The sequence below is a fragment of the Zingiber officinale genome, chromosome 1A (assembly GCF_018446385.1).
Source record: "Zingiber officinale cultivar Zhangliang chromosome 1A, Zo_v1.1, whole genome shotgun sequence".
Lineage (NCBI taxonomy): Eukaryota > Viridiplantae > Streptophyta > Magnoliopsida > Zingiberales > Zingiberaceae > Zingiber > Zingiber officinale.
Genome location: NC_055987.1, coordinates 138,551,895 through 138,622,458, shown reverse-complemented (window position 1 = coordinate 138,622,458; position 70,564 = coordinate 138,551,895). Strand labels below are relative to the sequence as shown.

At 41.2% G+C, this 70,564-nt stretch overlaps 1 protein-coding gene and 1 pseudogene across 5 annotated transcripts; one reads left to right on the top strand and one right to left on the bottom strand.

The window, feature by feature from the left end:
- Positions 1–13,022: 13,022 nt before the first annotated feature.
- Positions 13,023–40,642, top strand: LOC122035076 (cyclic nucleotide-gated ion channel 1-like). 5 transcript variants are annotated; one of them, XM_042594454.1, is made up of 7 exons: positions 13,023–13,264; positions 16,687–17,209; positions 33,190–33,402; positions 37,603–37,889; positions 38,611–38,722; positions 39,204–39,440; positions 39,637–40,642. In XM_042594454.1, the coding sequence occupies exons 2-7, from the start codon at positions 16,748–16,750 to the stop codon at positions 40,333–40,335; spliced, it is 2,010 nt and encodes a 669-aa protein (XP_042450388.1). In that variant the 5' UTR covers positions 13,023–13,264; positions 16,687–16,747; the 3' UTR covers positions 40,336–40,642. The 5 variants fall into 5 exon arrangements, with proteins under 5 accessions (XP_042450388.1, XP_042450416.1, XP_042450396.1 ...); XM_042594482.1 differs by having other exon boundaries at positions 16,673–17,209; XM_042594462.1 differs by having other exon boundaries at positions 13,023–13,268.
- Positions 40,643–41,704: 1,062 nt separating this feature from the next.
- On the bottom strand, positions 41,705–43,692 carry LOC122035068 (annotated as a pseudogene).
- Between the last annotated feature and the right edge of the window lie 26,872 nt (positions 43,693–70,564).

Genomic DNA, 70,564 nt, shown 5'->3' with positions numbered 1-70,564 from the left:
ATGCGGCGAAAAAGGAATCGCGGGCTTTATATCGTCGCCCGAGAGCAGCCTCCACCGCCCGATTCAGGTCGTGAAAAACGAGGCCATCATCCGGCCGTTCGTTTCAAACGGTGGATGTCCCATCGGAGGTGACACCACCGCCATACGTTGACAAAAGCAGGATCGCCACGTGTCAGCAGGATACGGGTCACATTTAATGAGCACCCCTTACCGTGCGCAGCGCACGTGATTGGCAGTAAAGGACAGGATCTGGTAGGGATTTCAAGGGAATACAAGGCACGAGCAAGACACCGCCGACCGGGCGCAGCGCATCTCTATGCCTGGCTGAGCGGACTAGTGTAGCGGCCGTTACTCAGTCAGATCGGCAGTCCAGTCAGTCAGACTTCGCCTCCTTCGACTAGACTTGAGGGGGAGGCAAGTGATCCGGCAGATAGAACAGGGGACCCCCATTTTGAGGGGTCAATGCCACGTGGAAGTCAAAAGACCAGGTGGCTGACCGGAGAAGGGCAGACCGGGCGGCCGACCGGAGAAGGATGAGCCGACCTCCCGGCCAGCCGACCGATGAATAATCGATGGCAAAAGGCGCCCCGACAAGAGCCGGGGTTCCGGCGCTCGATTGAACAGTAAGTAAGGGCCGAGCAGAAGTCATGCTTGGCCAAAGACGCAAGGTAACATACTGCTAGCAATCCTTACATAGCACCTTACCTGAAGTCTCCCCAGCATACCGATTCATACGGAGGGCCGGACGTGATGTGAATGCCGTCCGGCCGGCGCGTAAGATGAGGGCCGGCCGGACGGACTCCCCGTCCAGCCGGCCGGACGGACGCCCCGGCCTGTGGTAGGTAGAGAAGGACAAGAACATCTTATGACAGCTGTCAAGTCCTATGGCTAGGCCATACTCCAAGTCTGACAACGAGGTGTTCTGTTGTCCCATCGAAGACGTGCGTGGACTGTAGCAGTATGGCGTCAGGTAAGTTTTCTGACAGACACATACCGAGGTATGGGCTACGGACACGTATGCGCCTCGGTGGACGTGCGTGAGCTCTTTCACCGCTCTATATAAAGAGCCTTATACTTCGCCGGAGGTACGCGTTCGACAACTTTGGAGCCACTTTTTTCACTACTAGTTTGCCTGACTTGAGCGTCGGAGGGTCGCCGCCGGGAGCCCCTTCCCAGCCCGACTTCTGTACAAGTTCGCCGGAGGTTCGTGCAACCAGTCGAAGACCCACGTCAGCAACTGGAGAGCGCCACGTGTCCAACGTCCGTTGATTCAGCATTCGGACAGGATCAATAGTAAAAGATAGTATTTGAATTATGGGTTTGAGAATGACATTTTGGGAATGATTACTAGATTTATGAGAATCAACCAAACCCATATAACTTGATGGGTTTTATTTCCATTCTTATTCTCATTCCACCCTACTATCAAATTTATACACATAGTCATTCCTATCATTTAACCAAACATCCCCTAAATCCCAAAACTACTCAGTATAATCCCACGCCACCATTTTGCTTTTAATTCACCTGATGTGGCAGAAACAACAGGCAATGCCTATTTCATATATGCACTCCTATTATCAACAGTCCAGGTTTTCTTAAAAAAATTCATTAATTTTTTTAAACCCGGGTAGGTATTTAGCCGATTATCTTGGAATATCATTGATAAATTGAAATCTGTGTTATCAAAGGATTTATAGTATGGAATGTGTCTTTCACCTACTTTAGTATCATTTTAAAATAAAATGATAATCTTGTTCCTTTATTAATCAAGATTTTAGTCTTTTTGGAAGTATCATGATAATCAAATAAGAATTATTTATATTTATTCAAATGATTAATTTAAACATCTAATGATTCTAATAATTGATTGTAGAGTTGATTATTCAGATCTTTCAATTCAGATATAAATTTGGGACCTATGAATTGGTCAACAGGAGCCATGTGAAAGGCTCATAACACGTTCAATACAGAGCTAGATCAACCCAAATTTAAACCAAGCTCGGGGCCAACCGATGGGCTAAAAAGTGGAGTCGTACAATCACAATTTGACTTGAATTAAGTTTGATAGGAGACTCAAACAAGTGAGCAAGAGAGCGGGAGGAATCACACATACATACTCTGAGGATGCGGGAGATGTGGTGGGAACATATTCCAAGGATGTGGACTGCTGTGCGAGAAGTGTCTAATAAGAATTGTCCCTCGTCCTCCCAAGTTGGTATAAAAAGATATCTGTACAAGTGAGCAAGAGAGTGGGAGGAATGACTCAGACAGGTGAGCCAAGAGAGTGGGAGGAATGACATAGACATATTTTGAAGATGTGAAGCATGCGCGAGATGTGGTGAGAACAGGTTCCTAGAATGTGGGCTGGTGTGCGAGAAGTGCCTAGTAAGAATTGCCCTTTATTCTCCCAAGTTGCTATGAAAAGATATCCTTACAAGTGCACATAGATATGCATATAAAACAAAATCCTACTAACAATCCTAAAAGTGGAGTTGTGCAATCACAATCCGACTTGAAGTTCTATGGGAGACTTGGACAGGTGAGCAACCCATTGGACAGGTGAGCAAGAGGGTGGGAGGAATGACACAGACATATTTTGAGGATGTACGAGATATGGTGGGAATAGGTTATAAGGATGTGGCCTGGTGTGTGAGAAATGCCTAGTAAGAATTGCTCCTTATTCTCCCAAGTTGGTATATAAAGGTATCCGTACAAGTGAGCAAGAGAGTGAGAGGTATGACTCAGATAGGTGAGCAAGAGAGTGAGAGGAATAACACAAGCATATTCTGAGGATGTGGGAGGATGTGCGAGATGTGGTGAGTGTTGGAACCCCAAGGTGTTTTGATATGATCAAATAAGTTAAGTTAGGTCCTGTTTGGTTTAACCCTTGTGTCTAAGTGTGCAGGAGCTTAAGAGCACAGGAAGTCGAACGGAGGACGCGGCTAGCGAGAAGGACGACACGGAGAGAGAATCAACGGGCTTGGTGCGTCTGTGGACGAGGTGTCGCGAAAGAGTACATCGGTGAACGAGAAGAACGCACGCGACGTTCGAGGGACGAGAAACCGGAGAGGAATGATGCTCGAGGAGAAGGCTGGAACTTGGGTTCAGGTGAGCCCTTTTCCGGATGGCTGAGATCACTCAAGCAAACAGAGCCGGAGCGGAAGACCCGGACCGAGACGAGCTGAACGGGAGCAGAGGTCCCGGACCAAAAAAGTCAATTCTGTTGACTTTCTTGGTTCGGGCGCCCGGAACCATTCCGGGCGCCCGGACCTGGATGATTATCCAGATCACGGTCAACGCGATCTGTGCGAGAAGGGATAAAATTTTATCCCCTCCTAGGCGCCTAGAACCCTTCTAGGCGCCTCGACCAAGACTATAAATATAGCCTTGGTCCAAGAAGCTGAACAACAACTTGTAATTCACTTGTAATCCATTTCTCTATGTTATACTTTTCGTCTGTGGTGTTAACGCTATAAGAGGCTACTCCACCCGAAGGAGATCTTCAAATAGTGCGCTACTTTCTCCTTGGATTAGTAATCTTCTGATTGCAAACCAAGTAACTCCTTTGTGCCTGCTTTCTTTTAATTAGTCTTTGTCTTTTTAATTACAAGTATTCTTTATTTAGTTGATAGCCCGAGAAAGGGTAGATTTATTTTTTTTCAGGGCAATTCACCCCTCCCCTCTTGTCGATCTCCAAAGGGACCAACAAGTGGTATCAGAGCAAGGACGCTTCAGAAGGACTAATCGCCGACCAAAGCAAAGCAACCAATGGTTGGACCAAGCATCGTTCCACCAAAATTCGAGGGAGACTTCACATACTGGAAACGTTGTATGGAGGTATTTCTGAAAACCGATTTTGAACTTCGTTTAATAATAAAATACGGTTTTGTAGCTCCTACGAATTAAAATGGAGAAGAAAAGAAGAGAGTCTTTGGACGAAGAAGGAGCAAAATGATTCAGTAGCGAATAACCGAGCGAAGTATCACTTGCTGAGCGTGCTGCCGCCTCAAGAAGTCAACCACATCAGAAGCTACTCGTCGACCAAAGAACTTTGGGAAAAATTTCTGGAATTTCACGAAGGCACGTCCGAAGCCAAGCTCGCTAGAAGAGATATACTTCGGAACAAGCTGACAAATATCGGTCTGGAAAAAGGTGAGAAGGTAGTCAATCTACACGCAAAGGTAAAAGAACTAATTACCAGACTCGAGAACCTCGGTGAAACGGTAACCAACTGGGACACGATATGCTACGCACTCAACACCTTTCCCAGAACTCCAGAATGGACCTCAATCATCGATGTCTACTATATCTCAAAGGACCTGGAGGTAAGTACCTTAGAGGAATTATTTTCTACTCTTGAATTACATGAAACCAGATGTGCAGGAACATCAAAAGACTCAAGCCAGATTATGACGCTAAATGCAACCAAGAAGGATGAACCCGAGTCAGATTCGGAAGAAAATCAAGAAGCTTATATGGTAAGAAATTTTAAAAAATTCTTTAGATATAATAAATTTAAAGAAATGCAGAATAAGAAAAATTCAAGAAATAGAAGAAGGGTTCGTTGCTACCAGTGTCAAAAGTAAGAACACTTAAAAGAAGATTGCCCAGAACTCAAGAAGGATAAAGTCAAGACACACAAGAAGCACAAGAACCTAAAAACAATTTATATACCTAGAAAATATCTAATTAACCCTGTAGGAAGGAACCTCTATTGGGTTTCAAAAACTTATTTAATTTAAAGATAAAATTAATACCTAGCATTTTCAGCGAGAAAATTAAACTTTTAAATTCTTTATGAGGCTTTGTCTAGAAAGTGGTTGTTGCTCCAATAACCAAGAAGGCCTAGTGTCTCACCACTGTCTGGAAGCCAAGTATTGAAATAAAAATTTTAATTGACTAACTGAAAAAGCATTGAATTAAAATTACTTAATGCTTTTAAGGGTTATTTAATTTGTTTTAGAAAATTCTCAAAATATTTATGTTTGTAAAAACTTAGAAATTTTTTTTTACTTAGAAAATTAAATTGTTCTCATTTAGAAATTTTCTTAATAATATTTTTTTTTCTGCCCGAATTTTTTTTTAACACTTAATTTTTTTTGCAATTTTTTTTAAAGTGTTAAAGTAAACCTTAGATGTGTTAAGACCTCATATTTTTATGTGATCAAAGGGGGAGAAGAATGTTAAGTTTAGGGGAGGTATTCATTAAAAAATCTTATTTGCAAAATTATTTGTCTTTACATTATGTTTGTTTTACTCTAGCTTAACTTGGGTTGCTCACATCAAAAAGGGGGAGATTGTTGGAATCCCAAGGTGTTTTGATGTGATCAAACAAGTTAAGTTAGGTCCTGTTTGGTTTAACCCTTGTGTCTAAGTGTGCAGGAGCTTAGGAGCACAGTAAGTCGAGCAGAAGACGCGGCTAGCGAGAAGGACGGTGGGCTCGGTGCGTCCGAGGGACGAGGTGTCGCGGAAGAGTATACCGGTGGACTAGAAGAACGTACGCGACGTTCGAGGGACGAGAAACCGAGGAGGAAGGCTGCTCGAGGAGAATGTCGGAACTTGGATTCGGGTGAGCCCTTTTCCTGATAGTCGAGATCACCCAAGCAAGCGGAGCCAGAGTGGAAGATCCGGACCGAGGTGAGCTGAATCGGAGCAGAGGCCCCGGACCGAAAAAATCAATTTTGTTGACTTTCTTGGTTCGGGCGCCCGGACCTGGATGATTATCCAGATCGCGGTCAACATGATTTGTGTGAGAAGGGATAAAATTTTATCCCCTCTCAGGCGCCTGGAACCCTTCCAGGCGCCCCGACCAATGCTATAAATATAGCCTTGGTCCAAGAAGTTGAACAACAACTTGTAATTCACTTGTAATTCATTTCTCTGTGCTATACTTTTCTTCTGTGCTGTTAACGCTGTAAAAGGCTACTCCGCCCAAAGGAGATCTTCAGATAGTGCACTACTTTCTCCTTGGATTAGCAATCTTCTGATTACAAACCAAGTAACTCATTTGTGTCTACTTTCTTTTAATTAGTCTCTGTCTTTTTAATTACAAGTATTCTTTATTTAGTTGATAGTCCGAGAAAGGGTAGATTTATTTTTTTCAGGGCAATTCACCCCTCCCCTCTTGCCGACCTCCAAAGGGACCAACAGTGGGAACAGGTTTTGAGGATGTCGGTGTTGGGTCACTTCGGAGCTAAAAGGTGGGGGGGGGGTGAATAGCTTCTCGCACTTCGATGATGATGATTTGCAGCGGAATACTTGAAGCAAACTCTTCAATGCTAACAATATGGATTTACTTAGTATCCACTTCAAGAAGAGGTGATTAATCCAAGGATCCGACCCTCACTTACTTATCCAATATCAAAACACTCATTTTCAGAAATAATTCGGAGGCGGAGAAACCTCGTACAAGCTCAAGAACAAGAGAATACCACTCGAAACAAGGAATCAAATGCAAATACAAATCGAAACATGACTAACACTTTGAACCTTGAATCCCTCGAGCTTTTCTTACTTTAAATGCCTCTTAAAACTTGGAAGTGCAACAACACCTCAGCCTTAAGCTTCTAAGAACTAGCGAAATGCAGCAATACCTTAGCCCTAATCTTCCAAGAACTGGCGAAATGATGGAGTGGAGTTATATCTGAAACAGTGCTCGAAAAACCCTTTTCTAGGGTTACTGTTGGCACCTTAATCGATTAAGCATCCTCTTAATCGATTGTCACGCCAGCAACCTACATAAACGGCTATATTTTCAACCTTAATCGACTATCCTAGTCGATTAAGTCTTGTTGAATCGATTAGCCAGATCGATTCAGTAACATTCGGTTGGATCGCGAGAAAGAGCTTAAGTGATTAACCTGATCGCTTAAGCTTCTAACAGAAATATTTTGTTCGAACTAAAAAGCACTGTAAGCGATTATCCTAATCACTTACAATGTCCTAGTCGATTACACCAATCGATTACGTATGCTTTCTTATGATCCCAAGCTTAAGCGATTGCCTTAGTCGCTTAAGCTATGGTAATCGACTAACCTAGTCGATTACCAAACCCTAACTTCCCAACCGAAGTCTAGGGTTCCCTTACCCAACATCCGGTCAATCTTGACTTGTTGGGACTCCTCATTGCCTAGCATCTAGTCAATCTTGACTTGCTGGTACTTCTTCACCAAATGTCCAGTCAATCCTTTGACCCATTAGGACTTTTCTTCTTGCACCAAGTGTCTGATCAACCTTGACCCACTTGGACTTACCATTATCAGATGTTCGGTCAACCTTGACCCACATGGACCTCCACATACCTAGCTTCACTCATCAGAACTTTCTTTCTGTCTAGCTTCACTCATAGGGCTTTCATCTGGCTTCACTCACCAGGATTTGTCTTCTGCCTAGCTTCAGTCACTAAGATTTTTACCTGGCTTTACTCATCAGGAACTTTCATTTGCCTAACTTCACTCACTACGATTTTTACCTGACTTTACTCATCAGGATTTATCATTTGCCTAACTTCACTCACTAGGGCTTTCACCTGCCTTCACTCACTAAGATTTTTCATCTGCCTAGCTTCACTCATTAGGACTTTCCACACCAAGTGTCCGGTCAACACTGACCTACTTGGATTTTCATCATTTGTCAACCTCCCCATTGGACTTGTCTTTGCCTAACCTCCAGTTAGGACTTTTCAATCAAGTATTCGGTCAACCTTGACCTACTTGACCAATCTCTACACACGGACAATTGCAACTGCAATATCCATATATTGTCAAACATTGAAACTCAAACATGAAGACTCAAACTTGAATCAACTCAAGCTTAGTCAACCTGATCAACCTTGACCCAAGGGATATTGCACCAACATCAGGTTGGCGTGCAAGAAGTGCCTAGTAAGAATTGCCCCTCAATCTCCCAAGTTGGTATACAAAGGTATTCGTATAAGTGGATATAGATATGCATATAAAACAATCCTAAAAGTGGAGTCGTGCAATCACAATCTGGCTTGAACTAAGTTCGATGGGAGACTCAGATAGGTGAGCAAGAGAGTGGGAGGAATGACAAAAACATATTTTAAGGATATGGGAGGATGTGCAAGATGTGGTGGGAACAAGTTTTGAGGATGTGGGTTGGCATATGAGAAGCGTCTAGTAAGAATTGCCCCTTATTTTCCCAAGTTGGTATAAAAAGGTACCCGTACAAGTGAGCAAGAGAGTGGGAGGAATGACTCAGATAGGTGAGCAAGAGAGTGGGAGAAATGACACAGACATATTTTAAGAATGTGGGAGGATGTGCAAGATGTGATGGGAATATGTTCTGAGAATGTGGGCTAGCATGCGAGAAGTGCCTAATAAGAGCATTCATAGCAGTTTTTCTATAATATCTCTAAAATTTGAGGTAAACCATTCACCATATTAAATTTAGATAATCATTTTTCACTACACACTACATCAATTATCCTAAATTTTCTATTATCTTTATTTTTTATTATTTCCTTCTCTATCTTTCACTTTTTTAATTATTTTTTTTCTTTCTCCTTAATGTCTATTTTTATTACCCAATATATTCCCTTTATTTGTTCTCTCTCCCAAATTAAATAATATTTTAATATTTAGCGAATGAATTTTATTTTTTAAATTCAAAGAAGTATTATTCATGAAATCTAAATTTAGGAGAATAGATGGGGTAGCTGATGTAAAAGTTATTTTTATGTAAAATATAAAATTTAAGATAAATTATGTGTTTAGGGAAGAATATCCATATCAACTTCTCTAAATACTAAATTTATCTTAAATAGTACTACTTTAAATTTATAGAATGAAATTCATTCCCTAAATATTAAAAATTCATTTAATTTGGAAGAGAGAAAAAGTTAAGGGAATAGATTGGGTAATGAAATGTAGATATTACATAGGAAGAGAGAAAAAAAAGTAGAAGAGAGAAGACATTAATAAAAAAAATGAAGATAATGGAGATTTTAATATAACTAATATAGTGTGTAGTGAAAAGTGATTGTCTAAATTTAATAAAATTAGTATTTTACCTTAAATTTTAAAGATATTATAGATTTAGGATCGTTGGGCGGTTAGAAGGGGGGTTGAATAACCCTGCACAAATAAAAGTAAATGAACCCTTCTCGGACTTAAAAGAACACTTGCATAAAACAATTAAATGAACTAAAAAAAAAAATAGAGGCTCAGAGTTTTTGCTTAGTTATAACCGGGGAGATTGTTAATCTAAGGAAATAATCACACTACTTACTAATTCAGGCGGAGAAACCTCTTTACAGCAATTAACGCACAAAAATGAAGAAGCTAAACAAAGAGGAAAGCATGTACAAGTATTGCTCAATAATTCTTGTTATTTTTAACTTCTGGGACCAAGATTGTATTTATAGCCTTGGTCGGGGCGCTTGGAAGGGTTCTAGGCACCTGGAGTGGGATAGAATTCTATCCCCGATACGTCAGTGAAAGTCCATGTCGATTATGATAACATTTGGGTTTCGGGCGTCCGGAATGGTTCCGGGCGCTTGGACTGACAAAGTCAATATGGTTGACTTTTTCGGTCTAGGCCCTCTGGTCCGGCTTTGCTCACCTCGGTTCGGGACTTCTGCTCCGACTTCACTTGCTTGGGTGATTTCGGCCATCCGAAATAGGGCTCACCCGAATCCAACTTCCGGTCTTCTCAAGCAACCTTTCACTCCGGCTTCTCGTCCCTCAAAAATGTCGCGCGTCTCCTTCTCGTCCGTCGGCATATTCTTCTGCAACACCTCGTCCCTTAGACGCACCGAGTCTGTCGGCTCTCTCCCGTGTCGTCCTTCTCGCTAGTTGCGTCTTTTGCTCAACTTCCTGTGCTCCTATGCTCCTGCACAGTTAGACATAAGGTTAAACACAATAGGACCTAACCTAACTTGTTTGATCACATCAAAACAACCTTAGGGTACTAACAATAGAGACACTAATGTGAATTCTCTAAGAATTGCCCCTTATTTTCCCAAATTAGGGTAAAAAGATATCCGTACAAGTGGACGTAGATATGCATATAAAACAATCCTACTAACTTCTTTTCTATTTTTTTTGGGTGTTTAACTTGAATATGTTGATGCAATCGACATCTAAGGTTTTGATATTTGACAATGTACTAATGTATGGTCAGGTTGACTAAGGGTTAATCTAAATAGGACTTGATATTTAGAAGAGAAAAGTCTAGTTAGGATTAAATGATTGGCAAGGGTAAGTTCTAACCGAATAAGTCTACTGAGTGACTAATTCTAACTGAATGTTAGGCAAGGGGAAGTGCTGGTGAGTGAAACTAGACTCTAGTGAGTGAAGCTAGATGGTAGAAGTCATAATGGGTGGAGCCAGACCCTAGTGAGAAAAGCTAGGTGGTGGAAGTCCTGATGAATGAAGTCAGGTCCTAGCGAGTGAAGTTAGGTGGTGGAAGTCCTGGTAAGTGAAGTTAGACCTTAGTGAGTGAAGCTAGGTGGTGGAAGCCCTAGGAAGTGAAGCTAGGTGGTGAAAATCATGGTGAGTGAAGCCAAACAATAGAAGTCCTAGTGAGTGAAGCTAGGTGGTGAAAATCCTAGTGAGTGAAGCCAGATAATGGAAGTCCTAGTGAGTGAAGCTAGGCAACCTTAGGGGGAGGTAACCCTAGGTATTGAAAAATCTTAGAGGAGTAAACTCTCAGTATGTGTGACTGACACACGGTCGACCGAACTAGCAAATTTTTAATACTACTAACACTGTTTTACTTTATTATTTTATATTTATTATGCTAACTTAATATTGCAGGAAAATCTTAGTTTATCAAGATGATAAGATATTAAGCAAGACAAAAAGTTCAAACAGGTCTGAGGACAAGATGTTTGGCAAGTAAACAATTGGAGGAGAGAGATCTAGTGAGGACGAGCTCCAGTGGCGCTATAGGTGCTGGTTCAACTTAGATATATTTTGGAAGTCTAAGTTAAAACCATGACTAGATTCTGGTTTTGGTAAAACAGAATCTAAGTCATAATAAATTTATTTCATCTTGAATGAACTCTCGTTTGCAGGGTATATTTGCTAACGTATTTTACAGGAGTGAAATATAAAAATTAACTCTCGGATGAACAGTGCTCAAGGTGCCTCGGAGCTGACTGGAGGCGCTTCAAAGCTTGAATAAAGGCGCCTTGGATAGGTTGGAGGTGCCTTCAAGGAGATAAACTTTGCGGATAAAGTTTCGTTGCGGAGAGATGCCTTGGAGTGTGCTAGAGGCGCCTTGGAGGAGCATTGGAGGCGCCTCGGAGTGCTTGGAGGTGCCCTCGTGCGAATAGAAATTGAAGCTCGTGGAGTTGATTGAGTCCAAAGTTTACGAGATCATTTTTGAGGTTTGAGGAGCTTAAGATGAGGTTGGAGGCGCCCTTAATGCTCAATAAAAGAGATATTCAACTAGCAGATGAGAGACAACACTAACACGAGCTACTACAACGGTTCTGCTAATCCGACTGTGCTATACTACTATATTCCAAGTTCTAAACTACTCAAGAACGACACAACACCGCTACGTGCTCAAACGAGTCAGAACTTGGGTAACGTGTAGTTTTTGGTTATTTACCCCTACTTTCTTTATTGTACTTGATATTCTAAAGTTGGTAGTTCTGTTATCAACTTACTTCTTATAAAGAATCGATTGTTTAGTCGATTACTCATCGAAAAGGTTCAAAAGATCCAGATCTTGAAGTAGGAGTCGTCATAAACTCCGAACCAAGTAAAAATTGAACGTATATCTTTTTACTTATTTTCTCGTTATTCCGCTGTACTCATACTTGTTTTACAAACCCGTAAAAGCTTATTATTTCAAAAATCACAAATGATTCATCTCTTCTCTTACGCACACCGATCCTATGGAACATCCAAGAGATTTCATTAAACTTCGTCTTGAGCTCCCTTCTACTTGTTTTTAATTGTTCTCGGTTCGTGTAGTGTGATCGTCGTCGCTTGAGATCTACAATGAAGCCCGAACATGCGATCGTAGATAACTAGATACACAAACATTCCCAAGTTCTCTCGTTGCTCGACCAACCAACTTGACAGAAACTGATCTGATAGGAGCCAACCCAACTTACATCCGACCTATTGATGGTATTCTGCTTCTATCCTCAAGGAACCCGTCCATTTCCTAATCTCAACATGATCATCACCAATAATTGTTCCTAATATGTCTAATTAAAGATAAAAAAGAATCTTATACTTTAACGAAAAGTTTTAGCTTTAAAGCTAAAAAAGGAGAGAAGTTTTAGCTTCGTCACTTTTCTTGGCTTCGACTACTCAAACTTTCGGCTGGCCAATCAGGCCATTTCTTGTACCGGGTCCACTGCATGTTCGCCTACTGCCACGAGTGGGGATCATTGTGGGTTCAGAAGAATGCATGCAACAATTATCTCTGTCCTTTGATTGATATCATGTGTCCTTTATTTTCTCACTTTATATATTTTATTGTCACTAGCCATTCCTCTCCGGACATCAGTCAAACAATTCTTTTTATATTTTAAAATAATAAGAGTGTTCTGAAATGGAATTAATTAATTAACTACTGTTGAAATTCTATCATCTTTAAACTAATATAAATTCTTTATCATGCTTTTTAAAAATGATTTTAAAAGTATTTCTTATGCCTGGTGTGTGTTCCAGAGAGCATATTACAATACTGGGGGGATATTGCTATTTACTGCGGGCTCCACTTGGTAAATGCTGCGGGTAACGAGTCCACGTCTCTTCCCTATATCCAAATTTTGACCGAGTCACGGATTCGCTGACGAGGCTTTCCGTATCGCCTGTTTCGTTCGGACAGCAAACGCTAAAATCGATGCTGTTATTGGAGAACTGCGGTGGGACGTAACACTAGAAACGTGCCTTTTTGGGCTGATGTCGGTAAATGTTACATATAGGCCCTCAAGTAGTTTACTACTTTCTGTCCAGTCCTCACTCGATGGGGGATGGCGCCGCTTGTGGGTCTGGAAGATTACTTTTTAGTCCTCCAAAGTCCGACCTGTGCTTATTTGTTATCGCTTCCGTCGTAGATGGTGGAGTCTGGACTGTTCGTAGTGCCGTACTCGACTTTTTATCGTCGCGTCTTCACCGGCCGCCAGTGGATCGACTGATCAAACCCTCGAATCGGAGACTTGGAAGAAGCGGAGAAACTACTCAACCCATCTCGTTCCTATCGATGTTGTTGAGAATTGACTTGCACTTGAAGATGGCAGTAGTTGAAGAATCCGATTGATGGGAGACAAGTGGGTATCGTCTTTCTCTTCGTTGCCTTGCTTTATCTTGGATTCCCCCTTCTGATCGTACGCATCGATCGATCTTTTCTTGGTAGCTTCGTGAGTTAGACAAGGTTTAGCTGGTGGATCGGGCGCTAATTGGTTTGCTTCTGCTGCTTTAATTGTAGGGTTAGCAACATCTGCCTTTAGGTTCGTTTTTAATTGATGTTCGCTTGCGGAAGCTAGACAAACAATTACTTAAAGAAAAAAAAAAAGGATTTTCTGCTACATTCGTAAGTAGAAGTTTTATTTTCTCTCGCCATTTTCTTTGTTGTGGATATTTTGACGTTAGCGCTACCGGATAAAACATGGCTATTTAGACTTTAGGATCGATATAACCATTGCAACATTCGTTTGTTTGTCTTGATGACAGACTTCACTGAGTCTTTACATCTATTTTTTATGATGTCAGAACTGGAAAAATGTTAACTTATTATCTTCATCATCAAACCATGTATATTCTAAGTACTTGAGGTTGGCTATATGGAATTTAACCCTCCAGAGCTGTATTACAACTGACAAATTTAGAAGTATTGACTAGATGGTGTAAAATACATTGTAAGATGTTGTAAAATTTTATATTGTCATGCTTGGAGATTGTGTGAAATTTACTCTGCAGCAGTGCCTATTTATATAATCTGCTTCATGGTACCTGTGAAAGCTACAATTGATTAAAAATAAGACGGAGCACTTATGGCAGTAAGTCAAGCACAAGTAACAATCGAGAGACTTCTGTAAGAATTTCAAATAAGATGGGAACTTAAAATATGGGAGACCTGTTTACTGATATATGCATTGCATGGAGGTTAAAAAGGAAGCTATTTTAATGAAGATAGGTGTCAATATATATATGAGGAATGATACCCTGGCCAATCTTATGTGAGGGACCGTGGGCGACATCCGACGTGGGCCATTTGACACGGCCAAAATCTAATTTTTAAATTCTCTTTTCTTTCCCCTTTAATTGCATGCAATAATCACTATGGTGCTAGTTTTTAAAAACCAACACCAAGGTAGTGTAGTTGTTACAACGTAGTAGTTGCTACAAATGTGTAACAGTTAGTAGCTATTACAATGCTGTTATAATGTGTAGCAGTAGCAGTTAGTAGTTGTTACAATGTGTAGCTATTACAGCATAGTAGTTGCTACAACTTCAATTATTTTTCATATTGTAGCAGTTACGGTTTCGTATCTGCTATTCAGTTGTAGCAGCTACGAAATCATAGCTGCTACAATATGTGTAGCTACTACAATTGTGTAACAAACTTCCGAAGATCATAACTTTTGACTCGAATATCATAATGAGACGATCTTTTTTTTTTTTGAATTGAAGCTCGTTCAGAGATCTATAATTCAAAAAATAAAGTCTCATTCTGATATCTAAGTAAAAAGTTATGATCTTTGGAAGTTTGCTACACAGTTGTAGCAACTTCGGGTTCGTAGTAGTTGTAACAACTATGCAACCATAACTGCTACAACATGAAAAACAATTGTAATTCTAGCAACTACGAAACCATAGCTGCTACAACATAAAAAATAATTATAGTTGTAGCAGTTACGAAACCATAGCTGCTACAATTGTGTAGGAGGTAATGCATGTGTCAGATACAAGCATGTGTAAGAAGAAAGAGACGGTGCATGCATACTGTACCGGAGGGATAGATGTGTGATTTTTTAAATTCTGACGGAGCACTGTTACGGCAAGTGAAATTGCGCATCTATCGCACAGGAATCGTTGGGCAGGATATATATATATATATATATATATATATATATATATATATATATATATATAAAGAAAAATGCATCAAAGCTTATCTTTCTGTAGCTTAGCCATAGAATCATTGCTTGATGTTTTGTGCATAAGCTAATCAGGCTATGTTTCCAAATGGCACACCACACAAGGATGCACTTCTTTGTAGAATGTACAGTTAGTGTATTCATGCACATCCTTATAGGTCAGAGATCCAGTGTCTCAATCTACATTCAGAGCGCCTATACAGGCATTCTTGTTAGTTTAATAGCAAAATCAACTTTATTACGCAAATAACTCCTGAACTCCAACAAGAAAGCCTTAACCTCCCACTCTGACCTTAACACACTTCCATAATGTAAAAATACGCTCAGACCAAAGCCCCTCATGTGTGATATAAAAGAATGTTTTAAAACAGTATTTATCTATATATCAGCACAAACACCTGAAATAGAAATTGTACCTCTAACCATAGTCCTATTGACTTGTAAAACTTCCTCATGGGCTATAGCATACCCATGCCCAGATGTTGACCCTTGCTGTTACTGACCTCTCTTTGGTGGATGTGCGGCTTATACAGCGGCTGATGCTGCATGTGTTCAAGTAGCGGTTGGTACTGCTGCTTCAGTGGTTGCTGGTGTTGTTGTTAAGGCAGCAGATCGTATAGGTGAGGCTACTGGTAATGTTGCTGAGGGGTGTCTGGTACTACTGCTGAGGTAGTGAATGTTTCTGCCGACCTCTGTAGACTGTGCCACGACTGACGTTGCTGAGACTGGGATTGACTCTATTGGGTTTGATGCCTTGTGGGTGGAATTGGATGTTACCCATTAGCACACTATTCATATGATGATCAGGCATCTTGCTGTAGAAGTTGAAGTCCTTTCCATATAGCATTTGATGGCTCTGTGCCTGCAACCACTACAAAGGAAACACCTATTTGGACCCGTCCGAATCAGATAAGTTTGAGATAGCCTCAAAGACTCCTACGAGGTGGTAGGCAATGACTTGGCCATCCTATGTGGTTGGAAAGACTTGCTAGGGTAACCTATAGTGTATTTGTTGTTTAAAACTATTAATACTTCATTTATCCTTTCCATAAGTGACATTGTTAGCCTGATTAAAGCCTATAGTATATTTGTTGTTGTGTAAAACTATTAATACTTATTTTTTAATCCCTTCTAACAGCAATAAAGTGTAGTTTAATATTTAATAACTGATAAAGTGACCGTATTTACCTGATTACAGTATGCTTGATTCACATATATTCATTATTTTTATGTAGGCAATTGATCAGTATTAACATTAGCAAACCACAAACTTAAAGCTTTGAAACTGCATATAATCATAGAAAGCCAGCTAATTATATTGCACAAAAGTAGATAAAGCTGATGAATCTGCAAATGCCTTTGTTTACAAGATGTGCAAGGGACAAATTATGCAGTAGATGATAAGTATTAATAAAGTAACTTTAATTGTTTGTGATTGAAGAAGCAGTTTTCTGTATCAAAGTTATCTAGCTTTTTACCTGGCAAATCTCTGAATTCAAAATTGCATTTTCAATATGCTCTCACTTGTTAGCATGTTATTTTTCATTACTACCTGGATATCTACACTGACTCAAACAGTACTCAAATTTCAGGATTAGGGTCCTGAGAAATCAGAGTTTGGAGAGGGTATCTTCTAAAATACTTGGTTCATAAATGAGAAATCTGACCACAATGTACAAGCGTATAAACAACTTCTTTGGCACTTTCTTTCAGTATGAGTCTGTAAAAGGTTCACCTGTGGATAATTTGAAGTCTAGGAAGAAAGTACTGGATCCTCAAGGACCATTTCTCCAGAAGTGGAATAAGATATTTGTTTTATCCTGTGTGATGGCTATATCTGTGGATCCCCTCTTCTTTTATATTCCAGTAGTGAATGATACAGAGACTTGTATTGATTTGGACGACAATTTGGTAATCACCGCTAGTGTCTTACGTACCTTCACCGACATCTTTTACGTTCTCCATATCATATTTCAATTTCGAACTGGCTTTATAGCTCCGCCATCTCGTGTATTTGGAAAGGGGATCTTGGTTGAAGATTCTTCAGCAATAGCCCTTAGATATCTGAAATCACACTTTCTTATTGACATTCTTGCAGTTATTCCTCTGCCACAGGTAACAAAATCATCTTTATGCTGCATCTTCATGCACAATATGCTAATTTTGACTTCTGTCATTAAAATTTTTTGTACATATTGAGTTTGCAAAAACCATTATTTTCCATTTTCATTTTTTAGACTAATGAATGTTGGAGATGTACAATATAAAAGGTTATTTTCTAGCAAGGTAAAATGTTATTATTCCTTATAAAATGTTTGGTTAAAACTTAAATATTCCTTTAAGGTTATCTTACATAGAAACCTTAATGAAGCCTAGAAATCTATAATTATTCTCAGTTTTGTAGGATCTCTTCACTTTTAATAAACCTTGTATCTGATATATTCAAGCAATATGCTGGTCACTGAAAATGGATTGCCTGTTAAAAACTCATGTGAGAATGCTCTAACTGATCTGAAAGTTTATTATGTCTCATAGTTTGCTTATATATTAAAAGCCTGAACATGAGTAACAGAACTTATAGATTTAATTTATTTCACTAATTTCCTTGGTCACTAAGACTTTGAATTTGCATAGCCCAATAGCTTTTGATGCATGCATCTTTATATTGAAGTTGTAAAAGAGAGCCTTTAACTTCTGCATTGATTTATATACTTAAATACTATTAGAGAGGCTGTAATGTGTTTATGATCACCTATCGAAAATGGTTTGCTTCAATGCTCGATGTTAACCAAATTAACCAAGATTGAGGACAATTTCCTAGTATATGAGAGATTTAGATGGAGGAAATTTTCTGGTTTCTGAAAGATTTTTTTCTAATAACCAAGAGCTATGTAGAAGGGGAGTCTTGGTGCAACGGTAAAGTTGTTGTCATGTGACCAAAATGTCACGGGTTCGAATCCTGGAAACAACTTCTTGCAAAAAGCGGGTAAGGTTGCGTACAATGGATCCTTTCCCTGGACCCCACATGGCGGGAGCTTCGTGCACCGGGCTGTTTTTTTTTTTTTTTAACTAAGAGCTATGTAGGCAAATGCTAGAAACTAAGGGTTGTCCATTAAGTAGGAGAAAATTGGAAAATTATAACTTAATGAATACAAAAAATAATAATTAAGACTGATTGTGATAGTTTTTTTTTATTTCAACGAAATGGAAATTAAGTTATAGTTAATTATTTATTTCACAATAAGAGAAATCAATGAAGAATTATTGATAAATTAGGAGGGAGGATTATGGGATAGAATGAAGGGCATCAAAGTTATGCCCCCCTTAAATCTTTGCAGGTTTTGTAGGTAATCATGGGAAACTTTGCTTAACGAGTTATGATACTGCACCATGAGAAAACATGCTTGACTATTCAAACATCTGTACCCAACTGTTTGAAGAGCCAAAATAACTATTTTCATGAATATCATTAAGGTGATACAACAAATTTAAACGACACATTATCATTAAGTAGTATTTGGCCCAACTATATAGGATTAGCTAGTTAAATCTTATCTCTTGATTAAGCTTCATACAATGATATTTCACTAGTTATATTCACAATAATTAAATCACTTTTATTATATTGACTAATGTCTTCTTTCATCTCTGTCACCCATTACAACTTCAACTAAAAAATTTAACTCTTCTAATTATGAGATCTATTGATTATCTTTCAATATGTGTTACGAACCACAAGTGCACGACTACGTCGTCAGTAATAAAAATATCGATCCCACAAGGACTGTTGATTAAACACTAGTTAACTTCGCACAACGAATTATCTAGACAATCGGAAGGTCGTTCACAAACGCTAGAAAAAGAAAGAGAAGAGAGAGAGAGTGAAAGTCAAGAGAGAGTAGAGAGGGAGAGAATGAGCATAGTGAAGGAAGGATGATAGATTCTAGGATTTCAGTTTCGTTATGAGGCTAGTTAATGTCCTCATGCATTGTTAACTCTATGCTTATACTCGTGTAGGGATTCTAACTAAAGTCCGGTACAACCCCGCGAAAGTCACACCGGAGAGTCTATCTAAGTCCTAACGCCATTAAGTAAAGAAGCAACTCTAGAAAGTCCGGTTAAAGGGTTGCCCTCTGTCATGAGGTCCTGGTCATACATTCCTAGAGTTATCTAATGTACTTCCTAATGGTAGTACTAGAGTATCAACTCGATTTAGAACGCCCTAATAAGGATTAGTCCCTATGTTAAGATCTTTTGACTCTAGAAAGTGGGTACGTATCGATGTCCTCTGTCACTAAGGGCATATATGTCCGGTTGAATGTGTAGGATCGAAAAGAATTTAGATATCTCCACAATAGCATGATATTGTCCACTTTGGGCCTAAGCCCTCATGGTTTTGCTCTTGGTCTCTACCCAAAAGGTCTCATGCCAATGGAGATATCTTTTCTCTTATAAACCCATGATTTTTCCCATGTGTTTCCAATATGGGACTATGTTTGCAACCTTGCAACTCCAACAATCCCCCCCTCAAACAAAGGACCATAGGCTTCCCACGTCCGATCCTCGACCCACCAGGTCTTCCTGCCCCTCGGTCCACCCGACCTATTAGGACTTCCTTGTCTAGTTGCAACTAGGACTTCCTGCCTGGTGTCTGGTCCTCTTGATCCGAACATAGGAGCCCCCACTTTCTTTGTTCAAGGTCAATATTGTACCCACATGGCTCAATCAGACCATAACTCTTATGCACAGTCGGCGGTTAAACCTTCTGGCAGTCCGGGCTCTGATACCAATTGTAGGATCGAAAAGAATTTAGATATCTCCACAATAGCATAATATTGTCCACTTTGGGCCTAAGCCCTCATGGTTTTGCTCTTGGGCTCTACCCAAAAGGTCTCATGCCAATGGAGATATCTTTTCTCTTATAAACCCATGATCTTTCCCATGTGTTTCCAATATGGGACTATGTTTGCAACCTTGCAACTCCAACAGAATGTGTATCCGCTGTCACTACGGATCCCCGGTTATCCAGTCTAGTAGCAACCTTAATACAGCGACAAATCCTTTACATCTACATGAATTGACCTCACACATATTTCGTCAAACACATACAAGGCATAACACACATAGAACATGATATAAACACATCATTGCATAGGAAAATGTCTAAATACATAGTTCATACATCACAACACATCGCAACTACTTCCTACACCCTAGATCTAGAGAATCTACTCCATAGCAAGGGATTACAATCCAATGACGAAGAAAGAAGCAAGCTATAACTCAATACATGGAGATAAAGTGAAGAGAATGCTTATCCTTAAAGTGTGGCGTCCTTGGAGGCGTTCCCTTGCTCCAGAGGTGGACGGATCAGTGAAGATCGGCGAAGACGGAAGATCTAGGGTTCCCCCAAAGGGGGAGAACCCTTCCCCAAGGAATGAGGATGAGTCCCAAGCTAAAGATTTTCCAAAAAGGGAGAAAAGACCCCTTAAATAGGGCTAGGCACGGGCTTCACACGATCCATGCTACGGTTGTGTGGAATCCACACGATCAAGGTCTGCCTCGATGGCACGACCGTATGGAATCCACACAGCCAAGGATTGCCTCGATGGCACGGTCGTGTGGATTCACACGGCCGTGTCTGGCTTGACTTCTGGATGGGTCACACGGTCGTGTGGAGTCACACGATCGTGTGCTGCTTCTGCTATGGAAAGTCCACATGGCCGTGTGAATTCACACGGCCATGGTCTTCTTCTCTTCTGGAGTTCACACGGTCGTGTGGATTCACACGGCCGGAGCTTGCTTTGATACGGGAGAGGACATATGGCCTTGTGGTTTCACACGACCTGAGCTGATGTTCTCTATGTTCGCTCCAATGTGCATCTTTTGTTCCGTTTTCACTCTAAATTGCGTTTTATCAATCAAAACAAGTAAAGAGTAGATTTCCGAACCGAATATAATGGAAGTACGGTATTATAATGAAAGGGTGCAATAAACATAGATTATATGCATGAAGTGTAAGTAGATGTGTGTCAAAACATGCATAAAAGTGTATATAATCTACGCATATCACACCCGCAAACTTAAACCTTGTCCTCAAACAAAAACTGTATTTAGACTCATGTGGTTAAATAGTGCATCATAATCTTTAGCAAGTCAATCTAATCCTATCAAATGATTTCATTGATGAGCAAGATACAAAAATATTTTGAGTATGACCTAAGTAATAGTTTTCCATGCTCAGTGCAATAGTGACCTAAGTTTATTAAGTTTCAAACCCCAAGCCTAGTCAAGTCGTTATAGAATCGTGTTCCTTATGCTTCCAGCGATAGGTACTTACCTGCCACACGCATGGTTCATATCTCTAAAACTACACAAGGTCTTAAAGGATTACTCAGAATCAAGAGAAACATAATATTTATTTCCCTAGTAACCTAACTTGGTCTCAAAGGGGTAAATTGTTAGTTTCCACTCATGACAACTATTTTTTTCCCTTATTCATATGATTTTTTTTCTCTTTTATTTTCTTTTGGTGCTTTAAAGGCGTAGCACTAACACAAATGCAAAAATATAAATGCAAATGAAGGGATTTTGATTTTTCCAAGTGAGTTGCCATGATCCAAGATCATCTAGTAATCAAAATATAATTAAGAGGTCACTTTAGAAACACAAGTACTAGTCCAATTCTATGATCATAACTACTTTCAGAGTTATCTATCATCAAAACTAGGCATAGTGAAAAGAGATCCTAAAATAAGACCAATACTCAAACTCTTACGAGAAAAACATTGCTCAGTTCATGCTATCATAGATAGAAAAAGATAGATTACTAAATATACTAGCACCATAAGTAACCAATAAACCACATAAAATCTAGAACAAACGTACTAGTATTTTGCATTAAAGAACAACAAACAATCATGAGATGATGAATGATGCAACTAGCAAAAATTTTATTATGCAAAAAGTGCAAAAACTACACTACAACCTAACACATCCCCTAGGCTTAAACTTTTTCCCAATGAAAACTAGAAATGTAAAATGGAGGAGATTTTGAAGTTAGAGAAGTTACCAAGTGATCAGCTCTAAATGGTTGAGACATTCATGTTCTGAAGATATTTCCCTATATGTGATTTGCACCCCTCCACAACTTGTAATCCTATAAAAAGAAATAAATAAGAAAAATTAAGTAGAGAGATTAGAGTTATTATGAAGAAAGAAAAGAAACTAGACAGAACTAAAAACATAAATGAAGACAAGGAAGAAGAACTTGGGTTGCCTCCCAAGAAGTGCTTGTTTAAGGTCATTAGTTCAACCACCTTATTTAGATCACTTAAATCATGACCTCAGAGGGGTAATATATTTCAGCACTCTCTTACTAAGGACTCTTATTATGGAGGGAGCTTTTATGACAGGAGATATAAAGTGAAGTATCACTCTCTATCTTCGTCTTCTTCGAAGTTCTTTTAGGTGGTCGAAGACGGTTCAGAGTGAACTTCCAATTTTCGGCCCCATGAAAACCTACACACGTATAGGAAAAGCAAACCTTCCACATACACGTTAAATTTGTAATAACTAGAACCATATCAAGTTTAGCTAAGCATTTATCAGAAATGGAATCACAACCAACAAAATCAATCATAGGTACCTCTATGAAGTTTTCTAAAAGATCGCAAGAAATACTAACTTTGCTTTGTTGAGAGATATCTGAAAGTTCCAAACCAGTGGATGTGACTTCTTCTGGATCTTGTAGTGGCTCTAGCTCTGACTCAAGTGGTGGTGCTTCTGAAAGTGGTGATTCTTGTTAGGATCGTCGTACTCGGCTAGAGAGGGGGGGTGTGAATAGCCGACCCCAAATCTTAGTTTCTTTCTACAAGTTGACGTTAGCGCAGCAGAAAATAAAACAAAGAAACAAAGACAAGAAGATCAAACCTCAACACGCAGCGATGTAACGAGGTTTGGAGATAAACTCCTACTCCTCGGCGTGTCCGTAAGGTGGACGAAGCCTACCAATCCGTCGGTGGATGAGACCCCGGAGAACCGGCTAATGAACACTCCTTCTGGGTGGAGAAACCTCGCCACAAACTTTGCAACAGCAAGCAGAAGTACAAGTACAGCAAGAAGCTAAGAACATAAATGTAACAACACTTAGCTTGCCTTCTTCTCTTCGACTGGATGAAGCAGCAGCTTCACAAGACGCCTACAACAGCAGGAACCAGCCGATGAAGCTCACACGAAGCTTCAAGCGTAGCTCAAGAAAGCTCAAATCACAAAGAAGAAGAAGCGTAAGCTTTGAACCGTAAGAAGAAAAAATAATCAGAGCCCTCGATCTCCTTTATATAGCTCGAACCCGCAGCAGCAAAGCAGACAGAAGAAGACGGAGATATCAACGGATATCCGATCGATCGAGCTCCACCTATCGGGAGGGAGACCTCCTAATCGGTCATGGGACCGATCAGAGCCTATCGGTCCCCGGACCGATCAACACTCTTCACAGAAAACTCGCCCAACTCTATCTTCTCGAGAGCCGTGGACCGATCAGAGGAGATGCTGATCGGTCCAGGGAATCTCCTTTCTTCCGTCCGCTCTGCTCGATCGGTCCGCAGACCGATCGATAACATACAAGAGCATACTGTTGTTACCGATCGGTCACCGCATCGATCGATAACCCATGTATCATCGATCGATCCACTCTTGGTTTTGCCCAAACCAAGTCCCACGCCTTCCAAACCAATATCCGGCAACTTGACCTATTGGTATCTCACGCTTAGATCTGGTCACCCTCGACCTGCTCAATCACCAAGTGTCCGGCCAACCTTTGACCCACTTAGACTTTTCTCTTCGTGCAAGCATCCGGCCACCCTCGACCTACTCGACCTTCACAACACCGTGTGTCCGATCGCCTCGATCCATCCGGATTTTGTCCTCGCCCGCTTCACTCACTGTGACTTTCACCTAGCTTCACTCACTAGATTTTCACCGCTTCACTCACCAGATTTCAATTACCTGGCTTCACTCACCGGACTTTCCAACCGCCCGGCTTTACTCACCGTGACTTTCCACCGCCTCGCTTCACTCACCGGACTTTCACTTTCACCTAGCTTCACTCACTAGGATTTTCACCGGCTTCACTCACCAGATTTCATTCTGCCTGGCTTCACTCACCAATTTCGGACTTCACTCACCGTGACTTTTGCTTCACCCAGCTTACTCACTAGGATTTTCACCGACTTCACTCACCAGATTTCCTCACCCGGCTTCACTCACCGTGACTTTCCGAACGCCTAACATCCCGCTAGACTCCCAAGTATCCGCCAACCTCGACCTACTGACTCTTCTTCATCCAACCCGATCGAACCCGATCAGTATCTCTCCGCACGGACAACCGCACCGCATTGTCCATGTCATCGTATTGTCAAACATCGAAACCACGACCAAGGTTTACGCTGTCAACTAGGTCACCTTGACCTACTGGAAATCGCACCAACAATCTCCCTCGATGTTTGACAATACCTTTAAGTTAGGCTAATCCAATAGCCTCAACTTTCTTTATGCCACTAGGTAATGAAACATAAATTACAACCTTACATTCTCCTTTTAAGAAGGCAACCTCCTTCTTAGATAATGAAGGCCTAACTTAAACCCTTCATTCTCCCCCTATTGGCACACATCAACAAACTCTCCCCCTGAGGAGTAAGTTATCGTTGTTCACAACTTCACTCGTTGTGATCAACAAACTCTCCCACTAACTCCAATGTTCTTCCTTGAACATTCTCTAGACATTCTCCATTCTCCCCCTTTTTGACACACATCAAAAAGAGTGAATCAAGGTCAAGAGTTTCTTCCTAATGAAAGTCCCATACCTTTCATTGAAACCCTTAATTTCCCCCTTGATACTAATGTCAATAGTCAATTTAGTGATAATCCCATATCACTCATGACAACTCCCCCTAAAGGTCAACTCCCCTTGACCAATAGGTAAAACTCCCCCTAAAGGTCAACTCCCCCTTGACCATTGCACCAACAATGTCTTGGAGAGTTTCAACCCTTTAGAAATCCAAAACACCAACTTCATTGCTGAAATTTCAGAAATTTCAGACAGCACAGTCGAAACTGGCACGCCCTGATCGGTCACCAGACCGATCAGGTCTTCCCTGGATCCACAACTGCCTGGACCGATCAGACTCCCTTCTGATCGGTCCACAACCTCTGATATCAGTTTCTGAATTTCCTTCCGAAATTCAGAAACCCCTACAAAATTCCAGAAAATTCCAGAAATTATAAAACTTTGAGGATACATTCCTCATAACATATATTATCACGGAAAAATAATTTTCGATGAAAATAACTTCCATTTTCAAAACTTGATACAAAGTTCGAAAAACTTTGAAATAGTTCAAGTTTAACTCAACTTTGTTTCAACTTGCTCAATGATGAATGCTATCACTAGAAAAGCTTTATCAAGGTTTTTCAAATCAATTTTGAAATGATTTTAAACCCTTCAATTTAGGACCATAATCTTAGGGCTAAATGTACATGACTTGTACACAAGCTTTCCCTATGATCCCCAATTAGAATTAGGCTCATCTAGGTACAAGAACTATGCACCTTGATCCTAACTCACAATCCTAATATCTCACACACATCTAAGGTGTATCAAACACATCCAAGTCAATTTTGATGTGAGATATGAGTTTAGGTTAGCTTAATCTAAGTTCTCATGCATTTTTCTAAATAACAATTTGATCTCCATATCAAATTGTGTTTTAGTCTTTAAATCAATTTCATTGATCATTAATGCACAAGATGATGACATGACATATAATTGTATCATAAATGGAAACATGTGCCAATGTCATGATGTTATGACATAAAGTATGAAACTTAAATAAAGCATGACATTTAACTAACCTAAGCATTATCATGACATTTTAAATGATCATAAAATAAATATGATGTCATGACATGGCATATGACAAACAATATATGACAAATAGCACATAAAGGTATAGAAAATACCTAATTCTAGCCTTAGTTGTCATTTTTGATAATTTTGATCATTTTGCCATAGGTTCTATATTCCTAAGTGTAATAGACCTAGCATCTTATACCAAAGATTTTTAGATCACTATGTGCCAATTAGATTGACTCTAGAAAACTCCTCAAATTTGATTGGCACATTCTAATCACCTTAGGAATAATTCTTAATTTCATTTTCAAGGCTTGATTATACCTTGAAAAATCCTAAAGTGCCACCTTTTGCCATGATTAGGTTAACTACCTATTCAAGTAAGGTTGGCACACCCTAACTAATCTAGCGTGATGAAATCACGCCCCAGGAACCCAATACCTATTGGAGCTCATTGGGTTCACTAAATTTCACTAGGGATGACTTCCTAGCAACCCTTCTAATGACCCTCCTAGGCTTTGAAGCCTTGGTCATTTGGGACTCATCAAGATCAACTCTAGGGGTGACTCCCCTTGTGACCTTGGTGATGGTCTTCCTTGTCCTAGATTTTGTTCCATAATCTAATGGAACATTGTGATAAGTGTGCTTGACCACTTGGGACTTAGGTTTGTGACCCAAACCTTTCATGTCCTTGGGCTTTGGTTTTTGCCCCTTAGACCCTATATTTGACTTTTCCAAATTTTTAAGGGTCTTTTCTAACATGTCAAGTCTTGACCTCAAGACTTGATTTTCCTTCTTTAATACCTCAAGACTTGATTTGTCATTTTTCTTTGAGGCATTCCTAGGCATGTGTCTAGTTGATTTGGGATTCCTACCTAGGTTTTCCTTAGCCTTAGATGGGTTAATTCTAGGGTTGACTTTCCTAGTGTTATCCTTATCTAGGCTCACATGTTTGGCACCTAAGCATGTGTATCGATTTCTAATGTTATCATGCTTACCATTATTAACAATAGCAATAAGGCTACTAGCATGTGTCTTATTATTATTGCAATAATGTGCTTTAGAGATTACCTTAGGGTTTGCCTTAGCTCCCCCTATCGATGTGCTCGTCTTCTTGTCCTTGTGAGGTTGCCTCCCCCTCGGACATTGGCTCCGATAATGTCCCCTTCGCTTGCATTGGAAGCACACCACGTGCTCCTTGCTCTTGCGTATCGGGACTCCCTTGATCTTTGGTGCCGGTGGAGTCTTCCTAACCCTCTTTGGACATTTACTCTTGTAATGTCCAAGTTCCCTACACTCAAAGCATAATATATGCAATTTACTAGAACTTAAATTGCTTGAGTTACCTAGGGTTGAGGTGGGATGTAAGCTCTCTCTTCATCCCTCCGAGGTAGAAGCTTCTTCTCCTTGCTCCGAACTTGAAGAGGAACTCTCCTCCTCTTCTTCTTTAGATGTTGAGTAGCCCTCAACTTCTAAATCCATCCCTCCATGATGTGAACTCCTTGGCTCACTTGACTCCTCTTCATGGCTTGAAGTGGAGTTCCCCTCATGGAACTTAGCCAAGTTGTTCCCCAATTCCTTGGCATTGTTGTATCCACCTATCTTACATAGAATGTCATTAGGTAATGAGAATTCAAATACTTTCATTACCTCATCGTTGATTGTGGAATGGTGGATTTGTTCCCTTGTCCACTTCTTCTTCTCGAGTGGTTTTCCTTCCTTATCCATTGGAGGCTTGAAACCTAATTGAACACAACTCCAATTTTCAAGATTAGTCATAAGAAAATACCTCATTCTTACCTTCCAATACGCGAAGTCGTCGCGGTCATAGAAAGGTGGAATGGTGATGTCTTCTCCGAGTTGATCCATCTCTAGCTTGTGCTCCCTCGGGTGTTAATCCGTTGAAGAGCAACCTTGCTCTGATACCACTTGTTAGGATCGTCGTACTCGGCTAGAGAGGGGGGGGGTGCGAATAGCCGACCCCAAATCTTAGTTTCTTTCTACAAGTTGACGTTAGTGCAGCGGAAAATAAAACAAAGAAACAAAGACAAGAAGATCAAACCTCAATACGCAGCGATGTAACGAGGTTCGGAGATAAACTCCTACTCCTCGGCGTGTCCGTAAGGTGGACGAAGCCTACCAATCCGTCGGTGGATGAGACCCCGGAGAACCAGCTAATGAACACTCCTTCTGGGTGGAGAAACCTCGCCACAAACTTTGCAACAGCAAGCAGAAGTACAAGTACAACAAGAAGCTAAGAACATAAATGTAACAACACTTAGCTTGCCTTCTTCTCTTCGACTGGATGAAGCAGCAGCTTCACAAGACGCCTACAACAGCAGGAACCAGCCGATGAAGCTCACACGAAGCTTCGGAGCTCAGCAGAGCTCAAATCACAATACAATAAGAAGAAAAGAAGAAGATAAGAAGAAAAAATATTCAGCCCTCGATCTCCTTTATATAGCCAACTCGCAGCAGCGCATAAATAAGAAGACGGAGATACCCGTGAATCTCAACGGATATATCCGACCGATCGAGCTCCACCTTGATCGGTCCGAGACCTCCTCGATCGGTCTTGGGACCGATCAGACTCCTCTGATCGGTCCCCGGACCGATCGGCACTCTTCACAAAGAACTCGCCCAACTCTCGATCGTCTCCGATCGGTCCGGACCGATCAGAGATGCGGATCGGTCCACGCATCGATCCTCCTTTCTCTTTGTCTTCGTTGCTTCGACGGTGCACCGATCGATAACATACAAGAGATATCTTGTTACTTGATCGGTCACCGCATCGATCGATAACCTGATGTACCGATCGATCCACCGATCGATCCACTCTTGGTTTTGCCCAAACCAAGTCCCACGCCTTCCAAACCAATATCCGTCAACCTCGACCTATTGGTATCTCATGCTTAGCATCCGGTCACCCTCGACCTATGAGCTTCTCTACCAAGTGTCATAATCCTTTCGACCCACTTAGACTTTTCTTCGTGCAGCATCCGGCCACCCTCGACCTACTGACCTTCACAACACCGTGTCCGATCGCCTCGATCCATCCGGATTTTGTCCTCGCCGCTTCACTCACGTGACTTTCACCTAGCTTCACTCACTAGGATTTTCACCGCGCTTCACTCATTTTTCACCTGGCTTCACTCACCGTGACTTTCCAACCGCCCGGCTTCACTCACCGGGACTTTCCCACCGCGGCTTCACTCACCGGACTTTCACTTTCACCTAGCTTCACTCACTAGGATTTTCACCGCGCTTCACTTACCTCACTGCCTGGCTTCACTCACCGGACTTTCCAACTGCCCGGCTTCACTCACCGTGACTTTTGCTTTCACCTACCTTCACTCACTAGGATTTTCACCGGCTTCACTCACCAGGATTTCTAGCTTCACTCACCAGGACTTTCCGAACTGCCTGGCTTCACTCACCAGGACTTTTTGCTTTCACATAGCTTCACTCACTAGGATTTTCACCTGGCTTCACTCACCAGGATTTCCTGACTGCCTGGCTTCACTCACCAGGACTTTCCGAACTACCTAACATCCCAGTTAGGACTCCCCAGTCAAGTATCCGGTCAACCTTGACCTACTTGACTCTTCTTCATCCAACCTGATCAGACCCTGATCAGTATCTCTCCGCATGGACAACTGCACCTGCATTGTCCATGTCTACATGTCTTTCTGTATTGTCAAACATCGAAACCATGACCAAGGTTTACGCTTGGTCAACTAGGTCAACCTTGACCTACTGGAAATTGCACCAACAATTCTTGGGGCTTTACTTCCATTGCACAAGTCCCTACATATTTATCATCAACCAATTCTATTCTAACAACTTCCATAGTGTCAATTGGTTGTGTGAGGAGGTGATTCTTGGGATGATGTCCCGACACTTTTATCCACAACATCAATAGCTTTAGAAGCAGTGAAGAGTGCACTAATGTCAATATCATTAATAGAAGGATCAACAACATTATTAGAAATTTGTTGTAATACTCGTAGAGCTAGGATCCCTCGTTGCACCATTAACTCTTCAGAATCTTGTGTTGTGGTCTTCATCTGACTTGGAGCAGCAGTATTTGGGTCTTGGGATCATCTTGAAACTCTGTCGGACTCTGATTTACTTGAAAAATATGCTCTAACATTTTGTATACAGTTGTAGTCTAAATTTTGATGGTCCATCCAAAATTGATTGTAATGTTGAGGCAGGTTAGGGTTCTGTTGTTGGGATAATGATTGCTCACTCTACTATGGAATTAGCTAGGGTTGAAGGTTCTGAATTTGATGATCTCCCCAGTCATAGCCATAAGTATTAGGAACTTACTCATATGGATCTTGATATTGAGGTTGAACCAAATACTGAAGTTCCGGAGTATTAGCAGCTTTTTAAAGAAGTGACAAATAGCAGTTGGATAAGACGTGCTACCATACACTCTACAATGGAACTCAAATTGATCATCATTTGAATCATAATTTTCATCAATGGGAGATCTTGCTCTTGCGCTCATGGGTGTGAAAAATTCTCTCGAAGCTTTGCTTGACATGTTAGTGCACATGATATTTTAAAAAATTATAAGGAAAGCTAGAAATGCAGAATTAAAGATAAGAAATAAAATGTATAATAGAAACAAGAAAGAAAATGCAAAAGGAAAAAGAAAAATGTCTAGAGTAACTTATATGCTAATCAACTAATGTTAATCGAAAACAGTCCCTGGCAACGACGTCAAAAACTTGTTATGAACCGCAAGTAGTAATAAAAATATCGATCCCACAAAGACTGTTAATTAAACACTAGTTAACTTCGCACAACGAATTATCTAGACAATCGGAAGGTCGTTCACAAATGCTAGGAAAAAAAAGAGAAGAGAGAAGAGAGAGAAAGTCAAGGGAGAGTAGAGAGGGAGAGAATGAACGTAGTGAAGGAAGGAAGGATGATAGATTCTAGGATTTCGATTTCGTTATGATGCTACTTAATGCCCCTATGTATTATTGTTTATCTACCTAACTCTATGCTTATACTCATGTAGGGATTCTAACTAAAGTCCGGTACAACCCCGCGAAAGTCGCACCGGAGAGTCTACCAAGTCCTAACGCCATTAAGTAAAGAAGCAACTCTAGAAAGTCTGGTTAAAGGGTTACCCTCTATCACAACCCCCGGTCATACATTCCTAGAGTTATCTAATGTACTTCCTAACGGTAGCACTGGAATGCCCTAACAAGGATTAGTCCCTATGTTAAGATCTTTTGACTCTAGAAAGTAGATACATATCGATGCCCTCTATCACTAAGGGCATATATGTCCGGTTGAATGAGTATCCTCTGTCACTAAGGATCCCTCGGTTATCCAGTCAGTAGCAACCTTAACATAGTGACAAATCCTTTACATTTACATGAATTGACATCACACAAATTTCATCAAACACATACAAGACACAACACACATAGAGCATGATATAAACACATCATTGCATAGGAAAATGTCTAAATACATAGTTCATACATCACAACACATCTCAACTACTCCCTACACTCTAGATCTAGAGAATCTACTCTATAGCAAGGGAATGTCTAAATACATAGTTCATACATCACAACACATCTCAATTACTCCCTACACCCTAGATATAGAGAATCTACTTTATAGCAAGGGATTACAATCCAATGACGAAGAAAGAAGCAAACTAAAACTCAATACATGAAGATAAAGAGAAGAGAATGCTTATCCTTAAAGTGTGACGCCCTTGGAGGCGTTGCCTTGCTCCGGAGGTGGACGGATCAGTGAAGATCGGCAAAGACGGAAGATCTAGGATTCTCCCAAGGGGAGAACCTTCTCCCCAAGGAATGGGGATGAACCCCAAGCCAAAGATTTCTCAAAAAGGGAGAAAAGGCCCCTTAAATAGGGTTGGGCACGGGCTTCACACGACTCGTGCCACGGCTGTGTGGAATCCACACGGCCAAGGTCTGCCTCCGTGACACGGCCGTGTAGATCCACACGGCCGTGCCTAGCTTGGCCTCTGGATGGGTTGCACGGCCGTGTGGAGTTGCACGCCCGTGTTCTTCTTTTCCTATGTTAGGCCACATGGCCGTGTGAAGTCACACGATCGTGTGCTGCTTCTGCTCTGGAAAGTCCACATGGCCGTGTGAATTCACACGACCATGGTCTTCTTCTCTTCTGGAGTTCACACGGTCGTGTGCTTGCTTTGATACGGGAGAGGACATATGGCCTTGTGGTTTCACACGGCCTGAGCTGATGTTCTCTATGTTCGCTCCAATGTGCATCTTTTGTTCCGTTTTCACTCTAAATTGCGTTCTATCAATCAAAACAAGCAAAGAGTAGATCTCCGAACCGAATATAATGGAAGTACGACATTATAATGAAATAGGGTGCAATAAACATAGATTATATGCATGAAGTACAAGTAGGTGTGCATCAAAACATGCATAAAAGTGTATATAATCTACGCACATCAATATGGTCATACCATATATTCATAATCAGGTCACATCAATTTAGGTTACTTCAATCCCATCCCTCCATGAAATTCTATACAAGAGTATATAACTAGTAATATTCAGATTAATTAAATCATTTTCATCACTTTAACCAATATGTACTTTGGTCTCTTTCTACCCCTTGAATCCCTTCACAAGATTATAACTAATTGGTTGCATTTAAATATCTGTTCTTCAGTAACTTGTTTCACTGAACTTTTACAAAATTCTCTAGTGGATTAGTTTTTTTCTGAGAACATCTTTGCACGGATCCTATCAATATTAGGTTAAATGTGTGAGACAAGATTATAATTTGTCCAGGGTTTTCTGGCTGCTCATCAGCTTTCTCCTCTACCTGATTGCAAGTGTTCTTTGTTATTCAAACTTTGCTTTTTTCATTGGATGGTTGGGCATAATCATTTCTTTGCAAGACATATTTGTATTTTTTTTACAATGGTTGATTCATAAAGAAAAAAAATGCATATCTAGTTATTTGGTTTCAACTACTTTCATGCTTTGATATTGTATCTTTTTTCTTGACCTCGTTCACTAAAATCTACTGCATATAATATCTTATCTTCATGAGATTGGAGAGTACAGTGTATGTTTTGTGTGTGGAAACTAGCTATTCTGTAGTTACAAGGAATTGTAGTTTAATTGTTCTCTAATTTCTTTTTGTTGTTCAGATTGTTATATTGGTAATAATGCCACGATTGAAAGGGTCAGCTTCATTGGACTCAAAGACACTGTTGATGTATATTGTCATATTGCAGTATGTACCCAGACTTGTCAGGATAATACCACTGTATTTGGAAGTCACAAGATCTGCTGGCATAATTGCTGAAACAGCATGGGCAGGGGCAGCTTTTAATCTTTTTCTTTACATGCTTGCGAGCCATGTAAGCTCCAAGTTTCAAATACTTTGTTTTCCCTTGACTTTTTTATTATCCTACTTATGAATTAGCTACTGCAAAATAACCTTCAATTTTTTTTTCCTTAGGATAGATAAGTCTAAACTTTTCACTATAACTTTGATTTTGATTGTGTGGATTTCAACATATAACAACAATGTTCTCTGTTAATCAACTTTTAGGCTTCTTTGTTTTTGTGCTTTCCTGGTGATCCGGTGGTAAAGGGGGTGGGGCCGACCCGCAGGAGGTCAACATCCTGTGGGGTCGTCCGGCGGGAGGTCAAGGTGGTCAACACCCTGTGGGGCCGACCGACAGGAGGTCAAGGTGGTCAACACCCTGTAGGTGCCCGTGTTAGTTGCTACTCGGAAAACCTAATGGCTCCACTGTACAAAAATTTTATACAAAGATCTGAACCTTTTCCTAGCTACCATGTGTTCTTTTAAATTAAACTTGGATCGCATGCGGAACTTAACGCATTTGATCCAAAGTTTAATCTATTTGTTCTTTTAGGTTTAGACTCGGATCTCCTGTGGAACTTAACACGTTCGATCCAAATCACCTAGGTTATTAATTTCATTAAATATTAGTTTCCAAAATTAGCTCCCAGTACTGACGTGGCGAGGCACATGACCTTCTTGGATATGAGAACAACCACCACCGACTAGACAAAGCCTTTTAAGGAAAGTTAATATTTAATTTCCTTAAATAACTTTAGGTCAACCGAAAAGAACAATCAAATCACAAGGGGAAAAAAAACAAAAGAACACAACATCGAAAACAAATTCGAAATACTAGAATCGCATGCCTCTTGTATTTGGTATTATTTCCAAAAATAACTAGTATGATGCGGAAAGGAAAAATACTAGTTATACCTTTTAGAAAAACCTCTTGATCTTCTACCGTATTCCTCTTCTAACCTCGGACGTTGTGTGGGCAACGATCTTCCGAGATGAGAAACCACCAAAGCACCTTCTTCTCCTTTCTTCAAGTTTCGGCCAAGCACAAAGCTTCCAAAAGATGAAGATCTTTTTCCACCAACCAAGCTCCAAGGGATGCAAGAAACAAGACTCCTTTCTCTCCTTTTCTCCAAGCTAGATCCGGCCACTTCTATGCCTCCAAGAGATGATGAAGTCTCGGCCACAAGAAGGAGAAGAGAGAAGGAGAAGGGGAACCTCTAGGGGCCGACCACACCCAGGAAGAAAAGAGAGGAAGAAAAAGAATAGAGTTATTCACCATGAAGCCTCCTCTACCCCCTCTTTTATAATTCTTGGTCTTGGCAAATAAGGAAATTTAAATAAAAACTTCCTTAATTCTTTTGCCATGAAAAGGAAAATTTATTTAATTAAAAATAATTTTCTCTTCTCCAATTTATTTGGCCGGCCACCTCTTTCCCCAAAACAAGGAGAGTTTTAATTAAAACAAAAATTAAAACTTCCTAATTTGTTTCTAGAAATTTATAAAAATTTCTCCAATAATTTTAATCCCTTCATGATTGGTTAATAAAAAGAAATTTTATAAATTAAAATCTTTCTTTTAAACATGTGGATAATTTCCAAAAAGGAAAGTTATCTCTAAAAATTAAAATCTCCTTTCAATTTACAAATAAGAAAAGATATTAAATCTTTTCTTAATCTTTTGTAGAAACTAATAAAAGAGAATTTTTAATTTTTAAACTTTCTTTTAAATCATGAACATAATTAAAAGGAAAGTTTTTACCAAAATTAAAATCAACCTTTTAATCTACAAATAAGGAAAGAGATTTTAACTCTTCTCTTAATCTTTTGTAGAATCTTATAAAAGGAAAGATTTAAATTTTTAAACTCTCTTTTAAATCATGTTATCCACATAAGAAAAATTTAAAAATAAAATTCCTTTTTATTTTAATTGGGTTGGCCACCTAAGCTTGAATTCAAGCTAGGGCCGGCCACCCATGGACCAAGGCTTGGCCGGCCCTAGCTTGGTTCTCAAGCTAGCTTGGCCGACCCCTATAAGATGGGTATGAAGGTGGGTATAGTACTCTATAATTAAGAGGCTACGATAGGGACCGAGAGGAGGAATTGGTTTTGGTCTCCCGATAAAATTAAGCATCCCGTGTTCGCCCCGAACACACAACTTAATTTTATCAATAATAATTCATTCCACTAGAGAACTATTATTGAACTACCGCACTAATCCCAAATTACATTTTGAGCTCCTTATTATGAGTGTGTTAGTCTCCCTGTGTTTAAGATGTCGAATGTCCACTAATTAAGTGAGTTACTGACAACTCATTTAATTAATATCTTAGTCCAAGAGTAGTACCACTCAACTTCATCGTCATGTCGGACTAAGTCCACCTGCAGGGTTTAACTCCTCTTGGGGACATTCTCAACCTAGATCACTAGGACACAGTTTCCTTCTATAATCAACAACACACACTATAAGTGATATCATTTCCCAACTTATCGGGCTTATTGATTTATCGAACTAAATCTCACCCATTGATAAATTAAAGAAATAAATATCAAATATATGTGTTTGTTATTATATTAGGATTAAGAGCACACACTTCCATAATAACTGAGGTCTTTGTTCCTTTATAAAGTCAGTATAAAAGAAACGACCTCTAATGGTCCTACTCAATACACTCTAAGTGTACTAGTGTAATTATATAGTTAAGATAAACTAATACCTAATTACACTACGACCTTCCAATGGTTTATTCCTTTCCATCATGGTCGTGAGCTACTGTTTATAATTTATAAGGTACTGATAACATGATCCTCTATGTGTGACACCACACATCATGTTATCTACAATATAAATTAATTGAACAACTATATTTATCATAAATGTAGACATTTGACCAATGTGATTCTTATTTCTAGATAAATGTTTATACCAAAAGCTAGGCTTTTAGTATACATCCTAACAGCCCGATCGGGCGAATCACCTCCCCGATCGCCGGAAAGCTGACCCGGCATCTCAATAGATCGGCTCGGCTTGGGCCCGAGCTCCTGACGCCCGACAAGTGACTAGCACAGCTTAACAGCAGGGGATGAATGCTGAGCGATCTTCATCTCGATCGAACGGGAACCGTGGCCACTAAGGTTCTCCCGTTCGTACGAGCAGCGCTAAGGCCTTCGTATGATTGGCTGAGCAGATGTCCCGATCGGCCAACTGCGACGTTAGCCGAGCGGTTCTTCCGTCCGGCTTGGTATGAGACAAAAGAGGCAGGTAACTCTATCTTCCTCGAGACAAGTGTCGCCGACAGGCAGCATGGTAGGCGGTCGGATCAGACAGAGAATCGTACGACGAAAGTTTCCGCTGTCACGTCAGGGATATGCTTGCGCTATTGATGTATGGTGTCAGACACGCTTTTCTGACACACTCATTACAGGTATGCTTTGAGAGACGTGCACGTTTCGGTAAACGTGCACGTGCCTTCAGGGAGCCCTATTTAAGGACCCCCAGACTCCAACGGAGATATGGACGATTCATCACTGTAGCTACAGTTCTCGTCATTCTACTTCGATTTCTTGCTGTCGGAGGCTGACTTGAGCGCTGGAGGGTCGTCGCCGGGAACCCCTTCCCGGCTCGGTTTTGTGCCTCCAAGTTCTCGCCGAAGGTCTACGTCACTCCCAGGGCTGCGCGGAGTCAACGAGAGCACCACGTCCCCAGCGACCGTCAACTCAGCACTCGGACAGGATCACCTGGTTTTCTGCATGTTTAAAATGTTCCGGCTAATCACCTTTTGGTTCTTCATAATCTTTTAATTTTTTTTATTGTGCGTGAAGTATGTTTGGCTGATGATAACCTTATTTATGATTTTTTCTCTTCAGTGATTAATTTATCCACACTGGTATTGTCCTCATTTGACTATATTAATTCTATCATCACCATCGATCAACGTTTGCCTCTACATTTTGGGCTCAGCTACTTGGGCCTTTTACTTTATTGAGATCCTTGCAAAACTATATTATTAGTAATATTCAAACCAATTAAACCAGTTTTTATTAAATTATTAAAATTTTCTTTGATCTTGTCTGTTTCCTACCTTAAGTTAAAAAATGGCTTGGTTTAATTTGTTTTTTGTGCACTCGAATCTTCCAGAAAGCTGGTGGATTCTGAAAATTTGACTAGTGCAGGGTAATTATGTGGTTGTAAGTTTTAAAGCCTTCAGTAATCTTATTACTAAAATATTTTCAGGTACTCGGGGCTTTCTGGTACTTTCTTTCCATTGAACGAGAAGATTCTTGTTGGAGGCACGCATGCCGTACACAAAATTGTAACACTACTTCCTGGTACTGTAGTAATGGAGAAAGAGACCGCATAATTACGGATTTCATATCTGCTAATTGTCCTATTACCCCTCCTAATCCTGAAATCTTTGACTTTGGCATTTACCTTCAAGCTCTTCAATTAGACATTGTTAAGCCAATAAACTTTCTGGAAAAGTTCTTCTATTGCTTTTGGTGGGGCTTACAAAATTTGAGGTACCTATAAAGAAATATTCTCTTTAGTTTTGACTTGATTATTTCTAGGTTGCTGGTACTGAATTTTACAATTACTATAATCCATGTGCAAGCTCAAATTAATACGATTAGGATATTGCTAAATGAAAAGAGAACTGATCACACCAATATATGTATACCCAGCTTGTTACACATTAGAAAAAGATAAAAAGAAAATATTGTGAGAGAATGAGTAAAAAGAGATGTTAGAAAGGAAACAAGTGAAGTTTTGTCATCTATTACAGCAAAGAGGGAGGGCAATACAAGAAGAAAGTTATTAATTTGTCTTTGGAAATTGTGGTAAATTGATGAATTTTTTTTTTAGACAAAAATGATACTAAGGGTTAAACATCAATTCTAAGAGAATAATGAGAAATGTGAGTAAGAAAAATTTAAACTAACTCACTAGTCTCAGTTTGCTACTAGGCTTTGAGCTGAGGTTGACTTTTTATTGTTAAATATTTTTTCTTTGATGATTTATAGTTTAGTTTACTTCTGTTTCTTGTTCTATATTCAGTTTATGTCTATCTTATCTACTCAAAATGGTTACAATGGAGCTCCTTTAACCTAAAGTTATTTTGTTATGGCTATCTCATTGTTGATCATATGAAGTTTGTTGGCACATGCAATCTTTTTTTCCAAAGGCATTGGATTGGAATCTATATATTCTGACTTAACTGGTTTTATGCTTGATATCCTGCAGTGCCCTTGGACAAAATATGCAAACCAGTACTTATTTGTGGGAGATCTTATTTGCTGTTTTCGTCTCCATTTCTGGGCTTGTCTTGTTTTCACTTCTTATTGGCAATATGCAGGTACTCTGTTTCAATGATCAATATGATAGTATTTGTTTCAACTTTGGTCATGCAAAACTTGGTGTTTGATTATATTTAAGTGCATCAGTTCTTGCTTGTGGAAATTGATGAATAAGCATTTTTAAGGCATGAAATATCATCTATTTGTTTATTCAAACTAAAAAGAGAACTAGCACAACACCAAAGGGCAACCTGGTGTACGAAGCTCCCGTTATGCGGGGTCCGGAGAAGGATCCATTGTACGCAGCTTTATCCTGCTTTTTGTAAGAGGTTGTTTCTAGGATTCAAACCCGTGACTTTTAGATCAAAAAATAATAACTTACTCTTGTGCTCTCCTTCTTGCAAAGCACTAAAAGAGAAGTAGCACAACACCAATAAGCATATATTTATGTCTGGGTTCTTTATTTTAAGACGTGAGGTTTATTCACGTGCATTACATCTCTTATTGGTACATTAAACAAGTGATCTGCTGATATTACAGACTTACTTGCAATCAACCACTGTGAGAATAGAAGAAATGAGGGTTAAAAGGCAAGATGCAGAGCAATGGATGTCTCATCGGTTACTTCCAGAGAACTTGAGGGAGCGAATACGTCGTCATGAGCAATACCGATGGCAAGAAACAAGAGGGGTTGATGAAGAGCATCTTCTTCAAAACTTACCCAAGGACTTAAGAAGGGACATAAAACGTCATCTCTGTTTAGCACTACTGAAGAGGGTAAGTTACTTTCCTATTGTTTTTCATATTCACCAGTCACCACCAACACCTGATATAAGCCAAGGCATGTTAGGGAGGGATTAAGTATAAGCTTCTCAGTATATTTGATTATCCTGGAATCGTTATTCTAACTAAGAGCTGTTAATTTTTCAAGTTTGCAAGATAATTTTTTTTTCTTGTTTTTGCTGTTTTGTAGGTTCCTATGTTTGAACTAATGGATGATCAACTCATGGATGCTTTGTGCGACTGTCTGAAACCTGTTCTCTACACTGAAGGCAGCTGCATTATTCGCGAGGGAGACCCGGTTGATGAAATGCTCTTCATCATGAGAGGAAAACTGCTTAGTGTGACGACTAATGGTGGGAGGACTGGGTTTTTCAACTCAGATTACTTGACGGAAGGAGATTTCTGTGGTGAAGAGCTTCTAACATGGGCTTTAGACCCACACTCAGCTTCTAGTCTACCCACCTCCACTAGGACGGTAAAGGCCGTGTCGGAGGTTGAAGCCTTTGCTCTAATAGCTGATGATTTGAAATTTGTTGCATCCCAATTCAGGAAGCTACACAGCAAGAAACTGAGGCATACTTTTAGGTTCTATTCACAGCAGTGGAGAACATGGGCTGCTTGCTTTATACAGGCAGCTTGGCGCCGCTACTCGAGAAAGAAGCTAGAGGAATCGCTGCGTGAAGAAGAGGACAGGCTGCAGGCAGCCATTGTGAAGGATAACGCTGCTACACCAAGTCTTGGCGCGACTATTTACGCTTCCAGATTTGCAGTGAATGCACTACGTGCCCTAAGACGAAATGTTGCTCGCAAGGCAAGGTTGCAGGAAAGATTGCCTGTTATGTTGCTGCAGAAGCCACCTGAACCAGACTTCACCGCAGAAGAGCAGTAAGCAGTAATGGATGTGATTCTGGCTCATGCATCTTGCAACACCTTCATATCTATTCTTGGTTATGTTCATACAAAAGATGAGGTTTCTGGCATTGCAGCCGGTGTTCCATTAGAAAGCACGAAAGGTTTGCCAATCCTGCACTTAGAGCTTGTTCCTTGCCTGATGGATCATTTGTACCTTTTTGTGTCAACGAGGATGGAAAATGTTATGGACCTCTAGATCATCTGTATATAACGTGTTCCAGTGACATGGCTATTTGTATTATGAACTGTACACTAATCAACAAGGCTATTTGTATTATTTGTTCTATGAACGTGTAGTCGAAAGTATTCCGATGGTTGAAAATATGCACTTATTTTGTATTTTATAATATTTGCTGTAAATACAGTTAATATTTGTCTCAACATCTTTATCATGTGAAACATTTTTTAGAACTGTATGCTAGAGCATTCTTGAGAGGGAGAACCACATCCAGTAGAGCCTCTCTTATCGACAGTAGCAGGTTTGCTATCTTTCTGTTATTTTCTAGCAACAATTTTTGGTGACAATTTGAAGTGCATCGAGTCCAGATATGTCATATTTATCAACTAGATAGGTTATTTGTGGCCAGTATATTCCTGATAGCAGAACTTGGTTAATGGGTACCCATATGTGCATACCATTTGTTCATTACTCATAGCATTCATTCACTTGATCACCAACTCTCTTTTCTCCAGATACTCGTGCTTGCTTTGAGGAAAGCATAGGTAAGTTCCTTAAAATTTGTCTCAATTGTATGATACACATCAGATGAGCTTATATTTATTAATACTCCATTTGAAATTCAAAGAACGCATTTTTTTTGTCTCCCTAAGTTTGCCCTTTATCCAATCGAGAAATCAAGCTTGCTGTTATTAGCTATATTCTCCACCGCTTAGGGAGTATCATCTATATTATCTAAGTAGCTTGTTGTTCTTACTTGATTCACTTTGTTTTACTAAGCAAGCAATGAGTCTAATTGTAACACCCAAGATTCAAAACAAGTTCTCCATACTGATCTGCTGTGAATTGTTTTTGAATGTCATTTTGCCAAGTGATTGAACATTTGGTGGCATTTTCTTACATAGAAAATACCAAATTTTCTTGCAAAGGTGAGTAATTCTGAACATTAATATTAACAGAAGTCGTGGGAAATAATGACTTCTTTCTTTGTTTGTTTATAAAATGATGAGAGACACTTTTAGGCCATTTGATTTCATATAAATCAATAATCACAGCAGGATTAATTTTTGTCAGGTAGAACCTGGAAGAGTAATTGACTGGTTTTCACTGTTATAAATGTGTATCTAGAAATGTTAGTTTGAGCAAATTTGAAAGACAAGAACATTACTGGGATATTAAGGCAAAATATCATATTAAATTTTGATTCATAGGCATTCATTTCTTGCTTTCAGGCTGAATGTAAGGCCAGACAATGAAGCATTTAAAGCTGCAGGATTTTAGGGAAAGACCAAACGCATCTGATTTTCAAGAGAATCCTCCTAATGCTGCTGTTTATGTTGGCTGATAATATATATATCCATGTTGCTTGGTTGTACTTGCAATTTGCAAAATGAATTCAGAAAGCCCTGAATTCTTCCAATTGAAGCTCCGTTTACCAGAGTCGCTGTTCTTGCATCATCTTCGATGTCCCTTGTTTCATTTCCACCAACCTACATTTAGTTCAGAATACTCGAAGAGACGAGAAATATTGGCTATTGAGACTATCTTCACAAACCATCTTGATTTGATCGAACTCGCTTGGTGAGCTCAATGAGAGCAATATTGACCGCGTCCTGAAACCCTACACTTGAGTCCGGATGAGCGTAGGAGATCCTAGGAATGAGCTCAATCACTGTGTCTCTCATCTTTGCAACCGCATTACTGTGAATCCGAGCTAGCACTTCCTCGACTCGATCCCATTGGTCCGGTTTCAACAGGACCGACCAGTCTTCCGGTCGGGCCGGCAGGTACCATTGATATTGCGAGTAGGCAGAGTGCTCGGACAAGAACACCGGAATGCAACCGGCCAGGATCGCTTCGAAGGTGGACCGCCGAGTGAAGGACTCACCGGGGGGGTTGCAAGCAGAAGTCAGCCCGGCGCATCACGTCTAGGATCCGGCCCGGGTCATCGCACTTGTGCAGGATCGGTTCGCAGTGGACCGGTAGGCACCGGTTTGACTTCCAGCATTGGGCCATGAGCGAGGTCCGCACCGCCGCCTTGTCCGAGCCAGGCTGCCACCCGCCCACGAACGCGAACAGGAAGCTCCGGGTCCGAGCGAACCGGCGGAGCTCCGCCTGCCAGTCCGCTACGTCCTCCGCCGTCCGCGGGTGGAAGTAGGAGGGATAGGGGATGCCGAACTGGTTGCGTCCCTCCCAGGGATGGCGCTCCACGGTGAGGACGGTCATGTTGGCGACCTCCGGGAGGAGGAGCAGGCCGTGGTTGGCGCCGAAATCAGGGCAGGCCGGTTTCCGCATGAAATCCCAGGAGGTACGGCCGACGACGAGGAAGTGATCGCGGCCGCCGCGGCGGCGGAAGGCGGAGAGGGAGTTGAGGTGCTCGGCGAGTTCGACGGCGAGGGCGTCTCTGTTCTTCGGCCGGAAGCTGGTAGCAGCGTGGAGGCCGGAGAAGAAGGGGACGTAGAAGAGTTCCGCCGCGGCCGGGTCGGTGGTGCGGCAGGGGTGGCGCTCGACACGGGCGTGAAAGATGACCTCGGCGGAGAGCGGGTGTGTGGCATACCAGGACGTGAGGTCGGGATCGACGTCAGCGTCGGCCGGGAGACGGAGGAGCGGGCGGCCGAGGCCAGAGTGGCCGACGTTGGGACAGTCGACTCCGCAGCAAGCGTAGCGGGAGAGGCAGCGCTGGACGATGTCGGCGTTGAAGCGCGGGTGGAGGCGATGAGTGTAGAAGCGCGCGATGGAAGGGTCGCAGGTGGCGGGCGGCGAGCGGCCGAACTGGCTGCCGCGACCGGACCGGGTCGGAGCCAGCAGCGGGAAGGTGTGGAAGAGGAAGCGAAGCCAGAGGAGGTAGCAGAGGGAGACGAAGACGACGCAGCGGAAGCCGAAGAGGAGAGAAGAACAGAAGGAAGAAGAAGGGAAGAAGAAGAAAAAAGATGGCTTGCTCTCCTCATCCTTGGAAGCCATTATTACTCTACTAAATTAAGGTGGGAGGAAGGAGAACAAAAATGGATCTTCTTCTTCTTCTGAAGCTTCTTCAAGAAATTAAATTGACGGAGAGAGGAAAGGACAGAAGAAGGAAATAATGAAGCCCTAGACAGTGGCCGGCATTCTCTGTTTCTTTACACTGCAGATGATGAGCGAGGCTGTCCAAAACCTACTAACTCCTTTAATACGTCAAAGTTTTCAACAGCTCGACGATTTGCGTAGAAATCGTGATTGATGGTCAACATATGTACCAGAGCATCCACGCGAGGATTATAATATCTAGGAGTTTTAGGGGAATAAGAGTGGGAAATGAGAATAAAAATTATTAATTGTTATTATTAATATTTGGATTATAAGAATAGGAATATAAATAAGGGAATGAATATTTGAAATTGAGTAATAACTTATTCTCATGTACCTCCTCTTCAATGAGTCATTACCCTATTTTCATCAATCAAAATATTCCTTTATTCTAAAAATACCCTTGACATGAAACTAAAATTTTCTCTCTTAATATCAAATATCAAAATATATTTATTTATTTTTTCTTTCATATCACTTCATTATATTCTCTCTCTCATCATTTTATCACATACTTTCTCTCTCCTCAATCTATCTCATCACACTCTCTTTTATTTTTTTTTCTCATTACACTTTCTCTCTCATCATTTTTCTCTCTCAGCAATCTCTTCCATCGAACTCTCTTCCTTTTTTTTTATCATCATACTTTCTCTCTCCTCAATCTATCCCATCACACTCTCTTTTATTTTTTTTTCTCATTACACTTTCTCTCTCATCATTTTTCTCTCTCCGCAATCTCTTCCATCGAACTCTCTTCCTTTTTTTTTATCATCATACTTTCTCTCTCCTCAATCTATCCCATCACACTCTCTTTTATTTTTTTTTCTCATCACACTTTCTCTCTCCTCAATCTCTCTTATCACACTCCCTCATTTTTTTTTCTCAACACACTTTCTCTCTCATCATACTTTCTCTCTCCTCAATCTCTCCCATCACTCACTGTTCTCTTTTTTCTTATTACACTTTCTCTCTCATCATACTTTCTCTCTCCTTAATCTCTCTCATCATACACTCCTCATTTTTTTCTCATTACATTTTCTCTCTTCATCCTCTCCCATCATAATTTCTCTCACATCATATTTTCTCTCTCATCATGCTCTCTCCTATCACACTTGCTTTTCTCATTTTCTTTCATCACACTTTCTCTCTCTTTATTCTTTCTCATCACACTTTCTCTCTCATCATTCTCTTTCATTATATTTTTCTCTCACATTCATCTTTCTCTCACATCTATTTTTTTCTCTTATTTCTTTAAGGGTAAAAAAGAAAATTTTGATTTATTCCGATAGAAAATATGTAACTAACAAAATATTATTTTTAAGAGTGATATACATACTCATACTCATTCTCATTCCACAATATAATAATTCTCATTTCGATTCTTATTCATAGGAAAGAATCAAACACCCCCTAAATGATATTATAATAAATGTGGATACGTGTTCAATTTTTTGAACGCACCAAAATTCAAAAAAGAAAAATAAATCATTCAGCCACGTGGATCCATCGATTTAAGCCTATAGAACCTAGCACCACAATTTCACATCAATTTTTTAAATTCACCCATTTTAAAATTTATCAAATGCCACATTCAATCATGTGCTCTCTTGTCTCTGGTTAAATACTTTTTATCTACATATATAAATATTCATATCATGTCGATGGATGATCAAGATATTATGAAATTTAAAGTTGAGATCAAGATTATTAGGATTACTTAGATAGTTTTGATATGATTAAATAAGTTAAATTAAATTCGATTAGGTTTAATTTTGTATCTAAGTATATAGGAATTTAGGAGCATAGGAAGTCGAACAAAAGATACAACTAGTGAGAAGGATGACACGGGAGAGAACCGACAGGATCGGTGTGTCTTAGAGACGAGGTGCTGTGGAAGAGTACGCGGGTGGATGAGAAGGAGACGCGGCGTTTCCAAGGGACGAGAAGCCGGAGCAGAAGGTTGCTCGAGAAGGCCAGAAGTTGGGTTCGGGTGAACCCTATTTCGGATGATCAAAATCACCCAAGGTAGCGGAGCCCGAGCGGAAGACCCGGACAGAGGTGAGCGGAATCGGAGCGAAAGATCCTGATGAAAAAAGTCAACTATGTTGACTTCTTTGGTCTGGGCGCTCAGACCAGTCTGGGCGCTCAAACCAGTCTGGGCGCTCGGACCAGTCCGGGGTGCTTGGAATCCAAACTTTAGCGAAATCGATGTGGTGTTTAATCGTTGCATCGGGGATATAATTCTATCCCATTCCAAGGGCTTGGAACCTTTCAGGCGCCCCGACCAGGACTATAAATACAACCCTGGTCCAAGAGATTCAAAAAAATACTGGTGATTTATTCTAGTTTTGTTTTATTCAGTAATTGAGTACTTCAACTATTGTAAGAGGCTTCTCCGCCTGAAGGAGATTGTTTACTGAGCTCCAACTTCCTTGGATTAACAACCTCCCCGGTTGTAACCAAGTAACCCTTTCGTGACTCTTTTCTTTCAGTCATTTATTTTATTTATGCAAGTGTTATATTAATTAAGCCATAAATTCGAGAAAGGTTATTTTTATTTGTCAGGGTTATTCACCTCTCTCTAGCCTGCTGCCAATTGTCTTACAAGTGATATCAGAGCGGGTTCGCTTCAGGAGGATTAACCACAGAACGAAGTACACGAGATGGCCGGATCGAGCATCCATCCACTAAAGTTCGAGGGTGAATTCACGAACTGGAAAAAGAAGCTGGAGGTATTTTTTAAAATAGATTTTGAATTATTAATCATTATGAAATATGGTTTCGTAGCCCCGAAAGATAAAGAAGAATATCAATGGACGAAGAAGGAGCAAGCTGACTTCATGGCAAATGACAAAGTAGAATTTCATTTTCTTAGTGTTTTACAACCTCAAGAAGTCAACCGTATCAGAGTCTACGAGTCAGCCAAGGAGCTCTGGGCGAAATTCCTAGAACTACAGAAGGAACCTCGGAGGCAAAACTAACAAGACGGGACTTGCTCCGGAATCATATCAGCAACCTTCAGTTAGAAGAAGGTGAAACCGTTGCACACATCCACTCAAGAATCAAGGAGCTAATGCCCGGGCTCACGAATCTCGGAGAAAAGGTATCCAACCGAGATTCACTAAGGTACGCGCTTAACGCATTTCCTAGGATTCCAAAATGCTCAACCTTAGTAGATGCGTATTTCATCTCTAAGGATTTAGAGGTAAGCACCTTAGAAGAATGTTTTTCAACTTTTGAAATTTATAAGTTAAGATGTGCAGGTCTAAAGAAAGAATCAAGGCAAAATGTTCCGAGACATCACTTGATGATGACGAAACAACTTTAATGGTAAGGAGATTTAAAAAATTGTTTAAATCCAATAAGTTTAATCAAGTGCAGGGTAAGAGATGAAAAACAAAGGTAAAATGCTACCACTACAATGAAGAAGGACACGTAAAAGACAACTGCTCAAAACTAGGGGTGGGATCGGGTTAAGACCCGTCCCGTAACCCCCTTACCCAATATCCGTCCCGATAAGAATTGAGATTTTTTTCTCCCGATCCCGTACCCGAAAAGTGTCAGGACCCAAATGTTCGGGATCCTGAATATTCGGGATCGGGTAGGGACCCGTAAGAATATCCCGAAAAATATTTTTTTTAAAAAAAATCTATGGAGACTCAAACAATTTTTTAGTACAATACAAATAAATTAAAACGATTTCGTGGTACATAACCATTAAAAACTAAAATATCTTCCTAGGACATCATAAATATATTAAAACTAATAAAAAAACTAAAACTACTACTTAGTTTATACTTTATACCTAATACAAGAAAATCCAAAAATAAAAGTTATCATGTCAATCATTGTATCAATAATGAATTGATGATATGGTGACCTTAGTCCTTAAAAATGCTTGGATTCAACCTAAAGAAAAAAGATCACAAAAATTATTCTTTATATCATTTTATCAGTTTTCATATGCTAAAATAAACTAACTGACTATCTTCTTCACACATTGTCGATAAATTATTTAGAAACAAAATTATGATGAAGTATGAGAAAAATGGAGAGACAAAAAAAAAATAAACATAATGGTTAGATGCTTAAAATATAATAAAAAATATTAAAAAGAATATTTTTAATATAAAAAATAATATTATAATATAATCGGGTCGGGACGGGATTCCCGTTGGGAGAGAAAAAAATTTCCCGATCCCTTTCCCAATAGTGATCGGGTCGGGAAAAATCCCGAACCTTCGGGTCGGGATATTTTCAGGTCGGGATATTTTCGGGTCGGAAATGGGATGGGATTCGGGAAGGGTTGGGATTTTCGGGATTTTTTCCAACCCTACTCAAAACTGAAAAGCAAGGACAAGCATAAGGACACAAGCACAGACAGGAGACCAACCTAGAAAACACACAATAACCTTTAAGCAATGTGGGTCGAAACCTCATTAGAATCAGAAATCGAGGCCTATGTCGGAATCACACTAATGGCCAGTCATCAAGACAAAGAGAACAAAGCAAGCTCTTTCGGAATGAGCATTGAGAGCATTGATGAAGAGGCGCAACATCAGAAGAGAGCAACCTTACAAGGGGAGTCTCAAATGATGAAATCGACAAGATAAGTCGGGTACGATCCTTACTGCCTGATAAGATATTTAAATTTATAAAGTTTTTGACTAAAACATCTCATAAATTAGAAGTAGAAAATAAGGAGTTAAAATCAATATTAGCTATTTCTTGTCGATTAGAAGATTATGAAAAAGTGAAATTGAAAAATGAAAATTTGAAAATAGAAATATAAGAGCTGAAAAATCGTACATGCACACATATTAAAAGATATAATGATTTAAATTGACACCTTAGATTTCATAGGGGCAAAATAAAAAAACTATCAAGAAAATATGTACCTAAAATTTTTTTGATTAATTCAGTTGGAAAGAACCTATATTGGGTTTCAAGATCGTATTTGAATTAGATATTTAAATTTAGGGCTTTCAGAGAGTAGATTAAATGTTTGATTTTGTTAAGAGGCTTTGTCTAGAAAGTGGTTGTTGCTCGAATAACCAAGAAGGCCTAGTACCTCGCCACAGTCTGGAAGCCAATTAATGAAATGAAATGTTTAATTAACTAACTGATAAAACATTTACTTGTGATTAATAATACTTTAAATAGTTACCAAAAATTACTTAAACATTCTTTTCTTACATTTTTTTAACTTAGATTTTTTTTCAAAACTTAAAGTTTTTAAAAATTATCTATCTCAAAGTTTTTTTAAAAAATTTATCAACTCAATTTTTTTTTCCCTTAGACTTTTGAGGTATCCTATTTTTTATATGATCAAAAGGGGAGAAGGAAAAAATTAAGTCTAGGGGGAGGTAGCTTAAAATTAATAGCAAATTTATTACTTTTACCTTATGTTAGTTTACCCTAACTTAACTTGGGTTGCTCACATCAAAAAGGGAGAGATTATTAGAACCCTAAGGTAGTTTTAATGTGATCAAACAAGTTAAGTTAGGTCCTGTTGGGTTTAACCTTGTGTCTAAGTGTGCAATAACTTAGGAGCATAGGAAGTCGAGCAAAAGACGCAGCTAGCGAGAAGGACGACATGAGAGAGAGCTGACGGGCTCGGTGCGTCTAAGGGACGAGGTGCTGCGGAAGAGTATGCAGGCGGACAAGAAGGAGGTGCGTGACATTTCCGAGGGACGAGAAGCCGGAGGTGAAGGTTGCTCAAGAAGGCCAGAAGTTAGGTTCGGATGAGCCCTATTTCGAATGGCCGAAATCACCCAAGTGAGCAGGGCTAGAGCGGAAGACCCAAACCAAGTGAGTGGAGCCAGACCGGAAGACCCAGACTGAGGCGAGCAGTGTTGGAGTGTATACTAAAAGCCTAGCTTTTGTAAACATTTATTTTTGAAATAAAAGAATCACATTGGTCAATATTTATATTTATTTGTTAAATGTAATTGTTCAATTAATTTATATAGTAGACAACATGGTGTATGGTGTCACACACAGAAGATCATGTTGACGATTCTTTATAAATTATAAATAGTTGCTCACGACTAAGATGAAAAGGAACAAACCATCGGAATAGTCGTAGTGTAATTAAGTATTAGTTTATCTTGATTAATAAATTACACTGGTACACTCTAAGTGTATTGAGTAGGACCATTTAGGTAAGTTCTTTTTGTACTGACTTAGTAAAAAAACTAGACCTTAGTTATTATGGAAGTGTGTGATCTTAATCCTAATATAATAACAAGCACATATATTTAATATTTATTTCTTTGACTTATCAAAGGGTGAGATTTAGCTCGATAAATCAATATGCCCGATAAGTTGGGAAATGATATTACTTATAATGTGTATTGTTGATTATAAAAGGAATCTGTGTCCTAGTTATCTAGGTTGAGAATGTCCCCAAGAGCTCATAAGGATTGTCATGTTAAACCCTGCAGGTGGACTTAGTTCGACATGACAATGAAGTTGAGTGGTACTACTCTTGGAGCTAGATATTAATTAAGTGAGTTGTCAGTAACTTACTTAATTAGTGGACATTTGTTATCTTAAACACAGGGAGACTAATACACTCATGATAAGAAGGAGCCCATAATGTAATTTGGGATTGGTGCGGTAGTGCGATAATAACTCTCTAGTGGAATGAGTTATTATCGATGAACTTGAGTTGTGTGTTCGGGGCGAACACGGGATACTCAAGCTCATCGGAAGGCCAAAACCAATTTCTCCTCTAGATTCCTGTCGTAGCCTCATTAAAGCCTCAAGTCCATCCAAAGAAAGGATCATCTTGATGTCCAAGAAGGGGGCCGACCCAATGCTTGGTGACTAAGCAAGGGTCGGCCACATCCTCTTTATAGGGGCCGACCCTATTGCTTGGTGACCAAGCATGTAGGGGCCGACCAAGATTAATTCAAATAGGAGGGGTGTTTTGAATTTTTAAAATCTTCTCTTTGTAGAAAACTATAAGTTTTAAAAGAGAGATTTTAATTTTAAAAACTTTCCTTATTTGAATTAGGCCACATGTTTTAATAGAGAGTTTTAAAACTTTCCTTTTTTAACCATGCTCATGGTTTAAGAAAAAAAAAAGAAGATAAGTTTTAAAATTTAAATTTTCTATCACCATGTTAAAAAAGGAAATTTTATAAGAAAAGTTTTAAATTTTAAAACATGGTTTTAATTTTTAGAACTTTCCTTTTTTAACTCCTACTTTAGGAAAGAGAGCTTGTAAAATTTTATAAGAGTTTTTCTTCTTGTAAAATTTTATAAAAATTTTATTTCCTTCCTCTTATAGGGGCCGGCCACCCTTGCTTGGTGCCCAAGCAAGGTGGCCGGCCATATTAAAAATAAAATCATCATCAATTGATTTTGGTGATTGATTTAATCAAGTGGAAAGAAAAGGAAAAATTAAAAGGGAAAAGGAAAAACTAGAGGAAGATTTTAATTTTTGTAAAAAGTCTTTCCTTATTTGCCTTGAGCAAGTATTATAAAAGAAGGGGTGAGGAGGCTTCATGAAACACAATTCTTATTCTCTTGCTTGGAGAACCTCAAGTGGTCGGCTCTCTCTCTCTCTTCTCTTTTCCCTTTTGCTCTCTTCTCCTTGGTGGTGGTGGTGGCCGGATTTTAGAAGAAGAGGAAGAAGCTTTTGGGTGATGTTCGTCTTGGAGGATCGTCGCCCACACGACGTCCAAGGCGAGGCGAGGAATATGACAGAAGATCTTGAGGACATTAGCTTACAAAGAGAAGGTATAACTAGTAGTTTTCTTCCGCATCATACTAGTTATTTTCTTTGTAAGAATTCTAAATACAAGAGACAATTAGATCTAGTTTATCGAATTTATTTTTCAAGTTTGTGTTTTCTTCTTTTTCGAATTTGTAATTCGATTGTTCTTTTTGGTTAACCTAGAGTTATTTAAGGAAATTAAATATTAACTTTCCTTAAAAGGCTTTGTCTAGGCGGTGGTGGTTGCTCCCATATCCAAGAAGGCCATGTGCCTTGCCATGCAGTCCTGGAAGCCAATTTTGGAAATTAATATTTAATGAAATTAATAACATAGGTGGATTTGAATCAATAGTGTTAAGTTCCGCTTGCGATTCAAATTTAAACCATTAAGAACAGATAAGTTAAATTTGGAATCAATGATGTTAAGTTCCGTCTGCGATTCCTAATTTAACTTCTAAAGAACACAATAGGTTATTTAAGGAAAGGTTCGACACTTGTACAAAAAATTTTTGTACAGTGGAATCGGTACGTTTTCCTAGGATTAACCAACAAGCAGAACCAGAGCGAAGACCCGGACGAAAAAGTCAACTATGTTGACTTTCCTAGTCCGAGCGCCCGGATCAAGTCGGGGCGCCCGTAATCCAAACTTTACCTTAATTGACGTGACATTTAACCATTGTATCGGGGATAGAAATCTATCCCATTCCAAGCGCTTGGAACCCTTCCAAGCGCCCTAACCAGGGCTATAAATACAGGCCTGGTCCAAGAGATTCAAAAAAACACTAGTGATTCATTCTAGTTTTGTTTTGTTCTGCAATTGAGTACTTCAAGTGCTGTAAGAGGTTTCTCCACTTGAAGAAGATTTTTTACTAAGCTCCAACTTTCTTAGATTAACAACCTCACCAGTTGTAACCAAGTAATCCTTTCGTGCCTCTTTTTCTTTCAGTCATTTATTTTATTAATGCAAGTGTTAGATTACTTAGGCTGTAAATTTGATAAATGTTATTTTTATTTGTCAGGGCTATTCACCTCCCTCTAGCCGGCCGCCAATGGTCTTACAAAGATAATGGTCAAAATTAGGATAAGGTGATCATTAGAATCAGAGTATATAGAGTTGTACGAGTTATTTTTATCAAGGCTCAGTTTCTCACTTCTTAGCACTAAGGCATTTAGTATGAAGTTAGTCAGCCCTAGAGTCGGTCGGGCATAAAGGACTTAGCACTCCACTCCTCATTACCATGCTGCACAGAGTACATTCAATCGGCTCTAACAATGGTCGAACATACGGGACTCGACTCCCCGCTCCTACAATACCACTCCCAGCATATAGCCGATTGACCCACGTGTCCGCCGGACTTACAGGTCGTAAATCCCTATCTCTCGATTCTAAGGCAACTCTTAGCATATGGTCATTCGACCAAAAGAGTTGGTCGGACTTAAGGGACTTAATTCCCCACTTCTCATGTCAGTGTTGTTGGTACGGTTCACACTAACGGTCTAACTCGGGTTTTGATGAATGACAAGTAAGTTAAGTTAGATTCTGTCGTGATCTAACCACTTGATTGAGTGTGTAGGAAATCTAGCTAGGTCGACGGGCTGACCGGATAGCTGGTATGAAATCCAGCTAGGTCGACGGGCCGATCGGATAACTGGTATGAAGTCCAACTAGGTTGACGGACTGATCGGATAACTGGTACAAAGTCCAGACAGGTCGTAGGGCTGACCGGATGTTCGACAAACTGGTAAGTTAAGGTAAGTCACTAGAGGAGTGTGACCAAGTGAGGACGTGTCTTGGTTGAAGGGACAGTAGGCGTCGGTCCAGTTTAGGTCCATTTGAGATTCCTAAGCTGAGATCTCGACTAGTGCATGGTCTTGGGAGGATAGGAACTAATTACTTCTCTGCATTATTATTAAATTGTCATAATACTTATTTTGCAGGGTATTTTTGGACTAACATTGTTTTGTAGGGAAGAAAATTATCTTCATATGAACAGTGTCTGAAGGCTCCTTCAAGCAGTGAAGACGCCTTCGTACTGTTCATGGAAGACACCTTCCATGGCTATGGAAGGAGCCTTCCACAGGATAAATTTTTCCATCGCAACGGATAAGTACCGGGTTGTTTGGGATTAAACTTGCCTCATTGGAGGCGCCTTCTATGGCTATGGAACGTGCCTTCCACAGTCTATATAAGGTAGGCTCGACTAAGAAACCTATAATAACTACCATACGAGCTACTACGCGTTCTTTAGGTTCCGATTGCTCCGGGCTCCTGCTACGACTCTACTACAAAGCTGCTGCGTTCGATGACTGATCCGAGGACTTCCGATCGTGGTCGGCAACTAACATCGACATGAGCACTCTAACTTCGATCCTAAAGTGTCAGTAAGTTTTTTTTCTATAATTAAATACCGCAAAAAGGATAAGTGCAGGGTGTTACACTCATTCTAATTTTCCTTGTACTTCGATTCCCTCTTTCGGAGGTACCGGAAGAGATTAATAGTGAATTACCCATCGATAGGTCCGTGGGACCTGGGTCTTGGAGTAGGAGTCGCCAAATGCTCCGAACCAAGTAAACCACTTGTGTTTCGCTCATGTCAGCTTTTCGTGTTTTTCTTTTCCATTGCATTCACACTCTGTTTTTAAAAAAAACTTTAAAAAGAGAATTTTTGAAAACCACGTGAATCACCCCCCCCCTCTCACGTGCGTAATCGATCCAACAAGTCTCCCATCATACAACTGGTCGATTACTAGGCTGGTTGGACTGCATCCAGAAGATAACATTCTCAGAGAATTACAACAACTTGTTAAAGAATAACAGCTACTCGCTTCATAATACAAGTTTGGAATTACATTCGATTTAGGAAATGCTTCTTGCAATAACTGAAATAACATATCAAAAGATTTATTGCACCACCCATTTAACACATTCACATGCATTAACTTGATCAAAAAAACTGAATAAAAAAATTAGTACAAGTGTTATACAACTCTTTTTGTGCTTCTTCGAACATTGAGGTATAACTTCCTCTAATATCATCTATGATCCTGTCTGGGTGCTGAGTCGACAGATGTTGGGGACGTGGCGCTCTCGTTGACGGCGTATGAACCTCCAACTAGCGTGAGCCTTCAGTGAGAACCTGCAAGCACAAAACCGAGTTGGGAAGGGGTTCCCGGTGACGACCCTCCGACACTCAAGTCAGCTCCGGCGAGAAGAGATCAAAGCTGCGTAACGAGAATGAAGACTGTAGCTACAGTAGATGAGAATGCATACCTCCGTCGAAGGTTGGGGGCCCTTATATAGGGTTCTCAGGAGGCGCGTGCCCGCTTTCTGAGGTGTGCACGCTCCTCAAAGCATACCTAGAAATGGTCGTGTTAGAAAAGTGCGCCTGGCGCCATACCTCAATTGTCCGAGCATATCCCTGACGTGACAGTGGAAGCTTCCACCGTACGATTCTCTGTCCGATCCGACCGCCGACCATGCCGTCTGTCAGTGGCGCTTATCTCAAGGAAGATATGGCCAGATGTTATTTTTATCGGTATCGAGGCCGAGCAGAAGGGGTGCTCGGCCCGTCAGTCACCCGGTCGTTCGCTGGGCATCGCGGTTGAGCCGAGCGGGTAGTCTGCTCGACCGAGGGTGACTGGCGCGGTCCTCTGAACAAAGAGGAGTCATGCTTAGCTTGTGAGCGTCGGAAGCTCGGCATAACGGCCGAGCTGTCGAAGCGCTGGCTCGGGCGCTGTCCGAGCCGATCACTCAGGTAGGTTGACTTTGACTGCGACCGTCGTGGGGCCGTTGACCATCATCCGGGCGGGCCCCCCTTTCCTACCACCGGATCACGTGCCTCCTCCTTAAGTCTAGTTGAAGGAGGCTGTAAGTCCGACTGACTGGACTAGTTTGTCGAAAATTGCTCCGGTCAGGGAAGCCGAGCGACCCTAACCCTACCTCATAACGCCGACCGAGAGCGTACCTGCCATCACTTGGCAGAATTTTTACTGATTAGTTTGCCTATCTGAAGGTGGTCAACGATGACTTGCCTCAGATCTCCTCGAAATGCTCGCAAATATCGTCCATTAGGGCCGAGCATGCGACCACACCCTTGTAATGGCGTTCATTAAATGCCCTCCTATGACTGATAGCCACGTGGCACCGCCGCCGTCATCGGACGCTCGAGGTGATAGGCTTGATGTGACCAGTGTCGGTTTGAATTCAACGGTGCGATTTGCGTCTTGGGCCCTGCGACCTAGATCGAACGACTCCGCTCGGCCGAACCTCTTCTTTATAATGTCGTCGCGTTGTGTCTGCTTCGTTTCGCACTCTTTGCGTTTTGGTGCTTCGGCTATTCGGTGTTCATCGCTCCATCGACGATTTGTGTTCAGGGCTCCGTTGACGCATGCTTTCCTCCCATCCTCCATGTAAGGTCATTGCTCCTTTTTGTCTTTGCCTCTGTTTCTCTCATCTTTTTGAGCTTTTAGTGTTTCCCCGTCGTCCTTTTCATTGACATCCCTATATTCTCGCTTTCTCCACTGTTCCGGCGATGGCGAGTTCGTCACAACCGTCTGACCCTGCTCCCGACCTCTGGTATACTACTATGGAGAGTCAGTTTGATGCAGGCGACGCGGTGAGCTTCGTCCGCACCTTCGAACTTCCTCCTGACTATAAATTAATATTAGCTTCTTCGTCCGATCGGCCTCATGACCCGTCGATCGACACTACTTGTTTCTTCCGAGACCAGTTTGTAGCTGGTCTGCATTTTCCCCTACATCCGTTCGTCATTGAAGTATGTAATTACTTTCGCCTCCCGCTCAGACAACTCGTTCCAAACTCGTTTAGGTTGTTGTGCGACGTAGTTGTCTTATTTAGGCTGCACGACATCCCTTTAGTTCCCAAGATTTTCCACTACTTCTACTATCCCAAACAGTCCGAGTGGGGTACTTTCCTTTTCCAGTCTCGGATTGGCCTTGTCTTATTCAAAAAAATGGCCACCTCTAATAAACACTAGAAAGAATACTTTTTCTTTCTGCGTTTGCCCGAGTTGTCGCCCTTCCGAACCAAGTGGCAGACCGCCGTACCCTCTCTGCCAGAGCACGGTAAATACAAGAGCCAGCCGACCTACCTTCATGCAGCCAACATGCTGGCCGGCCAAAAGTTCAACATCCACAAACTGCTCTGCGAGGGCGTATTATACATGTTTGGGCTGAGCCCGATCCGCTCGAAACTTCCGAGCAACATGGGTAAGCGCTTTCTTGATCCTTTTTTCCTTTTGGTTTAATTGATTTGTTTTCCCTTTCTGTAGCTGAATTCATGATGCGCACTCGCGCTACCGAGCGGATGAGGTTGAGGGCCGTCGAGATTGGATGGCCGACCTGGGCATTGCGCCAGTCGGCTCACACGAAGGTGAGAGCGGCGATGCACCTATTGCAATCGGTGGATCGGTCGTTCGGGTTTCTACAACTGAAGCGGTGGGCGATGCTACTTCGTCTGCTAGACATCCCTCTACTCGAGACGAGGACGTGGAGCCCTCGGCCGAGGATGTTCCTTTGGTGATCCGCAAAAGGCGCCGGACGGAGATAACCGCCCGGTCAGCTACTCCTGCGGAACAGGTGTCTGAGCAGGTTGGCGCTCCTTTCGCGGGGGTTGACCTGGCTCCGGCTTCGATCGAAGCAATTTCTTCGGATCGAACTCTTTCACAGCTCGATCTACCGGTAGATCCTATTGAAACTCAACCAGTCAGTTCTCTGCCCCCGGCTCGTCGATGTATACGTCGCTCCGGCATCACTTCTTCTCCGACCGGCCAGTCTTCTGGTCCTTCAGGTTCAACTCAGTCTGCTCTGAGTGGCCGTTGAGTGGTTAAGGCCGTCCTGCACCTACCAACAGAAGAATTCGTTCAAGAAGCTGATCGACCCACAATTCCCGAGCATCAGATCATCATCCGTGGACCGCTTGCTAGAGTATGGGAGGATGCGAGGGCCCGTGTTGCCCTAATGACTCCCGGTTAGCTCGGCGACAACCATCTGCAGCATGCCACCGGTGTATGCCTCCCCCACCTCCCTTTACATTATTATTTTTGCTAGGCTTTTGCTATTTTATCAGAGTGCAGAGTTGGGTGGAGAGCATCGTCGTCACCAATCGCTTGGCGCTGCTGGAGCAAGAGCTGAAGAAACTTAAGATTTTCGGGGGAGGCCCAGCCGAGGGGCCTTCACCAGTTGAGCTGAAGGCCGAGCTGGTCAAGACAAAGAGGCTTTTGGAAGATGAGCAGCATAAATCCTCCGGACTGGAAACCATGGTGGCTCAGCTTGAAGCCCGGGTCGAGACACATGACCAGGAGATCAAGCTGGCGACTATAAGGGAGAACAGGGCCGTTGCTGATCTAGGCCAAAAAATGTTGAGGCCCGGGCGCTGGAGCAACGTGCCTAGGAATTGGCTAATCTGCTGTCCGCCGAACAAGCAAGCCGATCGGGGGAGCGGACTGATTTCCAAGGAAAATTGAGGAACCTACAAGACGCCCTCGAAGCTTCTCGAGTCGCCCTCAAGGAGTACCAAGACGAAGAATTAGGTCGCTTTGCTGTGATGAGGCAAAGTTATATCTGCTCGGACGATTTTGCCCAGAAAGTATGTGACCGACTCGTTATTGCCTTTGAAGAAGCCATTAATTCTACGACTGCTTATTTGAAGGGTAAGGGTCATCTTCTTGAAGCGATGGCTATCCTGCCTAAGGACATGGCCGGCCTACTCGAGGTCATCCCTGACCCGATCTTTGATTATCTGAAGTGAGGAGGGCTAATCATTTTGTAAGTTGTTGATGTGTGCTAGCCGTCCGGCGGGAACTTTTTAATGAAAGTTAGTTTTTCCGTGTTTACTCTTGTCGTTGGTTGCTTGCTTAAGTCCAAGTGGGATACTTGACCTTGATTTCTGATGAATGCCAGTATAGCGACTCCTTGATATGGAACCGCCGCTCGGCCATTACTCGGAGATTTAGAGATGCTTTCGATCGGATATTCATACTTACCGAACTGACCCTTAGGTTGTCGCTCAACGGACTCTGGGTTGGAGGGTGTTATAGTCGTTGGTCTGACTCTAGAGTTTAACGTCATCGCTCGACGGTCTTCGGGCTGATGAATGCCAGTATAGCGACTCCTTGATATGGAACCGCCGCTCGGCCATTACTCGGAGATTTAGAGATGCTTTCGATCGGATATTCATACTTACCGAACTGACCCTTAGGTTGTCGCTCAACGGACTCTGGGTTGGAGGGTGTTATAGTCGTTGGTCTGACTCTAGAGTTTAACGTCATCGCTCGACGGTCTTCGGGCTGGGGGGTTTATAGTCGCCGGTCCGACTCTGGAGTTTAACGTCGCCACTTGATGATCTTCGGGCCGGGGGGTTTATAGTCACCGGTTCGACTCTAGAGTTTAACGTCGCCGCTCGACGATCATTAGGCCAGGGGGTTTATAGTCGCCGGTCTGACTCTAGAGTTTAACGTCGCCGCTACGGTCTTCGGGCCGGGGGGTTTATAGTCGCCAGTTCGACTCAAGAGTTTAACATCGCCGCTCGACAGTCTTCGGGTCGGGGGTTTTATAGTCGCCGGTTCGATTCTGGAGTTTAACGTCGCCGCTCGACGGTCTTTGTGTTGGGTTTTTCGGGCCGCAAAAACCATTTTTTGCGTTGCGAAAACCCCGAATCCCATGCCACCGGATCTGTGCGAAGTTATAAAACAAAATTTTCTATGTGTACGAGTTTCTCTAACCTAGATCTACACTAGATCTACAAAGAAAAGAGTTTACCCTTGATGCGATGCCCTTTGTAAATCTCGCTCGTCCAAGGTTCGCCGGATCTCAAGGTTGTCAAGTGTACAACCCTCTATGTGTATCCACACGAAAAAATCTATGGAGAGAACCTCTAAAGATGTGCTAGCAACTTTAGAGGATCATCAATGGTGGAGGAGAGGGAGAGAAGAAAGGTAGAGAGGAAGAAGAAGGAGGTTTGAATGAAAAACAATTCACTCTAGTAACCCCCACCAAAGTGGCCGACCACTTTATGCTTCTAAACCCCCATGGAATATCAAGAGTCAAGTCTCTTAATCTCCTCCATGAGGTGGCATTTGGTCTCAAACTTGACCAAATGAAGAAGCCTTGATGATGTGACATTGGTCAAGTCAAAGTCAAGTCAAAACTTGATTCTTTATCTTCCTACTTAAGTCAAGTCAAACTTGATCTTTTTCTCTCCCATGGTTGATCAAATCTAACTATTGGTTCAAGTCAATTTTAATTTAATGAATCTCTATTCATTGAATTAAATTGGCTCAATGAGTCTAAGTCCAAATTAGACTCATTTAACACATGAACCAAATTGAGTCCAACTTAATTAGTTTACTTTGGATTACTCTTAATCCAATTTGGTTCATCACATGAACCTAATCCTCTTGGTTCATCAAATGAACCTAATCTCCATCTAATTGCCCTTTGTGTGTGACCCTATAGGTTCTTGTAACGTTGGCAATGCTCCTAAACCCATTTAGAAGCATAAGTAATGAACGGTATCTAGCAACACATCATTACTACCCAAGTTACAAGAATGTTGAGATCCAACATCACCTTGTGACTACTAGTTGTGACTCTTCACAATATGTGACAAGTGTCCTTCTATCATTGACATCTAGATTGATCAATATGAGGCATAGACCGTGTCATCCTCTAATCAATCTAAATCTTGAATCCCAAGTAGACTCACTCAATCAAATGAGCTCAACATCTCATATTGACTCATTTGAGCATGACCATGCACTTAGTGGTCTCACTCTATCAAGAATAATGATGTCACTCCTGTCATATAGGAGGGATAGATCCCATCTACATCACTCACATCCCTCCGCATAATTTGTTACATACCCAGTAATCGCCTTTATAGTCCACCCAGTTACGGGTGACGTTTGACGAAGCCAAAGTATGTAACTCCTTATGTAGGGAACCATGGTGACTTCAGGTCCAAGGACTAATAGTCATACTAATAGCCACATGAGAAAGTATATGACACTCATATAATGATCCATGATACTTTCTCATAGCGGGTCATTCAATATACATTCTCCAATGCATACCCATGTGTCAACTTGATATCTCCATATCCATGACTTGTTAGATCAACTCATCGAGTTGACCTACATGCTAGTCTCGTCGCATTAACATTGTCCCTGAATGTTAATACTTGACTAGGAATGATTAAGAGTAGTGTTCCCTATATCATCTCAATATCAATTCAACCAATCGATTGATATAGGTAAGAACCTTCTACTCAAGGACGCTATTATACTTAGTTATTTGGCACCAATACAAGTAAGCATAATAACTATAAACAAATGCCTTTATATACATAAGAATATGATACAACGAGTCCATACAACGATCATCAAATAATTGGCTCTAGGACTCTAACTAACACTTCGGGCCGGGGGGTTTATAATCGTTGGTTCGACTCTAGAGCTTAACGTCGCCGCTCGACGGTCTTCAGGCCGGGGGGTTTATAATCGCCGGTCCGACTCCAGAGTTTAACGTCCCCGCTCGACGGTCTTCGGGCCGGGGGGTTTATAGTTGTCAGTCCGACTATAGAGTTTAAAGTCACCGCTCGACGGTCTTCGGGTCGGGGGGGGGGGTTTATAGTCGTCGATTCGACTCTAGAGTTTAACATCGCCGCTCGACGGTTTAATGGAGTGTAGCCGTTCTGCGCAAAACCGGTTATACCCTTGTGTTTCATGAATTCCTTCCTGCGATCAAAGGATACCGAAGAACGGAAATACACTTAATGAATTACATTGGTGCACCTTTCAACCAGCTCGATACGACTAGAGATGGTTAGCGCTCCATGGTCGCTCTAACTGCCGTTCGTCTTCGTCTTCAAGGTAATAAGTGCCCGATCGGAGATTTTTGACAACCTTGAAGGGCCCGGCCCAGGGAGCCTCCAGCTTGCACACATCGTCGACCGACTTTACCTTCTTCCATACAAGGTCGCCGACCTGGAATGCCCTGGGAATTACTCGTATGTTGTAATTCTGCTTCATTCTCTACTGGTACGCTATTAGCCGGACGGCTGCTTTGGCTCGTGCTTCGTCTATCAGGTCCAGCTCCAGCTACCGCCGCTCGGCGTTACTTGCGTCGTATTGTTGCACCCGATCAGATTCTACTCCGACCACCATGGGAACGACAGCTTCTCCTCCGTACACCAAGTGGAAGGGCGTGATCCCCGTTCCTTCCTTAGCGGTAGTGCGAATCACCCATAACATGCCGGGTAGCTCATCTACCCATCTGCCACCGACATGGTCGAGCCGAACTCGAAGAATCTGAAGGATCTCCCGATTGGTGACCTCGGCCTGCCCGTTGCTTTGCGGATAGGCTATGGAGGTGAAGTGTTGCTGAATGTCGTACCCCTCGCACCATTCTCAGAGCTGTTGTCCGATGAACTGCCGCCCATTGTCAGACACGAGCCGACGGGGGACACCGAACCGACATATTATGTGCTGTCAGATGAACTTCTTGACCATCTGCTCGGTTATTTTCGCCAATGGCTTGACCTCGACCCATTTGGAGAAGTAGTCCACCGCCACAAGTAAAAACTTCCGCTGCCCGATCGCCATCAGAAAAGGTACCATAATGTCCATGCCCCACTGGTTGAACGGGCAGGACACTGTAGACGCCTTCATCTCCTCAGTGGGTCGGTGGGTGGAGTTGTGATATTTTTGACAGGAAAGGCATCTGGCGACATTCCGAGCGGCATCTTCCTGGAGGGTCAGCCAAAAGTACCCGGCTATCAGAATCTTCCTTGACAACGAGCGACCGCCTGGGTGTCCTCCACAAGACCCTTGATGTACTTCTTGCAGAATATAGTCCACATCCTCCGGACCAACACATTTGAGCAGAGGCCTGGAGAACGCTTTCTTGTAGAGCTGGTCGCCAATGAGGACAAACCGACCAGATCTCCTCCTAAGCAGATGCGCTTCCTCCCAATCGGAGGGTGTTGCTCCTGACTTCAGAAATTCTGCTATAGCTGTCTGCCAGTCATTTGGAAATGTAAGCCCCTCCATCCGGTCGATGTGGGCGACCAGAGATACTTACTCGATCGGCTGTTGAATGACAATTGGTGATATCGAGCTGGCTAGCTAGCCAGCTCATCTGCAGCCTGATTCTTCGCTCGGGGGATCTTTTGGATGAGCACCTCTCGAAAACTGGCCTTCAGTCTTTCGAAGGCTTCCGCATAAAGCTTGAGCCTAACGCTGCTTATCTCGAATGCTCCCGAAAGTTGCTGAGCAGCCAACTGTGAATCTGAATGAATCAAGACCCTGTTGGCTCCCACATGCCGAGCGGCCTGCAGACCCGTTATCAGCGCCTCATACTCTGCTTCATTATTGGTCGCTCAGTAATCCAGCCGTACGGACAAGTGCATCCGTTCTTCGTGAGGGGAGATTAACAGCACACCGACCCCACTTCCTTGACGAGTGGATGATCCATCCACGTACACCTTCCAGGTGGATTCAGGCTCGGGATCTTGCACGTCAGTTACAAAGTCTGCTAACGACTGTGCCTTGATGGCCGTCCAGGGCTGATACCGTATGTCGAATTCGTTAAGTTCTGTGGTCCATTTGATTAGTCGATCGGACGCCTCTGGATTGAGAAGGACCCTTCCCAGGGGGTTGTTCATCATCATAACAATCGGGTGCACCAGGAAATAAGGGCGGAGCCTTCGAGCGGCAAGTACCAGCGCAAAAGCTAACTTCTCGAGACCAGTGTAGCGAGACTCAACATCCTTTAGTAGGTGGCTCAAGAAGTACGCAGGCTGTTCCTCGCCGTCTGGCCTCACAAGAGCCGACCCGACGACATATTCAGTCGAGGACAAGTAAACTCTAAGGGGCTCCCCGGCGACCGGCTTGGCTAACACAGGTAAGGAATTGAGGTATACTTTGAGCTCTTTGAAGGCTTTGTCGCACTCTGTATCCCATTGGAACTTGGTGGCTCAGTGCAGAATCTTGAAAAAGGGGAAGCTCCGGTCGGCAGTCTTCGAGATAAATCTGGACAGTGCGGTTATCCGTCCCGTGAGGCGCTGAGCTTCCTTCAGGTTTCAGGGAGGTGGCATGTCTTGCAGCGCTTTCACTTTACTGGGATTTGCCTCTATGCCCCGCTCGGTAACGATGTACCCCAGAAAGCGTCCACTTTTTACTCCGAATAGACACTTCTGGGGATTTAGCTTAACCCCGTATGTCCGTAGTGTCCCGAAGGTTTCTTCTATATCTGCACAAAGGTTGACCGCTTGGATTGATTTAATAAGTATGTCATCAACATATATCTCCAGGTTTCGCCCGATATGCTTTCGGAACACTTTGTTCATGAGCCGCTGGTATGTGATACAGACGTTCTTTAGTCCGAACGACATTACGTTGTAGCAATAGGTGTCGCCCGCTGTAATGAAACTCACTTTCTCCTGGTCTTCTCTGGCGACCGACACTTGGTGGTAACCCTGATAAACATCCAATATGCATATCAGCTCACATCCAGCGGTTGAGTCTACCATCTGGTCATTTCAGGGTAGAAGGTAAAAGTCTTTTGGGCACACCCTATTCAGATCCCGGAAGTCGATGCAGACCCTCCACTTATTACCCGGTTTGGAGACCAGCACCACATTCGCTAGCCAGCTTGGGAACTGCACCTCTCGTATGTAGCCGACCTCCATGAGTTTCTCGACTTCTGTTCGGATGATGTCGTTCTGTTCGGCGCTAAAGTCCCGCTTCTTCTGTTTGACGGGACGAGCGTCCGGTCGGACATGGAGCTCGTGCTGCGCGACTCTCGGAGAGATGCCTGGTAGCTCGTTTGTTGACCACGCGAATGTTAGTTAGAGCCCTAGAGCCAATCATATGATGATTGTTGTATGGACTCGATGTATCATATTCCTATATATTTATAAATACATTTCTTTATGGTTATTATACTTACTTGTATTGGTGCCAAATAACTAAGTATAATAACGTCCATGAGTAGAAGGTTCTTATCTATATCAATCGATTGGTTGAATTGATAATGAAATGATATAGAGAACACTACTCTTAATCATTCCTAGTCAAGTATTAACATTCAGGGACAATGTTAATGCGATGAGATTAGCATGTAGGTCAACTCGATGACTTGATCTCACAAGTCATGGATATAGAGATATCAAGTTGACACATGGGTATGCATTGGAGAATGTATACTGAATGACCCGCCATGAGAAAGTATCATGGATCGTTATATGAGTGTCATATACTTTCTCATGTGGCTATTAGTATGACTATTAGTCCTTGGACCTGAAGTCACCATGGTTCCCTACATAAGGAGTTGCATACTTTGGCTTCATCAAACGTCACCCGTAACTGGGTGGACTATAAAGGCGATTACTGGGTATGTAACAAATTATGCGGAGGGATATGAGTGATGTAGATGAGATCTATCCCTCCTATATGACGGGAGTGACATCTGTTAGAGTGTATACTGAAAGACTAAGCTTTTGTAGACATTTATTTTGAATAAAGAATCACATTTGGTAAAATTATCTACATTTATTTGTAGTTGTTCAATTAATTTATATAGTAGATAACATAGTATGTGGTGTCACATACAGAAGATAATGTTATCAGTACCTTATAAATTATAAACAGTAGCTCACGACAAAGATGGAAAGGAACAAACCATTGGAAGGTCATAGTGTAATTAAGTATTAGTTTATCTTAACTATATAATTACACTAGTATACTTAAAGTGTATTGAGTAGGACCATTAGAGGTCGTTTCTTTTATACTGACTTTATAAAGGAACAAAGACCTCAGTTATTATGGAAGTGTGTGCTCTTAATCCTAATATAATAACAAGTACATATATTTGATATTTATTTCTTTAATTTATCAATGGGTGAGATTTAGTTTGATAAATCAATAAGCCCGATAAGTTGGGAAATGATATCACTTATAGTGTGTGTTGTTGATTATAAAAGGAAACTGTGTCCTAGAAATCTAGGTTGAGAATGTCCCCAAGAGGAACTCATAAGGATTGTCATGTTAAACCCTGCAGGTGGACTTAGTCCAACATGATGATAAGGTTGAGTGGTACTACTCTTGGACTGAGATATTAATTAAGTGAGTTGTCAGTAACTCATTTAATTAGTGGACATTCATTATCTTAAACATAGGGAGACTAACATACTCATAATAAGAAGGAGCCCAAAAATGTAATTTGGGATTGGTGCGGTAGTTCAATAATAGTTCTCTAGTGGAATGAATTATTATTGATAAAATTATGTTGTGTGTTCGGGGCGAACACGGGATGCTTAATTTTATCGGGAGACCAAAACCAATTCCTCCTCTCGGTCCCTATCGTAGCCTCTTAATTATAGAGTACTATACCCACCTATACCCACCTTCATACCCATCTAAAGGGGGCCGACCAAGCCTTGCTTGGAGCCCAAGCAAGGGGTCGACCAAACCATGTTTAGATAGGATTGATTGTGGCCGGCCCAAGCATGGGTTCAACCTATGTGTGGCCGGCCATTAAAAATAGAAAAGGAATTTTAATTTTAAATTTTTTTCTTATGTGAAATACATGATTTAAAAGAGAGTTTAAAAATTAAAATATTTCCTTTTATAAGATTCTACAAAAGATTAAGAGAAGAGTTAAATCTCTTTCCTTATTTGTAGATTAAAAGGTTGATTTTAATTTTGATAAAAACTTTCTTTATTTATAAATCATCCACATGTTGAAAAGATAAATTTTAAAATTATATAAATTTCCTTTTATAACATCAACCATGAAGGGATTATTAAAGAGAAATTTTATTTTAAAATTTTTCCGGAAGCAAATTAGGAAGTTTTAATTTTCTAGTGAAAAATTTCCTTGTTTGCTTGTTTTGATGTGGCCGGCCATATACATTAAGAAAAGAATTTTAATTTTAATTAATTAAAATTTTCCTTTTCAATGGCAAAAGAATCAAGGAAGGTTTTATTAAATTTTCCTTATTTGCTAAGGCTAAGGATTATAAAAGAGGGGGTTTGGGTGCCTTCAAGAGATACAACCTCTATTCTATTTCTCCCTCTTTTCTTCCTTGGTGTGGCCGGCCCCTTCAAGTTCTCTCCTCTCCTTGGTGTGGTCGAACCTCTCTTCTTTCTTGGAGATCAAGTGGTGGCCGGATCCTAGCTTGGAGAAGAAGGAGAGAAAGCTTGCATCCCTTGGAGCTTGGTTGGTGGAAAAAGTTCTACTTCCTTAGGAGTTTTGTGCTTGGCCGAAACTTGAAGGAAGAAGAAGAAGGTGCTAGGTGGTTCTCGTCTCGGAAGATCGTTGCCCACACAACTTCCGAGATTAGAAGAGGAATACGGTAGAAGATCAAGAGGTCATTATCCACAAAGAAAGGTATAACTAATAATTGTTTTCCGCATCATGTTAGTTTTGTTTCTTTGTAAAAATACCAAATACAAGAGGCATGCGATTCTAGTTTTTCGAATTAGTTTTCGAAGTTGTGTTCTTTTGTTTTTTTCTTTTCCTTTTGATTTGATTGTTCTTAGCGGTTAACCTAGGGTTACTATGGGAAGGTTAAATATTTAATTTCCTTAAAAGGCTTTGTCTAGTCGGTGGTGGTTGCTCCCATATCCAAGAAGGCCAAGTGCCTCGCCATGCAATACTGGAAGCCGATTTTAGAAATAGATATTTAATTATCTTCGTGACCTAGGTGATTTGGATCGAACGTGTTAAGTTCCGCAGGAGATCCAAGTCTAAACCTAAAAGAACAAATAAATTAAACTTAGGATCAAACGTGTTAAGTTCCGCAGGCGATCCAAGTTTAATTTAAAAGAACACATGGTAGCTAGGAAAAGGTTCAGACCTTTGTACAAAATTTTTGTACAGTGGAACCGTTAGGTTTTCCGAGTAGCAACCAACAATTGGTATCAGAGCTAGGGTTTTGCCTCTGTGTATTTGGTATTAGTTTAATTATGCACATGTCATACATAATTTACGCAGGATGATAGTAGGATGTGCTAACTTTGTGTATGCAGGATCCAACTATTATGGCTTATAGATATTGTGTGTGTGATTGGACCCTTGGACATATCAAGGGCATTTTATTGTATGTGCATGATTGTATTATAAAATACAGCAGGAGCTATATTTAGTTTTATTAGGATTTTATTTTTTTATCTAGATACATGTACATTCCTTCGAGGAATATAGGATTGAAAAATGTAAAATTCTATTTATGTCGCGGATCGAATCTTGCAAGGCGTGGAACTTTTTGAGGACCAGAGGCATAGCGGAACAAGGAGCAAGATGGATGTGACAACTAGATCCGGTGGCGGTGGCCAAAAATGGTAGCAGCTAGGGATGGCAACACGCGGAGGACAACAATAGATAAAAGCCATAATAGTTGAAAATTAGTTTTTCTATTTATTGCTTTTATGTTGTGCTGTGTGTGCTTGTTAGTATGCATGTTAAGTAGGCTAGCATAGTCAAAATTCCTCACTTTAAATAACTAAGTGGGAGAGGGATTTTAAATAAATTCCATGGTCTCCATTACTAGTTTGTAAGTGATGCAAACAAACTTGCGCGTTGGCTCTGAGTGCCTTCCTCCATATCGGATGAGTTTGTTTGTGAATCACTAGATCAAACTTCCATTTTGGATGACTATAGGAAATTAATTAAGAGTGTGTGATCTTCCCCATCGGAAGGGGCACAATCTTATTAATGGACTTAGTGTCAAGTAATGGTATACACTTATGCACGTCTAATAGTATCCTCCCCATCAGAGTCACTGCTATTATTCGTGTGACCAAAGGAAACCAACTATTATTTTTATTTTTCAAAAAGTTAGGTTGACAAGATAATAAAATTAATGGGTTACACCCTCTTTTTATAAATGTTGAATTTGTATACGTCCACACTATCGTGACATACAAAATTCACGGTGTTTTAAGGTGTTGGTTAATTTAAAATAATAATGTTTGAGGAATCAATATTATTCTAAATTTAGAGTCCTGACCAAAGTTTTTTGTGATTCTTAGGATGACTTTCAACCCACTGGCCATCATATTAAAAGAGAACAGACTTACTGGTCTTAACTACATAGATTGGAAAAGGAACCTGGGCATTGTTCTTACTACTGAAAGCTATAAGTTTGTACTGACTGAACCTTGCCCTGATGCACCCAATGGTGAATCTACCCAAGAGGAGATTGAGTATCATAAGAAATGGGTAAAAGCAGATGAGATGACGCGGTGTTACATTTTGGCTTCAATGTCAAATGTATTGCAACATCAGCATCAAGATTTACCAACAGCTTATGATATTATGAACAATCTCAAGGAACTCTTTGGTCACCAAGATCGGGCCTCTAGGCAAGAAGCCATGAGAAAGTTAATGACGGCCACCATGCAAGAGGGTACTCCTGTGAGGGATCATATCCTAAAGATGATGGCTTATCTAAATGAAATATAAATCCTTGGAGGAGAAATTGATGGGGAAACCCAGATTGATATGATCCTCCAAACGCTACCTAGAAGTTTTGAGCAATTCCGCCTGAATTATAATATGAATAAAAGGGTATATTCATTGGCGGAACTACTGACAGAACTTCAGGCAGCAGAAGGTTTGTTTCGTCACAATTCTCATATTCACTATGCTGAAAATGGTTCTACTTCTAAACCGAAGGAAAGAAGAAGAAGAAACAAGTTAGCTTAGCAAAGAAGGTGAATAAATCTCAGAGTACAGGACCTAAAGCTGGAGTGAAGAAGCCGAAGGGCAAGTGCTTCATCTGCAAGCAGTCAGGGCATTGGAAGGCGGACTGTCCTCGTAGGAATCAAAACAACAAAGGTATATCTCATGCTCTAGTTGTTGAAATGTGAGATCTCGGAAAATTTAATTAATAGGGTTATTTCAGAAATAGCCTTATAGAATTTTTCCGAAATTTTTAGAAATTTTCGGGGAATTTTTCGGAGCTCGTACGACGAGTTTTGAGGGGATCAATTTTGGGTTCGGATTAAACCTATTTGGGATACCCGTTTAATTGAGGAAATGTTTTATTTATAAAACATTTTCCTTTTATTTTTCTTTCCCCAACTCAACGGCGACCCCAACCCTCTCCTCACCCGAACCCTTGTGATCCCGACCTTTCTTCCTCCCCCGACGCCGAGTTCTTCCTTCTTCTTTCCTCTGGCTCCGATCTCTCTCGGTTTCTCTTGCCTTCATCGCCGATCCTGAGGAGCTCGTCGCCAGATCTCTACGGTGCTGAGGAAGACAAGCTGGATCTGGCCGAGGGATCTCTATTTCGGTGGCTTCTTGCGCTGATCATCGGCGACTCCTTGGTGGCTAGGGCACGGTGAGGAGCAAGACTCGCATTGTTTCCCAGCCAATCGTCCACCGAAGCTTGGAGAGGTGCTCTGGTCTGGATTTTGTGCCACTCGATCGTCGGCGTGGGTAAGCTAGCCTTAACCGAAAACCCCTCTTCCCGAATTGCCTCTTGATTCATCACTGGATCCTTGTATATTCAAGGGTTTAGCTAGATTAGGGTTCTCCTTTTGGAATTAACTATTCTTGTGCTGGATTCTTTCCCGGATCAGATTGGTCATCTTCTTGTGGTTGGTTTTAGGTTTTGGTTGAAGATGATGGGCTCTTGAGCTATCGGGCAGAGGCTAGAAAGTTTTGCTTGATCACTGCTTTCTCCTTCTTGAGCCGATTGATCAGTGAAGGTCAGTTCTGTGATGTTCTTGATCCAGTAGCTACTCACCTCACGTCTGGCAGTAAACCATCCAGCAGCAACAACAACTGGGATTGAGGTAAGTGGAGAGGAATCCAGTAGGTGGTTCTGTGAGATTTCTTGCTCTTGGTTCTGTTAACATTCCCACCTGCAATTTCCCCTAGTTCCAGCAGATCACTTTGTATTCCAGCAACACAGCAACTGGAATTGGGAGGGAGGTTCGTTCTGTGCTGTGGGGTTATCCTTGTTCCGGCAGCACTCCTTCCAGCAGCTTCTTTTTGGCTGCAGAACAAGAGCAGTGGCTGAATTGAGGTACGTGTAGAGGTAGTTGATACTTGCTGTATTGGATTAGGAATTAATTGGAGATGATATGTTAGTATATTATTAGTTGAATATAGGTAATTGATCTTGGATGTAGATCATATGGATTAGGTTAAGTGTAATTGGTTAGTTGATGGTGATTAGATATAATTGGTTGAATTAATCTAATAGGG

Bases quoted from the DNA above. Each gene is read 5' to 3' on its own strand.
- LOC122035076 (XM_042594454.1), top strand. From the start codon at position 16,748: ATGAGAAATCTGACCACAATGTACAAGCGTATAAACAACTTCTTTGGC. The intron at 33,403-37,602 runs GTAAGCTCCAAG...AAATATTTTCAG, and splicing joins TTTACATGCTTGCGAGCCAT to GTACTCGGGGCTTTCTGGTA. The intron at 38,723-39,203 runs GTACTCTGTTTC...CTGATATTACAG, and splicing joins TTCTTATTGGCAATATGCAG to ACTTACTTGCAATCAACCAC.